This window comes from Phocoena phocoena, chromosome 10 (genome assembly GCF_963924675.1).
Source record: "Phocoena phocoena chromosome 10, mPhoPho1.1, whole genome shotgun sequence".
NCBI classification, from domain to species: Eukaryota; Metazoa; Chordata; class Mammalia; order Artiodactyla; family Phocoenidae; genus Phocoena; species Phocoena phocoena.
The window spans coordinates 43,797,415-43,868,114 of record NC_089228.1 but is presented as its reverse complement, the minus strand read 5'-3'; the positions used below and the strand labels follow the sequence as shown (position 1 = coordinate 43,868,114).

The window sequence follows — 70,700 nt, the reverse complement described above, 5'->3', positions numbered from 1 at the left end:
ACAGGCCTCTCACTATCGTGGCCTCTCCTGTTGCGGAGCACAGGCTCCAGATGTGCAGGCCCAGTAGTTGTGGCTCATGGGCCTAGTTGCTCCGTGGCATGTGGGATCCTCCCAGACCAGGGCTTGAACCCGTTTCCCCTGCATTGGCAGGCAGATTCTCAACCACTGCACCACCAGATAAGCCCCCTGGCAGGAGTTCTTTAGACCCAACCAAGTTGTCAATTGCTTGCCGCACAGTCTTAATTTGGATGTTTGGTGGTTGTCTGGGTGGATCTTTTCAAGTCCAAAGAGATAGAGCAATAGGAGAATGAGAAAGACTGAAGGGGAAAAGCCTTGGCCTCAGTGCGCTTCTTCACGGCCAGAGAACTGGTCTCTGCCCGATTCTGCAGGCGACGTCAGCTGCCACTTAACGGGCTACTTGAATCTACATGGCTCAGGATAAGTCCCAGCCACCCTTCAGAGGGGAGCCATAGCCCAATAGGCGGATCGAGATTATGGCTTTTGAGGCCCCACATTGGGTGCCAGAAAAGATGTTGCAGGAAAGAGAGTGGGGTGCGAGAGGATAATCACATCCCAAGTCATGTCTGAGTCCCTGGGATGGCCGCCAAGTGTGGGTTCTTGGCTTTGTGCAGGCAAGAATTCAAGAGCAAGACATAGTAAAGTGAAAGAAGGTTTATTCAGGGAGATACACACTCCATAGACAGAGCGTGGGCCATCTTGGAAGGCAAGAGCTCCCTTTTTTTCTTGATGAGGCTGGCTAAAGGTTTATCAATTTCGTTTATCTTTTCAAAGAACCAGCTTTTAGTTTCATTTATCTTTGCTATTGTTTTCTTAGTCTCTGTTGCATTTATTTCTGCTCTGAACTTTGATTTCTGTCCTTCTACTAACTTTGGGTTTTGTTAGTTCTTCTTTCTCTAGTTGCTTTAGGTGTAAGGGTAGGTTCTTTAGTGTATGGATAGGTCGTTTGAGATTTTTCTTGTTTCCTGAGGTAAGCTTGTATTACCATAAACTTCCCTCTTAGAACTACTTTTGCTGCATCTGTAGGTTTTGGATCATCATGCTTTCGTTTTCATTTGTTTCTAGGTATTTTTTGATTTCCTCTTTGATTTCTTTAGTGAGCCGTTGGTTGCTTAGTAGCATATTGTTTAGCCTCCACATGTTTATGGTTTTTTGCAGTTTTTTCCCTGTAGTTGATTTCTAACCTCATAGCATTGTGGTTGGAAAAGATACTTGATATGATTTTTTTTTTTTTTTTTTTTTTTCAACCAGGGGAAAGCGCGAACGCAGTCCCCCACTACCACAAATTATGCAGTCGAGTTTCCCACATTTGGGGAAATCGCAGGGGTCAGCACATCCGGAGTGCAATGGATAAGCCTCGCCCTGGGAAAACCACCTTCGTGATCATGGTATCTCCCCTGCCAGGTAAGTATTTGATATGATTTTAATTTTCTTAAATTTACTGAGGCTTGCTCTGTGCCCAGCATGTGACCTATCCTGGAGAATGTTCCCTGTGCACTTGAAAGGAATGTGTATTCTGCTGTTTTCGGATGGAATGCTCTTTAATATCAACTAAGTCCATCTGGTTTAATGTGCTGTTTAAGGCCTGTGTTTCCTTATTGATTTTCTGTCTGGATGGTCTGTCCATTGATATAAGTGGGGTGTTAAAGTCCCCTGTTATTATTGTGTTACCATCAGTTCTCCCTTTTATTATGTCTGCTAACATTTGCCTTATATATTGAGGTGCTCTTGTGTTGGGTGCATATATATTTACAATTGTTATATCTTCTTCTTGGATTGATCCCTTGATCATTATGTAGTGTCCTTCTTTGTCTCTTGTGACAGCCTTTATTTTAAAGTCTGTTTTGTCTGATATGAGTATTGCTACTCCAGCTTTCTTTTGATTTCCATTGCATGGAATACCTTCCTCCATACCCTCACTTTCAGTTTGTATGTGTCTCTATATCTGAAGTGGGTCTTTTGTAGACAATATATATACAGGTCTTGTTTCTGTATCCATTCAGCCAGTCTATGTCTTCTGGTTGGAGTGTTTAATCTGTTTACATTTAAGGTAATTCTTGATATGTGTGTTCATATTGCCATTTTGTTAATTGTTTTGAATTTGTTTTTGTAGGTCTTTTTTCTTCCTTTCCACTTTTGTTCTCTTGTGATTTGATGACTATCTTCAGTGTTGTTTGGATTCCTTTTTCTTTTTTGTGTGTATTACAGATTTTTCATTTGCAGTTACCATGAGGTTTTTAATTTTTTTTATTTTTTTGCCATACGCGGGCCTCTCACTGTTGTGGCCCCTCCCGTTGCGGAGCACAGGCCATGGACGCGCAGGCCCAGCGGCCATGGCTCACAGGCCCAGCCACTCCGCGGCATGTGGGATCCTCCCAGACTGGGGCACGAACCCTGTGTCCCCTGCATCGGCAGGCGGACTCCCAACCACTGCGCCACCAGGGAAGCCCGCACCATGAGGTTTTGATATAGCGGTCTATACATGATTGTTTTAAGTTGCTGATCTCTTAATGTCAAATGCATTTCAGATATCCTGCGTTTGTACTCTCCTCCTCTCACGATTAATGGTTTTGATATCATATTTGTGTGTGGAGATTTCCTACCTTTACTGTATGTTTGCCTTCACCAGTGAGCTTTCCTATTCATAATTTTATAGTTTTTAGTTGTGGTCTTTTTTTTTTTTTTTTTTTTTGCTTAGAGAAATTCCTCTAGCATTTGTCATAAAACTGGTTTAGTGGTGCTGAAATCTTTTAGCTTTTGCTTGTCTGTAAAGCTTTTGATTCCTCCATCACATCTGAACAAGAGCCTTGCTGGGTAGAATATTCTTGGTTGTAGGTTTTTCCCTTTCATCCCTTTACATATATCATGCCACTCCCTTCTGGCCTGCAGATTTCTGCCGAAAAATCAGCTATCTCTAATGGGTATTCCCTTGTACATAATTTGTTGCTTTTCTCTTGTTGCTTTTAATATTTTCTCTTTGTCTTTAATTTTTGTCAGTTGATTACTATGTGTCTTGGCATGTTCCTCCTTAGGTTTATCCTGTATGGGACTCTCTGCGCTTCCTGTACTTGGGTAACTGTTTCCTTTCCCATGTTAGGGAAGTTTTCAGCTATTATCTCTTCAAATATTTTCTCAGGCCCTTTCTCTCCCTCTTTTCCTTCTGGGACCCCTATGATGAGAATGTCGTTGCATTTGCCGTTGTCCAAGAGGTCTCTTAAACTGTCCTCATTTCTTTTCATTCTTTTTTCTTTATTCTGTCCTGTGGCAGTGATTTCTACCACTCTGTCTTCCAGCTCACTGATTTGTTCTTCTGCTTCATTTATTCAGCTATTGATTTCATCTAGTGTTTTTCATTTCACTTGTTGTATTTTTCAAGTCTGGTTGTTCTTTATATTTTCTAACTCTTTGCTAAAACCTTCCTGTAACTTCTCACACTGTGCCTCCATTCTTTCCCCAAGTTCTTGGATCATCTTTACGATCATTACTCTGAACTCTTTTTCCAGTAGATTGGCTATCTCCACTTCACTTAGTTGTCTTCTAGGGTTTTATCTTTCTCCTTTGTCTGGCACATACTCCTTTGCCATCTCATTTTGTTTAAATTTCTATTTGTATTTTTATTTATGTAGTAACTTAGTTACATTTCTTGACTTTGGAGAAGTGACCCTCTGTAGGAGATGTCCTATATGTTCCAGCAGTACACTTCCCTCTCATCACCCAAGGACCGGGGACCAGCTGGTCCCAGGGTAGTTTCTGACCGGTGTTTGCAGACTCAGTTCTGCAAGATCATAGTTTCCTTGCTTCTGGCGTCTGCCCCCGGGTGGGTGAGGCTGGTCTAGAGGTTTGTGCAGGCTTCTCGGTGGGAGTGTGCTGGTGCTTGTCCACTGGTGGGTAGAACAGGGTCCTGGCCCTCTGGTGAGCAAGGCCATGTCAAGGGACATGTCTAGAGGTGGCTGTGGGCAGTCTGTCTGCTGATGGGTGGGGCTGTGTTCCTGCCCTGTCGGTTGTTTGGCCTGAGGCTGGAGCTTACACACTGTTGGGTGGGGCCAGGTCTCAGTACCTAGGATCCAAAGTGTCTGCCTCCAGCCAGAGGTCTTGTAGGTCCCCGCTATGTCCGCCACCAGCTTTTATGGCCCCCAGAGAGAGCTACAGCCACCCCTGCCTCCCCAGGAGACCCTCCAAGACCATCAGGTAGGTCTGGCCCAGACTCCTACGGAGTCACTGCTTTTGCTCTGGAACCCACTGTGCACAAGACCTTGTGTGTACTCTCCAAAAGTGGAGTCTCTGTTTCTCCCAGTTGCGTGGAGCTCCTGCAGTCAAGCCCTGCTGGTCTTCAAAGCCAAATGCTCTTGAGTCTCTTCCTCCCGATGCTGGACACCTAGGCTGGGGAGACCGGCATGGGGCTCAGAGATCTCAAGCTCCTGCAGTGTACTTATTCTGCAGCTTGTGGGATGCCCACCCAAGTGGTATGGGATTTGATAATATACTGAGTGCGCTCCTCCTGCTGTCTCGTGGTTTCTTCTTTATGTCTTTGGATGTGGAATATCTTTTTTGTTTGGTAGATTCCAGTCTTTTTAAAGACTATTTATTTTGCATTGGAGTGTAGTTGATTAACAGTGTTGTGTTAGCTTCAGGTGCACAGCAAAGTGATTCACTTAGACACGTACCTGTTCTTTCTCAAGTTCTTTTCCCATCCAGGTCATTACAGAACATTGAGCAGAGTTCCCTGTGCTGTACAGTAGGTCCTTGTTGGTTATTCATTTTAAACACAGTAGTGTGTACATGTCAATTCCAAACTCCCTAACTGTCCCCACCCCACCCTTCCCCCTGGTAACCATAAGTTTGTTCTCTAAGTCTGTGAGCCTGTTTCTGTTTTGTAAATAAGTTCATTTGTATCATTTTTTTTTTAGATTCTGCATATAAGTGATATCATGTGATATTTGTCTTTCTTTGTCTGACTTACTTCAATCAATATGACAGTCTCTAGGTCCATCCATGTTGCTGCAAATGGCATTATTTCATTCTTTTTTATGATTAATATTCCATTATATATACATATGTTTATGTATATATGTACATATGTATGGGCATCACATCTTTATCCATTCATCTGTTGATGGACATTTAGATTGCTTCCACGTCCTGGCTATTGTAAATAGTGCTGCTGTAAACACAGGGGTGCCTGTATCTTTTTGAATTATGGTTTTCTCCAGATATATGCCCAGGAGTAGGATTGCCGGATCATATGGTACCTCTATTTTTACTTTTTTAAAGAACCTCCATATTGTTCTCCATAGTGGTTGTACCAATTTACATTCCCACCAACAGTGTAGGAGGGTTCCTTTTTATGCACAGCCTCTCCAGCATTTATTATTGGTAGACTTTTTGATGATGGCCATTCTGACCAGTGTGAGGTTCGTTGTAGTTTTGATTTGCATTTCTCTAATAATTAGTGATGTTGAGCATCTTTTTGTGTGCCTCTTGGCCATCTGTACGTCTTCTTTGGAGAAATGTCTGTTTAGATCTGCCAAATGACTTTTTTTTTTTTTTTTTTTAATTAATTATTTATTTATTTATGGCTGTGTTGGGTCTTCGTTTCCCTGCGAGGGCTTTCTCCAGTTGCGGCAAGCGGGGGCCACTCTTCATCTCGGTGCGCAGGCCTCTCACTATCGCGGTCCCTCTTGTTGCGGAGCACAGGCTCCAGACGCGCAGGGTCAGTAATTGTGGCTCACGGGCCCAGTTGCTCCGCAGCACGTGGGATCCTCCCAGACCAGGGCCCGAACCCGTGTCCCCTGCATCGTCAGGCAGACTCTCAACCACTGCGCCACCAGGGAAGCCCTGCCAAATGACTTTTGAAGTGTTCCTTCCTCTGCAATTTTTGGAACAGTTTCAGAAGGATAGGTGTTAGCTCTTCTCTAAGTGTTTGATAGAATTTGCCTGCGAAGCCATCTGGTCCTGATTCCAATCTTTTTTATCAATGGTTTTTCAGCAGTTAATTGTGATTTTGGTGTGCTCGTAAGAAGAGGTGAGCTGAAGGCCCTCCTGCTCCACCATCTTCTAAAATACTAGTTTCTCTTTTTCTTACACCTCTCCCAGGAATCAGGAATCATGTCGGAAAAAGCAAATTTTCCTACTCGCTCCCCCACATAGCTTCTATGCAGAACTTCCAGGTAGTGAAGTGCTGCTGAAAGCTGTGATTCTCCAGTTTGAGATGCTCATTATAGTAAATGATCACGGAGGCTATGAAGTCCCACAGTCTGCCATCTACAAGCTGGAGAAGCAGGAGACACAGTGGTGTAATTCAGTTTGGGTCCAAAGGCCTGAGAATAGGGCCATGCGTGGGGGGCAGTGATATGAATCTCAGTCTGAGTCCGAAGGCCTGAACGTCAGGATCACCTGTGTCCAAGAGCAGAAGAAGATGGATGTGTCAGCTCAAGCAAAGAGCTTCTGGCAATAGTTAAAAAAAATATTTTCCCTAGAGTTTTTAGTGGTTATCCAGGCGAGATTATATTTGATAGGAGCTGTTTGGCCATTACAAAAGCAGGTGCAGTCCTTTGACAAAGTTTCAGGAAATATGGGTAAAGTTTCAGGAAATATGGGTAAAGTTTCATGACTAACCCTTAAACTCCAGACTAAACTTGCACAGGAACGGGGCCCTTTAGGTGGTCAAAATATGTTTAGGACCCATCACTGGAAATCTCCTTTGAAGCCAGCTTAGAAGTCACATAACAACTTGGCCTCATTGCCTGTAGAGTCAGTTTCCATTTTCCATCTCGAATAGGAGGATGCAGTTTGACTGCCCTTTTATTCACATCATTGTTTCCAAACTTCTTTCAGTATGTATCAAAAATTCAGTTCACTCTCATAGTGATGTCCCACCTTAAAAAATATTTCAAAGCCCCTTGAGCTATGGACTTTGGGTGGGTAGGGGGGCACCCAAGAGTGGTAATAAGCCACAATCTCCCAGGTGTGAAGTGGCCAAGCCACCGCCTAAAGAGATTCTTTCAAAGGCAAGAACAAGAACTCAATTAATTTGTCTGGGTTGTTTCACAAAAGCAGACTTTAATCTGGAAGGTGTATAAATACACCAGGTTTCTTGCTCAGAATAAAATTGGGTGTTCTTGCTGAAAGTTTTAAGTCTTACATTTAAGGTTCTGGTTTTCTGAATAACAGTAGATGGCGTTTATACAGTAGCAAGTGTTTAGAGTCCGTGCTATGGTAAATAATGTACTAGCTGGCATCTTCAAAAGTTAAAATAAAATGAGAGAGTCTAAGGCAAAAGACGAGAAAGAACAACAAAAAGCTTTTCCACACTAAAGTGTAGGGTCATTCAGGACCTGTTCAAACAACAGGAATTATGCTGGTGATGACAATACATCCCTTCCAGCCTCAGAAAAGTGCTCTAAGAAAGACATTCGTTCCCCATGGCCTTTCTCATCCCGTGCACCCACCTGATCTGGAGAAAGCCCTCTGCAATATTGAGCCCCTCGGGCTGCCCATCACAGGCACGATGCAGGGGGCTCAAAGGAATTCTTTGTGAATCTCATGTCACAAAAGGGGACACATTCTTCCCTGGCCTTTGACCTATCTCCCGGTGGAAACCTTGTGCAGGGTTAATAGGTGAGAAACCATGTTTTAAGCACCCTGGAGCATGTTCTGGTCCCTGAGCACCCGATCTCAGATGGTGGAGAAGGTACAGATCTTCACCAGGGTTTGGTAAAGTGCTGGCGAGGAAGCTTTTCCTGTGAAGTCTGCCCTCCTGTGGTTAACAGAGTGATCGACAGTGACATGGCAAGGTCTCTGCTTAGGGTTCTAGATTTAGATGTAGTAAAGCCATAAATTCCTCTATTTTCCCATTTTCATTTAGATGGTAGTCTCTGTTATGGGCATAGCTAAGGTAAAATACTTAAATTATTTGAAAAACAAAATGGAACGCTTTTCTCAAGTCTGTATCTTTTTTAACTCATAAACCTACTGTTTTGATAGAAAAACAAAAGTAGCATAGGTATCTCTGCCCTTTGTCACCTTCACATGATAGATGCCTTTTTTTTTTTTTTTTGGACCATGTGGCATGTGGGATCCTAGTTCCCCGACCAGGGATTGAACCCACACCCCCTGCTCTGGAAGCACAGAGTCTTAACCACTGGACCACAAGGGAAGTCCCAATAGACACCTTTCTATTTGTCTTCTCTCCAAATTACAGAGTAAATTCCTGGAGGGTAGGGAATGGTCCTAGTTCTCTGTCGGTTCTTGTCCCTAGGTCTGTGCAGAGCACATAGTTTTTAGCAAATATCATTGAATAGTAAAATTACAAGATATCAGTTTGTTTTCTATCCTCTATTTTTGCAACAAAAATGGAAGGCAGTGGCTTTTTTATTTGGTCATCTTATGCATAGATTATTGCTGGCAGAGGGTACCTTAATGCCATCTAGACTAACTTCCCAGTATGTGGAGAAATGCTTTTGGAACATCAAGCCTTGTAGCTTCTTTCTGGATGTTCAAATCAAAGCAGGCCAAGAACTGCTCTTTACGTAATTGAAATGCAAAGAAACCACACTGAAATGAAAATTTTCATTAATCAGATTAACAGAGATTAATAATTATTGTGGGGAGTTCCCTGGCGGTCCAGTGGTTAGGACTTTGTGCTTTCACTGCCGGGGTCCCGGGTTTGATCCCTTGTAGGGGTAATAAGCTCCCACAAGCCATGCAGCATGACCAGGATAATAATAATTATTATTATTTATTATTGTGGGTGACAATAAAATTGAGCCTGCAGTCCCTTTTGTTGCTACTAAAAATGTAATTCCAGAATACTTAACGATTTTATTTTAAATCCTTAAAATATTCCTGTTAGTTGATCCAGTTAACCACAGGATGTTCATGATAGCTATGTTTATGAAAGTAGAAATTTGGAAAATATTAAAAATAGGAAAAAGCATATACAAAGCATTTGGTAGCCACTTAATATTTTATAGTTAACATATACAATAGCTATATATATATATATATATATATATACACACACACACATACAATATATATACAAAAGCTATATTGTGGAGAAATGCTTATGGTAAATTCTATGAAGAAATCAGGTGACTATAGATCGTGTATATAATTAGTTACTCTTGCTTCATCGCATTCCCCGATAAATTCATTGCTATGATATAAAGTAGTGGTAATAGTGGGCATCTATGTCTTGTTTCTGACTTTAGTGAAAATGTCTCTAGAATTTTCTCATTATATCAGCTACCTGTTACTGAGTAACAAGTTTTCTTAAAGCTAAGTGGCTTAAAACAACAATAATCATTTATTTTGCTCATGAATATGCAGTTGTTGACAGAGCTTGACAGGAGTGACTTTCATCTGCTCTACATCGCATCAACTGAGATGGTTCTAGTTGATACTGGACAGTCCACTTTCAGTACAGATCACTCCCACGGCGGGCGAGTTAATGCTGGCTGTCAGCTGGCAGTTCTGCTGGTCTGGGGCCTGGGAGTGAGGGGCCTTGCTGCTGCTTCTCCAAGTGGACTTCTAATCTGCTAGGGCTTCCTCACTGGATGACGGCTGAGTTCCCTGAACAAATGTCCCAAGAGATGTAGACAGAAGGGAGTGGCACTTTTATGCTCTATCCTTGGAAATCACGTAGCATCACTCACTGTACCTTATTAGTTGAGGGAGTCACGAAGTTCCACTCAGGTTAAAAGGGAGAGGACATAGGTTCCACCCATGGGATTGTGGGAAGGTCACGTCGTACAATGAGCGTGTGGATGACAGACATTCTTATATTCTAACCTCTCTCAGATTACAGAGACACTGAAACACTTGAATTTATGCACTTAATTGCATGTAGCTGTGCTTCGTTCATTTTGACTGTTGCCTGGCACTCTTTGATATAAACATACCGCAATTTAGGAACTGTGTTCTGGACGGACCCTGGGCTATTTCCAGGTTTATTGATTAGCATTCCTGTCCACATATCCTAGTGCAAATGTGCATAGGTGTCTTTGGTGTATACCCCCAAGAGGGATGTTACAGATGCTCGTGTTCCTAAATAATGCCAAACTGCACCAATTTATACTCCCACCAGCCAGTATGAGAGTTCCTGTTCCAAAGGCTGGTTACCATAATGTGATTTTTCCAGATTTTTTTCTTCTTTATCGCAGGTTTCTAATGGAAAGCACCTTTAATCCTACCTAATTTTTCTGTGTGCTAGCTTTCCAAGGAGCAAGAGTGTTACCTTCTTCAGAGTCTGCCCCTTCAGATGCATAGCTCATAACTGCTTGACTTGGTGTACAGAAACGTTTGGCTGAGTATACTGCAGGTCAGAGACACAACGTGCCTGTATTAGCAGAACTGTGTCCTTCCATTTCTGCTTACAGGCTGCCTAGATTTAGCTGGAGTTGTTCCTTCACCGGACTTTGCTCAAAGCAGCCAAAAAATTGGCAACATAATCCATCATTCTAAATCTTCCTGACCATGTCCCTAATGACACAGATTTGGTCAAATTATAGTCTACCCTCCAAAGTAATGCAGGCCTCCAAACCTGACTGAACATCTTATCACTGTGTAATGTGAGGCACCAGCTTCTCAGCCTATACCGTTAACAATCAGCACATCTGTTACTGTGGAAGAAGGGAGGATGGACACTGGTCGACCACCAGCACTCTTGGCCACAGCTTCCTTCTGGCATCACTTTTTCTTAGTAACTTTGTTTTCTGGAAAAGTATAGTGTCCTAACTCTGGGCTAACAGAGGTGGGTTGACCACTTCTTTTTCTCATTTTATTGTCTTCTGTCTCTGTTGATAGGGAACAGTCGGGTGTCCTTTTTCTTTGGTTATTTTCAATAACACTTTTGTGTTTGGCGTTTCCTTGATTCCTCAACAGTGTGAGGATAGGTTTTTAAAAATAAATTGATCTACTTGTTAAACACTGGAATTCCTGAATTGGTGGATTCATGAGTTCAGAAAATTCTGACTTCCCTCATTCTCTCTTCTCCCTCTGGAACTCCAACTAGATGTTTGACTCTCATTTTGTCCTCTATATTAATCTTCTCTTTTCTATGTTATATCCCTCTGTCATTTCTTCATATATTTTTCTAGTTCACCAAACTCCTCTCCAAGTGTCTTATTGTTTCATATGCCCATTGTTATAAACTGTAATTTTTTATTTCTAAATTGCAAAAGCAGTGTTATTAGACATTGTTTTAAGAAGCAATTTACAACAGAATTATCTCTATATGAAATGATAAATACAAAAAAAGAAAAAAACCTCCAAAAAGGATTTTGAAACAAATGTCATGTTATGCCAGCCCAGTCATTCCTTGTCTTGAAATCTTTTAAGGCCCCTATGCAGTCTTGTGTGGCCATGATGGTCTGGAGGGCTACTTTCCCATAATGAAAGCTGTTAACTTTCTCTTGAAAGTTTTAAGTGGAAGACACCCCTTGGGTTGGCACAGGGTATTGGATGGAAGGAAATGCAGAGATCGGTGGCTGAGGATGTGGCAGAGGGCCTTCCAGTGGGGACATGATGGTGGACACTTCTGGCAACGCTGAGAGCTCTTTGCACTGGTGTGGACTGCGTGCATCACACGTGGCGGGGATTGGGGCTGCGGAGTGCTCCTTGGGCCATTGTCTTCCAGTGCGTGTACAGCAGGGAGCATAACTGGAACAGATGTCTGTATGGTTAGAGATTTTTCTTGCCCCCCCCCACCCCCACCCCGGTCCCCAACTCATTTCCATACCTTTCACACAGCATGGGCTCCAAGAGACTCCATGGCCTCTGGTAAAGGGCCCCAAGTCCCAGAGGGAGGGCAGAACCTCTCCCAGCTTGATGAGACCCCTCCTTCCAGGAGTTTCTTTGGGCTCTTTTGGTTCTCCCCCAGTGATCCTCTCCCATTTTTCTCTCCTATAGCCTGATGCCTGTGATTTAGGCAAACCTTCACATTTACATCCTCACTTCTGATCCTATAAACAATGGCATACTTAGCTTTATTACTGCCTCACCCATCAAAATGTAACTGCCATAGGGTCACAAGCTTCATTCACTGCTCTACCCCCAAGTGCTTAGAATCATGTGTGGTCCAGAGTAAGCACTTAATATGTTGATTATTGAATTATTTTACTTGAGATTCTTTGCAAAGGTAGAATTGGAAAATTCTCAGGTTATGTGTAAGTGAAACCCACTGAACTTAGCATGGGTAGGAGTGCAGTAGGTTCTTCTCTACTAAATGAGTTCAATGTTTGGCATGTAGGTTTGGGGCAGGTTTTTCACAGGTGGAGTTCGGTAATCTCATTCTTGCCTTGCACAAAAAGTGTGGATTGCTCAGGCAGGGTCAGAAGAACCGTGGCAGTAGTGACATTTAACATTGCATACCTGTTTTATTTAAACATGGATTCCAACAGGATCCCTAATTGTTGAAGAGTACGATTTAAAACACCTTGAGAATCTAGGAATATATTTACCAAACAAGATGTGCAAAACCTCTTTAGAAGAAATTCTAAAATTTTATTGAGGGACATAAAAATGAGAATCTGGGGCTTCCCTGGTGGCACAGTGGTTGAGTCTGCCTGCCAATGCAGGGGACGCGGGTTCGTACTCTGGTCTGGGAAGATCCCACATGCCGCGGACCGGCTGGGCCCGTGAGCCGTGGCCGCTGAGCCTGCGCTCCGCAACGGGCGAGGCCACAACAGTGAGAGGCCCACGTACAACAAAATAAAGAGAATCTGGCAGGATGTAGATTGTTCATGGACTGAAAAACTCCAAACAGTGAATCAATTATAGTCACTAAATTAGAGTCAGTGCAATCCCAACTGGCTTTATACTGGAGCTGCACTAGGTTAAAAAATTTATATGACAATGCAGAAGGTTCAATAACCATAACATTTGGAAAAAAGGCAGGAGGACCATGCTACCCATTGCTATAGTGGACTATAAAACTCCAGTCAACAGGAAAGACTGTGTGGCATTGGCCTGGGGACAGTCGTAAGAGCAGTGGGGAAAGAGATGGGCCAGGATCACACCCTGTATTTTTAAGGCAGCAGTTCTGAGCAGTGAATAAAGGACAGTGCTTTAGTACTAAGGGTTGTGGCTGTGTTTTCAGAAGATTTTATAGATGACTGTGAAATCATCTGACATTATCTAGTGAAGCTAGAGTTTGAAACCCAGAGTGAGGAAATTTCCATACACCAGGATCTATCAAAAATGTTCAAAATAGCTCTGCTGCTAATGGCCAAAATATGGAAACAACTCAAATGGCCACTGCAGTTAGAAGTCATGGATGATTCTTTGGGAACATGGCAAGAAGGGTGAAAAGCACAAAATAACAAAGGGAAAAGAAGCAAGTCACACGATATGATTCCACCATTTATAGGAAGCTCAAAAACAAACTAAAGAATTCTTGATTTGATCATCTTACCCTTTCCAAAGGATCGAAGGAGAGAAGCTTGCGACTTCAGGAAGGAGCAGGGAGGGGAACACGAAGACTTCCTCAGATCTCGGAACCTTCCTACTTGGTAATCTGTGTAATGGCCTATTCTCCAAGAATACACAGGTATGTCTTTCATGATTATCTGCATGTATATTTTACTCTTTAAAATTACTTTAAAATTATATACTAACAAAGGACAATGTGATACATTGCTCTGCATCACAGCTCCAAGATTATCCCCTGCTAAGGACACTTGGGCCCAGAAACAACATCTCTTGCCCAGAGCCACACACTAGGAACAGGCTGAGCAAGGCTTTCATCCCAGGCCTGTCCCATGAACTGAAATAAATGGACACAATTTTTAGAAACTGTTTATTTCCATCAACCTATTTCCATTTTAAGAGTTTGTGGAAGAACAGTTTAAGACCACTCAGTGGTTGTTCCTACCCACTCGGTGGCCTGAGCAGTGGGAGCTGCAGACCAGTCTTCAGTGGCAGGCTGAGCACTCCAATCTTCTGTTGAGAAAATACCAAAAAAAGACAGAGAAAGCCATCAGCCCCATTCCCGTAGTATTTTTGTCACCCCCACCACCAGCAGCAATCTGCCTTGCATTCCAACAGATAACACATTTCAAAGGACAAAGACAAAGACAGAACATTTCAAAAGCACCTGAATTCAACCTGTTAGTTTATCAGCACAGCTATGGCACACCGAGACAAAAACCCTTTAATGCTAGTATGTGTGTGTATATATATATATAGTGTATGTATATGTGTATATACGTATAATGTACACATACATACACTAAGTGCCCTACATACGAACCTTCAAGTTATGAACTCTCAAAGAGAACGTGTATTCGCATGTCCAATCACATAAGTTAATTCGCACGTCTGCTGTACACTGTCCTCCTCTACAAGTGGTTTTACTTTTGTGTACTGTACAGTACTGTATAGAGCACACACAGTTACAGTATCTTTACTTCAAGCCCAGGATGTCCGGAAGCAAGTGTAAAAGCAGTGGTGATGTAGCTGGTACATACAGTACTACCAAGACATCACTGACTCTTTTTTTTCAAGGAGACAGAACTGAATCCAGCAGGGAACCAGACCTGTGCCATCAAGGTCAGGTGTGAGTGAAATTACCCCTCCACCTCCGATAGCTGACGACCTTTCAGCTCCAGTCAGTAACACTTCTTGCCTATTCACTCGATACCAGCCCCTGTATGCCAGCTGTTGTACTGTACTATAAGATTAAAAATGTTTTATTTTTTGTTTTTTATGTGTTATTTGTGTGAAGTGTTTGTTATAAGCCTATCACAGTATAGTACTATATAGCCCATTGTGTTAGTTGGGTACCTAGGCTAACTGTGTTGGACTTACGAATGTGGTCTCAGAATGGAACTCGTTTGTATGTACAGGATTTACTGTATACGTATATATAAAGTGTGCGTATATATGTGTATATATATAAAGTGTGTATATATATGCGCACACACACACACATGCGCGCATATATATGTTACACTGGAAACACAGAAGTTCTAAACCACCAGCCTGATGCCCTTGAATCTTGATACGTACCAGTGGGGAACTGCTGAATAGGCACAGAGGGCACCTGCACGCCTTCGGACCAGTCCGCCACCTCAGGCTGAGCAGCAGTGAACTCAGGAGCTGGGGCGGTCCATTCACCCTGAAACTCCTCCTTGGTCACAGCCTTCTCAGCTGCCGCCTGCTCTTCCTTTTCAATCTGGTTTAGAAAAAAATTTTTTCGACTTTACTGCCAAGAAGCACAGACTAAAGTGTCCATTGTTCATGTCACCACAAGCCTTTGTGGAGGAAGCTCACCTCTTCAGGATCTCTGTAGAAGTAGAGATCAGGCATGACCTCCCATGGGTGTTCACGGGAGATGGTGCCACGCATGCGCAGAACTTCCCGGGCAAGCATCCACCACATCAGACCCACCGAGTGCGCTCCCTGCAAGAGTGCCAGGTTATTATAAAGTGATACTCGGCGAACCCCAAACAGCAAGCACCTCCCATTCCACCTAACAGCTGGGTCCCTTGGTACCATGTGAACAGACATGTCTTAGTTTAGAAGTGTTTATAGTATAGCAGAAACTAACACAACATTGTAAGGCAATACACTCCAATAAAAATAATAAGACTTTACTTATTTAACAAGATTATTCCATAACTCTGGTTCTCAACCTTGACTGCCACATTCTGGAATGAATCATGGGGATTAATCAAGAATCCACTCTAGACAACAAAATGAATTAACCTGGGGTCAGTGCCTGACTGGTAGTAGGAAAAAAAACAAAACAAAACCTTTGCCTGATTCTTTTGTGTAACATTTGAACCATATGCAACGCACCTTTTTAGGATCTTACATCAGGATACATCAAGTTAGTCTGAAAACAGGCCAAGTAATGCCTGAGAGGTCCAGGAGTAAGAAATAATGGAGAAAAGCAGAAGAAAACACAGGCCATTTAAAAAATTTTTTTCATCTCTCCTTAAAGCTTTCATGTATTAAAATCATACGTTTGTAGCAAGTATTACTATCAAACTCCACTCATTGGGCCAGAGACCCTTGTGATGTTAGCGAAAAACTTGCCCCTCATGTAGCACACTACCTACACTTGTGAGTTCATCGGCCAGTGGCCTCAACTCCAAGCTCTAACAATGTGCAGAGGAATGTCTGTCTCTAGAGCACTTATTCTCCAGCTCTGGTTTAGATCATAAAATTGTTACCTTGTTGTTGCATGGGATGGCAATGTCCACATACCGCAGAGGAGAGTCTGTGTTACACAGAGCAATGGTAGGCAGGTTAACGTAAGAGGCCTCTGTGAGAGGCTGGTGGTCAGCCCTGGGATCAGTAACCACCAGAAGTCTTGGCTCCCGGAAGGCTGCCTGGATCTGGTTAGTGAAGGTTCCAGGAGTGAAGCGGCCAGCAATAGGCGTGGCTCCAGTGGCAGCAGCAAACTTCAACACAGCTCGCTAGAAGAATCAATATTAAAGAGTTAACAGTGCTCCAGAGATAGCGCCATCTTGCAGAATTGCAGGAGTTCTGCAATTATAAATGGGTCAACACCAAGTTCTGTAATCACATGAAGCAGCCTATCTAGTCAGAACCTCCTGAAATCCCTTACTGAAAAATGAAACCATCAAATTAAACATTCAAAACATCCAGTATTCTTCTACATCCTTCACTTATTACATGAAAAATACTTACAAAATTAGAGCCAAAAAACATGCCAAGCACGGCCCCACCCCTAGGCCCTCTGCTGGGGATGCTCTTCCCTCAGGTATCTGAGGCTCACTACTTCCTCACTTCTGCAGGTTCCAGAGCCAACCAGCCTGGTTCAAGTACCAAGTAGGTCACTTACGAGTAACTGGGGCAAGTTACTCACGTGTCTCATAGAATTGTAAAAATTACACCATGCAGAACAGTGCCCAGCATCCAGTAAGCACTTCTGTACCAGTCAGATTTTGTCACAGGCAACCTATACAGAGCAGGAGTACATCCACCTTTCTTATCCTCTAACTCTACAGAAAGCTTATTTCCTTTATCCCTTCAAAAATAGACTGCTTTTCTGCTATATTCCAAGCACTCAGCAAGCACTGCCTGGACCAATCTAGATACTCAGTAAATTTTCGCTGAGGGAAGCACGGAGTGGTCACTACGTTCATTCTACAGCAGAATTAAAACTGTCAGCCATACATCAAACCACAGAGGTCGTCATAAGCCAGCCTCTGGGGAATAACCCCGTTAACATACATCTGCAAGGGGTTCCGATCAGGATAGTGGAGTAGAATGACATGGAACTCACCTCCTCCCACAACTACGTCAAAAATACATCTACAAATGGAACAACTGTCACAGAACACCTACTGAACACTAGCAGAAGACTTCAAACACCTGAAAGGGTAAGAAAGATCTCCACAAAACTGGGTTGGACAAAAGGAAAAAAAAGAGGAAGCAGGATGGGACCTGTGCCCCAGGAGGGAGGTGAAGAAGAGGAAAGGCTCCCAACACCCTGGGAAGCCCCCTCAACGGTGGGGAGATCAACAGGGACAGAAAGGGAGCTCCTAAGGCTCAGAGGAGAGCACAACTGGCTTTGGTAGGCATAACAGAGAGACCTGCACGCCCCAGCCTGAGATGCGTGTCCGTTAGTACAGGTGGGGCTGGGTGCTGGTTTAGAGGACAGACCCAGAGAGATGACTGGTGTTGGCTGTGCAGAGATAGCCTGAAGGGGCTGGAGAGTGGCACAGCCACAACCAGGAGTGTTTGTGGAAAAAGGCCGGGCCCACCACAGAAGGGAAGCGCCACTGTTAAGTGGCATGCGAAAGGAGAAGTGGGGTCACCAGTGCAGCCTCTTGCAACTGGGACGGGTCTTGCCTAAGCAGCTGTGGGCTTTGTGGGCACAGGCACACGGGGGCTGGGCCAGGGTCTGAGCTGCCTCCTACAGGGGATCCGGGTGTGCGACTACTGCTGTCCTGGCACCTGACTTCAATGGATCTGCGTGGGTGGCCTTGTGAAAACAACACCTGAAGGACACCAGGGCTGACTACCAGCATTCCCCGGGTTACGATGGGGCCAAGGGCAGTGCCAACAGCACAGTGGGTGACAGGTGGCACCACAGAGCACACTAGCCAGTGAACAGCTCCAGGAGAGAAAGACGCAGTGGCTCCTCTCCCAGTGGAAACGCTCCAATCCAGCCTACCTTACGCTGCAGCTCAGCTCTGGGGGCTTCTACTCTATAACAACTAGGGAGATACCCTGCCTTTGACAGGGTAGTGACAACCACAGAGTAAACAACATCTAGTGCAGGCTCTACTCACCGCACCAGTCACACCTCCTGTCAAGGGGATGATGGCCACCATACACTGAGGAAAGAGGCAGCAGGCATCCATAGTAAAAACAGCCCACACCAAAAATGTTAAACCCAAAGAGGCCATACAGTGACATTCCCACATAAAAATAGCCCTCCAAGGGACCTCCCTGGTAGCGCGGTGGTTAAGAATCCACCTTCCAATGCAGGGGACGTGGGTTCGACCCCTGCTGAGGAAACTAGGTCGATCCCACATGCATGCCATAACTAAGAGTTCGCATGCCACAACTAAGACCAAGAGCAACCAAAATAAAATAAGTTAAAAAAAAAAAAAGCCCTCCAACACCACAGTAGATAACTTTCTCAACTCATAGAGCAAGAGAAATATAAGTAAAATGAGGAGACAGAGGAACCACTCCCAATTAAAAGATCAAGAGAATTCCCCTGAAAGAACAAACAATGAAAAAGACCCGAGTCTAATAGACATCGAGTTAAAAAAGGAAATAATGAAATACTGAACAAACTGAGAAAGACTATCAACAGAAATGCAGATTACTGTGAAAAGGAACTAGAAATTATTAAGGAAGAACCAAGAAAAATCAGAAAATTCATTTGCAGGGACAAAAGCTGAACTAAAGGCAATGAATAGCAGAATGAATAATGCAGAAGAACGTTATCTGTAAGACAGTGATCTATCTTCAGAAGAAAGTGATTTGGAAGACAGAATGGAAACCACCCAATCAGAACAGCAGACAGAAAGCCAAATGAAAAATGAAAGCAATATAAGGGACCTATGGGATAATATAAAGCATTCCAACCTACACGTAATAGGGATCCCAGAAGGAGAAGAGAAAGGGGATTGAAAATCTATTTGAAGAAATTATGAAGGCACAGGGATATTAGCTCGGTGCTTTGTGACAGCCTGGAAGGGTGGGATGGGGAGAGTGGGAGGGAGGGAGACGCAAAAGGGAAGACATATGGGAACATATGTATATGTATAGCTGATTCACTTTGTTATAAAACAGAAACTAACACACCATTGTAAAACAATTATACCCCAATAAAGATGTTTAAAAAAAAAAAAAAAAAAAGAAATTATGGCTGAACACTTCCCAAACCTAAAGAAGGAAACTGATATCCAGGTACAAGAAGCACAGAGCATCCCAAACAAGATAAACCAAAACAGACCTACACCCAGACATAATTAAAATGCCCCCCCAAAAGGATTCTAAAGACAGCAAGAGAAAAATAGAGTTAATTACAAGGGAACCCCCATAGGGCTTTCAGCTCATTGTAGGCCATAAGGGAGTGGCAACTCTTATGAAAGGGAAAAATCTGCAACTCTACCCAGCAAGATTATCATTTGGAATAGGAGAGTTTCCTCAGACAAGCAAAAACTATAATACTATACAATACTAATACAGTAATAATACAATACTAAACCTACCCTAAAGTAAATACTGAGAGGTCTTCTCTAAATAGAAAAGAAGAATCTATAGGAAAGGGGAAAAAAAAAAAAAAAAAAAAAAATCACAGTTGGAAAGTAAATCACTTAAAAATAAACCAGTAAACAGATTTTAAAAAGAAATCAAAAAATTTCTCTAAAAGCAATGATAACCACTTAAAGCAAAAGGATAAACATGAAGATGTAAAAGAGTACATCAAAATCACAAAATGTGGGGGATGAAAGAAAATGTAGATTTTTCTTCTTCTAGAAAGTGAGCCTATATGACTACCAGTCTAAGTCAAGTTGATATAGGAAGGGGTTAACATATTTGAAAAACAGGGTAACCACAAATCAAAAACACAACAGATTCACAAAAACCAAGAAAACAAAAGCACAATACAAAAGGAAATCATCAAACCACAAAAGGAAAAACAAAAAGAAAGAGACAAATAAATATAAAGTCAACAGGAAAACAATGTTTAAAATACCAATAAAATTACCTTAAATGTCAATGGACTAAATTTTCCATCAAAAGACAGAACAGCGGATTAGATTAAAAAAAAAAAGGCCTACGATATGCTGCCTACAAGAGACACACTTTAGGGCAAATGATACACGTAGACTGCAAGTGAGGAGATGGAAAAAGATATTGCATGCAAACGGAAATCACAATAAAGTGCGGGTCGCAATACTCTGATATCAGACGAAACAGACTGAAAAAAAAGGCTACATAGAAAGATAAAGCACACAACATATGGTAAAAGGATCAATAAAAGGAGAGGACACTATACTCATCAACAGGTACCCAAATACATAAAACAAATACAGACATAAAGGGAGAAACTGACAGGAATACACTAATAATAGGAGACTTTAACACCACACTCATATCAATGGACATATCTGGGAGAGAGAAAATCAGTAAGGCAACAGAGATCCTAAATGATACAACAGACTTAAGACATTTTCAAGACTTTAGAGCCAAAAAAGCAGAATATACATTCTTTTCAAGTGCACACGGGACATCCTCTGAGATTGACCACATACTAGGGCACAAAATAAGCCTCAACAAATTTAAGAGCATAGACATTATTTCAAGCATCTTTTCTGACCACAACTGCATGAAACTAGAATCAACCACCGAAAAAGAAACAAGAAAACAACAACTGCATGGGAGACTAAACAACATGCTACTAAGAAACCAGTGGGTCAACAATGGAATCCAAGAAATTATAAAATATCTTGAGGCAGGGGCTTCCCTGGTGGCGCAGTGGTTGAGAGTCTGCCTGCTGATGCAGGGGACACGGGTTCGTGCCCCGGTCTGGGAAGATCCCACATGCCGCAGAGCGGCTGGGTCCGTGAGCCATGGTCGCTGAGCCTGCGCATCTGGAGCCTGTGCTCCGCAACGGGAGAGGCCACAACAGTGAGGCCCGCAAAAAAAAAAAAAACCTTGAGGCAAATGACAATGAAAACACAAAACCTATGGGATACAGCAAAAGCACTCCTTAGAGATTAAGTTCACAGCGATACAGGCCTTTAAGAAACCAGAAAAATCTCAAGTCAGCAAAAGGAAGTAGATAGATCAGAGAGGAGCGACGTCTCTGGTGGTGCAGTGGTTAAGACACGCACTCCCAGTGCAGGGGGCCAGTTTGATCCCTGGTCAGGGAACTAGATCCTACATGCATGCCACAACTAAGGAGCCCGTGAGTTGCAATTAAGCTCATGTGCCACAAGTAAGGAGCTGGTGAGCCACAACTAAGACCCAGCATGACCAAATAAATAAATATTAAAAAAAAAAAAAAAGATCAGAGAGGAAATAAATAAAATAGAGATTAAAATAAAACCAAGATCTGGTTCTTTAAAAGGGTAAACAAAATCGACAAACCTCTGGCCAGGATCACCAAGAAGAGAGAAGATCCAAATAAAATAAGAAATGAAAGAGGAGAAACCACAACTGATACCATTACAATTATATGCCAACAAAAAAACGTTATGAACAATTATATGCCGACAAACTAGAAGAAACGGACATCTTTCTAGAAACATAAAGCCCACTGAAACTAAATCAATAAACAGACAACTTGAACAGCCTGATTACTAGAAATGAAACAATCTGTAATTAAAAAGCTCCCTTCAAACAAAAGTCCAGGACCAGATGGCTTCATAGGCGAATTCTACCAAATATACAAAGAACTGGGAGAAAATATTTGCGAATGATGTGACCAACAAGGGCTTAATTTCCAAACTATACCAAGAGCTCATACATTTCAATAACAAAAAAACGAACAACTGAACTGGGCAGAAGACCTAAACAGACATTTCTCCAAGGAACTACAGATGGCCAATAGGCACATGAAAAGATGCTCAACATTGCTAATTATTAGAGAAATTCAAATCACTACTACAATGAGGTACCACCTCACGCTGGTCAGAATGGCCATCATGAAAGTCTACAAATAGAAAATGCTGGAGTGGATAAGGAGAAAAGAATACCCTCTAATCCTGTTAGTGGGAACGTAATCTGGTGCAGCCAGTATGGAAAACAGTATGGAGGTTCCTCAAAAAACTAGAGTTGCCATATGACCCAGCAGTTCCACTCCTGTGCATACACCCAGACAAAACAGTAATTCGAAGATTCAGGCACCCGAATGTTCACAGGAGCACTATTTACAATAGCCAAGACATGGAAACAACTGAAATGTCCATAGACAGATGAATGGATAAAGACGATATGGCATGTATAAACAGCGGAATACTACTTAGCCATTAAAAAGAATGAAATAATGCCATTTGTAGCAACATGGATGGACCAAGAGATTATCACACTAAGTAAAATAGAAAGACAAATATCGTATGACTTCACTTATACGTCGAATTTAAAATACAACACAAATGAACATATCCATGAAAGAGAAAAATAGAACAGACTTGTAGTTGCCAAGAGGAATAAGGGATGGGGGAGGGAAGGATTGGGAGTCTGGGATTAGCAGATGCAAACTAGGCTATATAGGATGGATAAACAAGGCCTTACTGTATAGCACAGGGAACTATATTCAATATCCTGTGATAAACCATAATGGAAAAGAATATGAAAAAGAATATATGTATATGTAACTGAGTCACTCTGCTGTACAGCATAAATTAACACAACACTGTAAATCAAATACTATACAATAAAAAGTTTTAAAAAAATGAATTTAAAAAAAGAGCATCTTACTATCAATACATTAATTTAAAAACTGTCAAAATCCAAGTCAAATTTTTAAAAATTAGAAACAGGGTGAATGAAATCCTTTTAAGAGCTTTAATGCTTTTATAAAGCATGTTTTTTAAAAAACCCGTTTTCTCAGCAGAAAAAGGAAATAATTATCAAGATAGAAATGGGACAAAAAAGACTAAAGTTTTACCTTACTTGCCATTAAAAAATACTAAGCTATTTTTTATTCATTAAACTGGCAAAGATTACTCTTGCTTATCAGACAAAGACTGGGGGTACCCTACTCTCAGAAGACCTTCCTGAAATATTCTGAAGTTGACATTTAATTTTTTTAACCCAGTATTTCATCATTTTAAATATAAAAAGCTCACTGCAGAAAAATGTGGTGAGCCACTTTAATAGGGTCATCCCTTAATATTTAGTGGCACAAGAAAACACACAATGACATGAAAACATGAACCGTGACATACTGTCAGATGCAAAGTGATAAATATACTGAAATGGTTGAATTTTGGCAATTCCTCTGACTCAGGGCAATTTCAAATGATTTCTGAACAGTGAAATTACAGGTTATTTTTTTCTTATGCTTTTCTATATATCACAAAACATCTTTAGGTTTTATAACAAAAACCAAGCATATTGTTCCACAAACCTGGCCAGTATTCCTGGAGGATATGACACTGACATCAGCTGGGTTTTCAATGGCAACAATGGCACGAGCTGCCAACAGAAGCTTCTCCCAGGTTCTCTTCAGATTTATGATGTAGATGCCTAGACACAAGGTTTTGTTAACACCTAGCGCCAAGCTTTAAAAGTTAACATTCTTCTAAAAAGCTGAATGCATGTGGCAGCGAGTACTATCAAACTCCAGTCATAGAGGCAAGCTCTACTGGTGTTAGCGAAAATCCTGCCATTAATATAGCACACTTCCGACACTCAGAAGTTCATTGGCCAAGACTGGCCTCCACTCTGAGCTTTAATAGTGTGCAGTCTTGATTCAGTAGGCAAAGTGCACCTTCCCCCTACTCTTCCCCTGTACTAACCCGCCCTCAGGCCCCCCATGCAGACACCAACAAGCTCTTACCTACTTCTGGCCTGTTCCCACTCTTTTCCTCTTATCTTCTGCCTTGATGTCAGACCCATCCCCAACTCCTCTAAACCCTGCCGCTCACACACAGAATTCCTTCAGTGGTTCTAAGCTGAAGAACTTAATGCCTTCCATAGTCTCATCACAACCTACATTCCCTTTCCTGATACATTCAAGCAAGCCAAATTCCCATCTGTGGCTTTTTCTCTCAGAATTCAGCTTTACAAACCTGTATCAGTAGCCACAAAATATAAGGCACCATGGAGATAAGTTATTAGGAAATAAGCTGACGAACTTCCTCTTTATGTTTACATCATGCTTCTTCATGGCCCAACCCAGGTCACATAACCTAGCAATAGCCACTCTTCCACTGGAGTCCAGAAACCTTTCCTTCCAAAAACCAGAGCACTTTTACTCAGTTTTAAAGCTTCTTACCCATCTAAAGATCTAATTTCATGTTACTTGGTGAGAGCCCGCCAAGGCTGATATTTTAGAAATCACTTCACTCAGCACTACCCATCAGAACAGAAGCATCAAAATTTGTCCTTACAGCTGGGATGACCAAGAAAAAGAACCCTAAAGCAATGACTGACCATCACTTTTCCTTTTGTAGATGTACTGCTCCATTTGGAAGTCAAGGTTGGTGCCACCTAAGTGGGTTCCTGCTGCAAGGAATTTGAGGACATCCTCCTCCTTCATTTGCAGGACATCAAGGGCTCCGGACATTGTTAATGTTTCCCTTTAAGTTACGACGGGAATCTGAAAAACAATAGTTAACAAAAGTCCTTTACACTCCAGTGACAAGTGGGATGAGGTAACGGGTGCATTCTAACTCCTCTTGAGAGTCAAATGACTCAATGTTTAAATCTAACCATCTTGACAGATGAGCGGATAAAGATGTGGTACATATATACAATGGAATACTACTCAGCCATAAAAAAGAAAGTGCCATGTGTAGCAACATGGATCCAACTAGAGATTATCATAGTAAGTAAATCAGAAAGACAAATACCATATATCACTTACATGTGGAATCTAAAATGACACAAATGAACCTATCTATGAAACAGAAACAGGACAGAACAGACTTGGTGGTTGTCATGGGGGAGGGGTGGAGTGGGAGGTTGGGATTAGCAGATATAAACTTGTATATACAGAATGAATAAACATGGTCCTCTTCTATAGCACAGATACCTATATTCAATACCCTACGATAAACCATAATGGAAAAGAATGTTAAAGACGAATGTATACATATGTATAACCTAATTACTTTGCTGTATAGCAGAAATTAACACATTGTAAATCAACTATACTTCAATAAAAAATACTGATAAACTTGAAATAAACAATCTAACCATAGACAACACCTCCTAGTGTCAGGCACTGGGCTTAGTCTAGTGGGACGAGACACAAGAACACCTTGTAAAATATGCCACACCTTGTAAAACTGCTGGAAATCCTGCTAAAGAGTATTATGGAGATGGACAAAACACCCAGATAATGAAACTAAACTAAAATAGTGAACTGAGACTTAATACTTCTCAAGGTACGCAGGACTTAGACGTGGAACAGCAGCCATGTTCTAGACTAAAGCTAAGCAAAGGTGAAGTTTATTTTCAAGCGGACTGAAGCTGGGAGCTTTGGCATTACTTCTCCCTGCGATTACAACTAGTTTTCCTCAAAATCAGACAGGAAAGACAGGGCTGAACCCAAGAACAGCCTCCTCAAACAGACATTAGGCAAAAAGCAAAGCCACCTCCTTGTTTTACACTTAATGAGACCATGAAGCATGGAGGAATGGTGTCAACAAGAACGTAAATTAAACTTTTGATTAAACTCTGTGACACCTTAAGAGGGAACCCTGACCATAAAACCCAGAGAGCTTGGCCGAGCACACAGGCTGCAGGTGACTGCTGTACCACCTCACACGCCTGGCGCTCGTATAGCAAGGGAAAATGGCTCTTACAGCGCAGGTGCGGTGGCTTCTGGAGGCGGACGGGAAAGAGCAAAAACTGACGTAACGAGGTGGAATCAAAATCCCACTCCGATTCTCCCAACAATGAGTATTCCGCCCCTAAACAAAGAAATATGCGCCCATTCAAGGAATTAAAGTGAAATAAAAGGCGTGGGGGGTGGGGGGTCAGAAAAACCCCTCGGTGCGCTCCTCACTCGTGAGGACGCCCGCATTCTTCTCCGAATGCGTACTTTCGCTTCTGCCCATTCATAAGTTGCTTCTTTGTTTCTCTCTACAACTCAGTCTCTGTGGTTTTTTTTTTTTAACCATTAAAAATACTTTTTTTCTTTTAACACCGCGAGGCATGCAGGATCTTAAGTTCCCCGACCTGGTATCGAACCCGGGGCCCCTGCAGTGTAACAGCTGAGTCTTAACCACTGGACCGCCGGGGAAGGCCCTGTATGTGCCTTTCTTTGCGTCCCCTGTCCGAAATCTTTTGGACAAGCAGAATAAGAACCTAGACCTTTAATTTAGCCTGTCCGGCACCAAAAAACCTCGCCAAGAACCTTAACTCTTGAACGGAATACCACGAACGGGGAAAAAACAGACCAACCCAACCAGCTGAAGAAAACTGGAGCCTAGGTCTCTGGGTTTACCGCCGAGTGTCGGGACCCGAAGCGACCGTAGCGCACTGCGTAGACCGGTCTCTCTGCACCCCCAGCCACCGGCACCCCAACTCGGGCCCTCAGCGGCTGGACCGCGACCTCCGCGGGCTCCCGGAGCCTTGTGGGAACGCGCGGGCCCGAGCCCGGCCACGTGCAGGACGCCAAATCCGAGGGCGAGCGCGCCGAGCCGAAAACAGACGCGCTCCGCCTGCGGGCTTCCACCCAGGTGCTCGCACCACTCGTCGCGGCAGGAAGCTCGTCTTGGTGGCCCTGCGGTACGCCCGGACGCCACAAACTACTCACCGAGCACAAAGCCGCATGGACCCTTATCTGGCGCGGAAAGAACGCGCGGGCGGAAATGACGTCCTTATATATTCCGCCTCCAGCCAATGACAACGAAAGGCGAGCGGAAGCGCTAACAAGGCAGGAGTTGTGGGGGCGGGTCTTCCTCCGGAAGGCGGGCTGCAGCGCTGGCGCGGACGCTATCGAATGGCGGTAAGGGGCGGGCCGGTTGGAACACGCAGTTTGCGACCAGGGACGCGGGCCGGAAGTCAGCCAGGCAGTCAGCCAGCGCCCCCCGTATGGATTCGACCTCTCGCCCAGCCTTTTGTACCTATCAACTTGAGCGGGTCCTGCACCTAGGCTGCAGTTTCCTTACGTGGGAAGGGGTGTTGAACACAAGCCTGTATTGGATAAATAAAAGCTGGAGAAATTATTTTGCATTTTTGGAGGACAAGTTAGCACTGTGTAATTCAGATTTTTAAAAAGTTATCTTAGGGCTTCCTTGGTGGCGCAGTGGTTGAGAATCCGCCTGCCAATGCAGGGGGCACGGGTTCGAGCCCTGGTCTGGGAAGATCCCACATGCCGCGGAGCAACTAAGCCCATGCACCACAACTACTGAGCCTGTGTTCTAGAGCCCGTGAGTCACACCTACTGAGCCCGCGTGCCTAGAGCCCGTGCTCTGCAACGAGAGAAGGCACTGCAATGAAAAGCCCGCTCACCACAACTAGCTGAAAGCTCACGCGCAGCAACGAAAAACCCAACACAGCCAAAAAAAAAAATCTTACAGGAAGTTTCCCGGAAAAAAAAAATAAAATGAAGACTGCACAGGTGGTTTGCATGAGAATTTCTTTCTCATAGGAGAAAAATTGCAATATCCATTACTAGTTAATATTTATTCCGCCCAATACTATGAAGCCGTTAAAAAATAATTAAAATACAAAAAGGAGTTGCAGGATGAGGGCGATTATTTTTAAAAATTGAAGCCCTAGGCATTAAATGATTGTAAACAAATAATCAAGAGCCAGATTATTAGTTATACAGTAGGTTTCAAGCCTGGCTGCGCTTAGAATCACTTGGAGAGCTTTTAAACATATGCCCAACTCCAAACCACAAGAATCTAGATAATTTTAATGTGCAGCCAGGGTGAGAACTACGGATATACAAGTAGAGAAACTGGGTAGGTTTTTGGCCTCGTTTTTTTTTAGTGTTTCTTGAAATTTTCTATGAGGAACACAGGTTTTTAAACTGAAACAAAACAAACCCCACTGCATTTAAATAAAGAGCTGACAGACAAGGAAAGGAGTAAATTTAGTCATGGCTTTAAGTATCCTTAGAAACTGCTGAAAATATCTGTAGATATTTTGGCTCGCAAAAAAAAAAAAAAAAAAAAAGGAAGACTTAAAAGGAATGGCTGGCTTTTAGGGACAGTGTTCTATCACTGCAGGACTTCTCTGTGGAGGGCATTCTGGGGCACTCCCAAACTATCTCAGCAGCTCCCTCCCCTGTGTACCATAGAATCTCCAGAATACTTCCATTATGACAACTAGGAAATGGTACTGTAATTAAATTTAGGGTTTCTCCACAAAATATTTTTTTCCCACAAAATAACTTTGTCCTTGAGACGTGATCTGCATGATGAAAATATTCGGCAAGGAAGTGAGTTAACTCCAAAGGTGAAAACGTACTGTAGTGATAATAAGCCACGGTGAGGTGCCCTTGGCCTAAGAGGCACTTGTCAAACGGCTGTAGCTCCCCAGCCACGTGTTCTCCTCCCCACCTCAGCCTCCTAGTCTTCTGCACAAGTTTCTCCACTATTTTTTATTCATACACATTTTTAATAAAAATCTCAGAGCCTTCCTTTTGCCAACTTTGGTTCCTGTATTTAAAAAATAAATAAATAAATAAAATTTTTTTTCAAATATAAAATTGTGCCAGAGACTACTTTTTTGGGCTATATTTCACATGGCATTGGATGGCTAGGCCAGTCTCTACTGATTTGAAGCTGAGAGAATATGGGGCAGTTAGCTAGCCCCAGGCATCAAGTTCATCTTGGGCCACCTACCTTTCTAACCAGAATTCTTCCTTGCTCCTCTTCACCTGTTTGTCTGGTATGCAGTTGTCCTACAGTTTTCTCCGTGACCCTTACCTGTAGTGGTCTGAGCAGGGTTCCAAAATCACTTTTCCCTCCTTTGTCCCAAAGCCCTCATTCCATCAGTGAAGTGGTAATGGAATGGTCCCTTCTGTCCATCAAAAGCATTCTGTCTTAAAACTTTTCTCTATCACTTGGCACTTCATGTCTTGAATTAGTTCATGGTTTGGAATCCCAGCTTCACCACATGCTGTGACTCTGACCAAGTCACTCAACCTCTCTCAGGAAATAAAGAGTTGTTGATATTTCAGCTGCTGCTGTCCCCCCGAAATGAGCCTCTGTGCCTAGAAATCCTCCAGAATCCAAGTGAAAGAGAAGGCTCACCTGATGTTCATATTTTATGAACCAGAGACATTTTAATGCTCTATACAAAAACAAAGCTACATATCAAATATCAGAACTCAAAGGCTTAAAAATTAAATCACATGTATTTATACTTAAGAAATCACATTAACTAAAAAGGACACAATAATCCCTGAAGTGGAGACAGGCCTGGAGGTTCTGGATTGCTTCAGTCAATTTGGCTCTCAGTCTTCAGGGCATTCTCACCAAACACCTGCATCCTTGTACAGGCCCATCAGTCATGCTCAGTCCACAGTTTGTTACTCTAAAAACACTAGTCTACATACAGCTTTGCTCTATAGTGAGAGGGGACCCAAGTTGCACCCTAAAGAATACTCAGTATAGAGGAAGCACACAGTGAGAATGAAGGGCATTTCAGACAGAAAGGAGAGATTGAACTCTGATATGATAACATATCCAAGAGTGTTTATCCACAGTCATTGATCCACAAGCCCGATTCTGTGAGACAGGATTATTAAGGGGAGGGCGAATTACGAGGACAAACAGGCAATAAAAGAGTAGTGTAGATTAAGCCTGACGGAGAAAGACTTGCAACACTCTCCTACAGGATTTTGGGGTATATCCAGCAGGCAGTGGGAATTCAAAGGATTATTAACAATGGGATGGGTTTTATAAAGAGATTTAGGGGAAACTCAGGTTAACGTCCAACCCGTTGAGTTAAAGTAGCCATGAGACATCCACGTGTGTGGGGTTAAGTAGCAAGTGGCTAGATATGCACAGAGGTCTGAGGGATGGATAAAATAATTAAAAGACAGGGAGGGATCAGTCACTCACTCAACGCTCATTGCATGGCTTCTCTGTGTCCTAAGGCACAGATGGAAGCTAGGATGCAGCCATGAATGAGACACACAGCCTCTGCCTCTCGGATCTTACGACTGAACTGGAGAGAGAGATTAAACAGCCACTAGACAGTCATTTCAATGTTACAGAAGAGAAGCAGAGGGTATCTGAGCACTTAGAAGAAGCTGACCTAGCATGAGGGGCTGTGGAAAGCTTCCCTGTGCAAGTGATGCTTGAACCAAACTCTGAAGGATGGAGAGGACTTACCTATGTGGGGTGGAACAGAGGGTTCCAGGTGGAGAAAACAGCAGTTCAAAGGTATGAGGCAGCAAGGAGGAAGTGGGGAAATGGATGGAAGGTGGAACACATGAAGGCCTCAAGGGCACAGAGACATCCAGGTAAGACTTGAGAATGGCTTACGGAGTCAAAGAGGAGATCAGACTGACTGCAGAAAACAATCTGGGTAAATAAGGTGAAACACAGGACAAGACCACACACAGGCAATTCTTGACTAAGCCAAGAAATTGAGGCTTAACACTAGCATCAAGCTGAGAGTGGAGAAGGTAGGGTGTAATCACCAAGAGAAACACAGGATAAAAACAGTACACAAATGGAGCTGGATGTCCATGTTTTGGTAACGGTTCAGGAAACGTTTTTTTCAGAAAACACTGATCTTTAAAAAAAAAAAGTCAAATTATTTACAAGTATCAAGTAAGCATAGTTAAATCTTAGAAAAATAATATATATGTATATATATATATATACAAAACAAATTGGACAAATACAACCATTGACAAAAATAATGCAAAATGGTAACCATTAGTACAATGCTACAAATGCTCACAGCTCTTTTCAAACTCTACTGTAAAGCAGTCCTTGTTTTTTTAATCTTCCTGGTGTCAAAAGTATACAAATTTAGTTAAAGTTGACTCCATTACAAGTGATACTTTTATTGGTTCATTACGAAGATTAAATTCACGGTGCACCACTCTGTTATTCACCTGTAAGATAAAAGCACAAACCGTCCAAGAGAATGTAAAGCCCTCAGCAAAAGCCTCTTAGTAAAGCCCACAGAAGGAGACGGCAGAATTCTCTGACTGCACCAGGAAAACAATGCAGACACCACCCACCAAGTGCTTGAAGGCATCGAATGGCTGCGTGCACAGACCCGGGTTCAAGTCAACTTGCCCCTAGGTAACATCAGGCAAGACAGTAACCTCCTCCGACCCTTGGTAACTCATGGCATATGAAAGCATTGGATTATGTTTTGTCCAAAGTATCCTATAGCTCTATTAATTCCGGTGCTGCTTGTAACCCTACCATCTGCTGCCTCACTAAGCTCTAAGTGCCTTTAATGCAAAGGTCACATCATGCTCACTTTTGGACTTTCTTGCCAGTGTCTACTTAGCAAGTGCTTTAAAAACGAACAGTGTTGGGACTTCCCTGGCGGTCCAGTGGTTAAGACTCCACGCTTCCACTGCAGGGGTGCGGGTTCCATCCCTGGTCGGGGAATTAAGATCCCACATTTCAAAAAAAAAAAAAAAGAATGCTGTTCATACCATATGACCCAGCAATTCCACTCCTGAGTACATACCCGAAAAACACAAAAACACTAATTTGAAAAGATACATGCACCCCAATGTTTGTAGCAGCATTATTTACAATTGCCAAGGTATGGAAACAACCTAAGTGTCCATCAACAGATGAATGGTAAAGAAGATGTGATACACACACAAACACACTCTGGAATACTACTCAGCCATAAAAAAGAATGAAGTTCTGTCATTTGCAGCAACATGGATAGACTTGGAGGGTATTATGCTAAGTGAAATAAGTCAGAGAAAGACAAATACTATATGATATCACTTATATTTGGAATTCAAAAAAAACACAACAAACAAGTGAATTAAAAAATAAGGAAGCAGACTCACAGATATAGAGAACAAACTAGTGGTTACTGTAGGGAGAGGGAAGGGTGCAGGGGTAATGTAGGTGTGGGGGGAGAAGGGTTATTATGGGATTATATGAAAACATGTGTGAAACTTTTGAAAATTGTAAAGCACTATAGAATTTAAAGAATCTTTCATTCAGTTAAAAAATACTGGCTTTCAATTTTAAAAAGAGAATGCTGTTCAATAAAGACTTAATGAACACCAGTCAGCAAAACAACTTTCACTTAGCATTAACTAAAATGGATTTCTACTTACGGTAGGTTAAATCTGTCTTTATTATTACATTTTATTGAGACACTGACGAGAAACTATTTTCTTAAAGAGAGAAATTGAGCAATATAAGAGATTTGGAAATATGGTTAGAATGACTGTCAAAATTGCCTATACTCCTTCCATTTAACATTTTTTCCCCCAAGAGCTTACCTTAAAATGAGATGAATACCTCAACATAATAAAGGCCGTATATGACAAACCCACAGCCAACATCATTCTCAATGGTGAAAAACTGAAACCATTTCTTCTAAGATCAGGAAAAAGACAAGGTTGCCCACTCTCACTGCTGTTATTCAACATAGTTTTGAAAGTTTGAGCCACAGCAATCAGAGAAGAAAAAGAAATAAAAGGAATCCAAACTGGAAAAGAAGTAAAACTGTCACTGCTTGTAGATGACATCATACTATACATAGAGAATCCTAAACATGCTACCAGAAAACTACTAGAGCTAATCAGTGAATCTGGTAAAGGAGCAGGATACAAAATTAATGCACAGAAATCTCTTGCATTCCTATACACTAAGGATGAAAAATCTGAAAGAGAAATTAAGGAAACATTCCCATTTACCACTGCAACAAAAAGAATAAAATACCTAGGAATAAACCTACCTAAGGAGACAAAACACCTGTATGCAGAAAACTATAAGACACTGATGAAAGAAATTAAAGACAATACAAACAGATGGAGAGATATACCATGTTCGTAGATTGGAAGAATCAACATTGTGAAAATGACTATACTACCCAAAGCAATCTACAGATTCAATGCAATCTCTATCAAACTACCAATGGCATTTTTCACAGAACTAGAACAAAAAATTTCACAATTTGTATGGAAACACAAAAGACTCCAAATAGCCAAAGCAATCTTGAGAAAGAAAAATGGAGTTGGAGGAATCAGGCTCCCTGACTTCAGACTATACTACAAAGCTACAGTAATCAAGACAGTATGGTACTGGCACAAAAATAGAAATATAGATCAATGGAACAGGATAGAAGGCCCAGAGGTAAATTCACACACATATGGTCACCTTATCTTTGATAAAGGAGGCAAGAATATACAATGGAGAAAAGACAGCCTCTTCAATAAGTGGTGCTGGGAAAACTGGACAGCTACATTTAAAAGAATGAAATTAGAACACTTTCTAACACCATATACAAAAATAAACTCAAAATGGATTAAAGACCTAAAGGTAAGACCAGACACTATAAAACTCTTAGATGAAAACATAGGCAGAACACTCTATGACATAAGTCACAGCAAGGTCATTTCTGACCCACCTCCTAGAGAAATGGAAATAAAAACAAAAATAGGGCTTCCCTGGTGGCACGGTGGTTGAGAGTCCACCTGCCAATGCAGGGGACATGGGTTCGTGCCTGGGTCCGGGAAGATCCCACATGCCGCGGAGCGGCTGGGCCCGTGAGCCATGGCCGCTGAGCCTGCGCGTCTGCAGCCTGTGCTCCACAGCGGGAGGGGCCACAACAGTGAGAGGCCCGCGTACTGCAACAACAACAACAACAAAAAAAATAATAAAAAAAATAAACAAATGAGACCTAATGAGACTTAAAATCTTTGGCACACCAAAGGAAACCATAAACAAGATGAAAAGACAACCCTCAGATGGGAGAAAATATTTGTAAACGAAGCAACTGACAAAGAATTAATCTCCAAAATATACAAGCAGCTCATGCAGCTCTATATCAAAAAAATAAACAACCCAATCAAAAAATGGGCAGAACACCTAAATAGACATTTCTCTAAAGAAGACATACAGATTGCCAACAAACACATGAAAGGATGCTCAACATCACTGATCATTAGAGAAATGCAAATCGAAACTACAATGAGGTATCACCTCACAGCGGTCAGAATGGCCATCATCAAAAAGTCTACAAACAATACATGCTGGAGAGGGCATGGAGAAAAGGGAACCCTCTTGCACCGTTGGTGGGAATGTAAATTGATACAGCCACTACGGAGAACAGCATGGAGGTTCCTTAAAAAACTAAAAATAGGGGCTTCCCTGGTGGCGCAGTGGTTGGGAATCTGCCTGCCAGTGCGGGGGACACGGGTTCGAGCCCTGGTCTGGGAAGATCCCACGTGCCACGGAGCAACTAGGCCCGTGTGCCACAGCTACTGAGCCTGAGCTCTAGAGCCCACGTGCCACAGCTACTGAAGCCTGTGTGCCTAGAGCCCGTGCTCCGCAACAAGAGAAGCCACTGCAATGAGAAGCCCGTGCAGAGAAAGCCTGCGTGCAGCAACAAAGACCCAAAGCAGCCAAAAATAAAATAAATAAATTTATAAAAAAAAAAAAAAAAAAAAAAACTAAAAATAGAACTACCATATGACCCAGCAATCTCACTACAGGGCATATACCCTGAGAAAACCATAATTCAAAAAGGGACATGTACCACAATGTTCACTGAAGCACTATTTACATTAGCCAGGACACGGAAGCAACATTAAGTGTCCATCGACAGATGAATGGATAAAGAAGATGTGGCACATATATACAATGGAGTATTACTCAGCCATAAGAAGAAACGAAATTGAGTTATTTGTAGTGAGGTGGATGGACCTAGAGTCTGTCATACAGAGTGAAGTAAGTCAGAAAGAGAAAAACAAATACTGTATGCTAACACATGTATATGGAATCGAAAAAAAAAAGTTCTCATGAACCTAGGGGCAGGACAGGAATAAAGACGCAGATGAAGAGAATGGACTTGAGGACACGGGAGGGGGAAGGGTAAGCTGGGACGAAGTGAGAGAGTGGCATGGACCTACATACACTACTAAATGTAAACTAGATAGCTAGTGGGAAGCAGCTGCATAGCACAGGGAGATCAGCTCCGTGCTTTGTGACCACCTCGAGGGGTGGGATGGGGAGGGTGGGGGGAAGATGCAAGAGGGAGGGGATATGGGGATATATGTATACGTATAGCTGGTTCACTTTGTTATACAGCAGAAACTAACACAACAGTGTAAAGCAATTATACCCCAATAAAGATGTTAAAAAATAAAAATGAGGTGAAAAGGAGTTTTGAAAGCTGTTAAGCATCATATGTAAAGCATTAAACAATTTTTTAAAAGAAATAAAAATAGCTACCATGACTTGGGGAGATAAGGAGTAAGTAATCCTATATAACTGTGGTTAAGCCATGAGCTCTAGAAGTGCTCTGCCTGGGTTGGTAAGCCAAGGCTGCTTTCTATCTGTAATAGGAGATGGGAATCCCAGTACCTGCCTGAGAGCTGTTGAAAGACTCAATGTATTAATATCTGTGAAGTGCAGGGAACAGCAACTGGAGAGCAAGCAGAACTTCAAAGCTCACCTAAAATCCAACTCACTCACGTACCAATGAATAAAGTGTCACTATCAGTTTCCCTTCGCACCTGGCTCGGCCATGACTTCTGCGACAGTCCTCTTAACGCACCATCAGCCTGCTGTTTCCAAACAACTTCTCACCATCTCTCACGCTTTCTCGGGCTTAAGTCAATCTTCTCGTGAAAATGTTCCCATCGAGTGCATTAGCTTTAGACAGAATGGAGCACATGTTCACTTGGAATTTACTTACTTTGGTGAAGAAGTCAGCAATGTGCCACTTATTTCCATACTGTTTAAAGACGTCGGTCATTGCTTTGATCATCACAGAGCCGGTGCGGGGGTCCCGTAAAGCCACATGATCTACAAAGGAAAAAAGTCATTTCATCCATTTTCCTCCTCTAACTTACAGCAAACTTGTTCTTTGACCCATAGTTAAAACCTGGAAAATGGCTTTGAATCGAGAATATAGAAACACTTGCATTAAGATACAATCACAGAGAACTCACGTGACCAATAGCACATAACCTCTCAAGAGGACATTCTTTTTATATGCATTTTTAAAATACAACTTTTCAAATACACAAAAAAGTAGAAAGCAAAGTTTAACAACCCCCCATATAATCATCCCTCAGATCCAAGAGTTATCATTTTGTCGTATTTCCTTTATTTATTCCTTTTCTATTTTTTTTATTGCTGACTTTTGCTCTAGCATTTTAAGCTAAATTGCCCTAAATACAACCATATGGAATTTATTTGGTGGTATTCAAGAGTTTACTGAAATTATCTTTATTATTAGGCTGAAAAACATGAAATATGTCTATATAGTATGGAAATTCAATGGGAATATTAAGATTGCACGCTCTCATAGTAAACCTGGGTTGGGACAGAAAAAACATGGAACATCTTTCAACCTCAGGGTAGACAAAGTTTCTTACAACACAAAAATCATAAGCCATAGAAGAAAAAAAGATGATGAATTGAACTTAAAATCTAAAACTTTTGTTTTTTGGCAGGTGAGAATTCTACCACTGAACCATCAATGCTTATAAAAGTTTTGCTTTTTGAAAGACATCATTAAGAAAATGAAAAGCCAGTCACAGATTGGGAGAAAGTATTTGTAACTCGTACCAGAGAAAGGACTTGTATTCAGAATATATACAGCTTAATAAGAAAACAAACAACCCAATACAACATTGGGCAAAAGAAGATACATGATGGCCAATAGGCACATGAATAGATGGTCAAAAAAATTGGAAGGTGATGGTCATACAAATTGATAAAAAAATTTTTTTTTCATTCTTTTTTTTTTTTGGCTGCGCTGTGCGAGCGGCTCATGGGATCTTAGTTCCCCGACCAGGGATTGAACCCAGGCCCTCGGCAGTGAGAGCACAGAGTCCTAACCACTGGACTGCCAGGGAATTCCCTCATTCTTAAATAACCACAATTACTAATGGGATGTGTGCCCCTTTTGGACACTGCATGACTTCTCAACCTAGGATACCACCATGGTACTTGCTTTTTAGCTCAGCGAACCTCCAAAACCCAGATACCACCAAAATATGATATCAAAAAGAACACAGCACAATCTAATTTTTGGAACCATACCTCACCTGAGCTGGTGGTTCACAGAATTAAGTATAGCTGTGTGACTTCACTGTGGCCCCCTGATCTGGAGACCGCAGCACTAGGGTGTATACCCAGAAGTGAAATTGCTGGGTCGTGGAATAAACAAACTTTCTAGGTATCACACATTGCTCTCCAAAGAGGCATTATAACTTGCTCTCATCAATGGTATATGGAAGTACCCGTTGCCCCCCATCCCCACACATATTTGGTACTGTCTCATCCAATCAGGTAAATATGGGTGACCCAAGGGAATTCCCTGGTGGTTCAGTGGTTAGGACTCCGAGCTTCCACTTCAGGGGCCACAAGTTTGATCCCTGGTCAGGGAACTAAGATCCCACATGCCGCGTGGCACGGCCAAAATAAAAAATAAATCAATTGAAAATTAAAAAAAATATTTGCAGCCAATTAAGCCGACTGTGCTCTTTTCCCCATGGGGGCCCGGTGTGCAATGGCTGCAAATAGCAGCCTCCTCAGTAGTGTATGCGGCCTGTTGCCTGTATGGGTTGCCCTAAGGCACCTTGGAGACAGCCCTTTCCAGTGGACATTAATGACTGGCATGCTGTCCCCAGTCCAGGCTCCTGACGGGTATGCGCAGTGCCTTTAGAAAGCCCCAGGGTGCAGAGGCCAGGGTCCACATTGGCCAAGTCACAATGTCCATCTGCACCAAGCTGCAGAACAAGGAGCATGTGATTGAGGCCCTCCGAAGGGCCAAGGTCAAGTTCCCTGGCTGCCAGAAGATCCACATCTCCAAGAAGTGGGGATTCACTAAGTTTAATGCAGACGAATTTGAAAACATGATGGCAGAAAAGTGGCTCATCCTGGATGGCTGTGGGGTCATATACATCCCTAACTGCGGCCCTCTGGACAAATGGCGGGCCCTGCACTCACGAGAGCCTTGGTGCTGTCCCCTCCTTACTCGTGCCCACCAATAAATCCTACTTTCCTGTCAAAAAAAAAAAAAATGAAAAATGAAAAGAACTGGGATCATGCAAAAAAAAATCGGTGATCCAAAAGATTAATTTTATCACATATTCCAAGTGTTCCACTTTGGGCACTCTGGGTACTTTAAATATCCCTCCAGGTATAAATCTTAATTCTTGATTAAAGCAAAAGTTTAATACTATTCTCGGCTGATAGGAATGAATGGAAATCCCCAAGGCATGCCATTCCTCCAAACGAGGAAGCTGAAACTTGAGCTAGAAGCAGAAAGCAAACGGGAAAACCAGAGTTGCGCTTGTGTCTAAGGGGAAATGTCAAGTTTGGAAGGTGTACCTGGGAGATAGGAAGATGAATTTAAGATCCTGCATTAACCATGTGACCCTGAGCAGAGCTACAGAGGTCCACGTGCGGATGGTAATCCTCTCTAAAGGAAAGCATAACTGAATTATGCCCCCAGAAGTATCACAGATTAAGATTCAATAAATGAGCTAAGAGTTCAGACACACAAAGAAACAAACCCCCATGAGTGACAGGCAACAGAACGACCACAAGAGTGATCCCCAAAGACTTTAGATATTGAAAGTATAAGGTAAAAAATATAAAATAACTGTGCATGAAATGTTTAAAGAAATAAATGATGGAATCACAAGGAAGAACAGGCAAAGACACTGTTACATCATCGGCCAGATTTGGGTGTAAAGTGAACTTACCACCTATAAATCTTCCTTAAATGAATTTCTAAAGGATATACTTCATGAAGAAAGAAAATGGTCTGAGATTCAGGACAGATAGAGAAGAAAATGGTAAACACATGCATAAATATAAACAAACATACACTGTATAAAATATTACAAAAGTGTTCTAAATTGTGGGGTTTTAAAAAAGGAATAGGCATTACCTAGCATAGTGCTTGTCAGCCTAGAACATGCCAACCTATCTGATGAAAATGTGTTGGGTTAATATCCTAATTTAGAAGAAAATTAGGGTGGAAGGAGAAGGAGTGTAAGAATACATAAATAATTTCATATAAATAAAGATACAAAAAATAAAAGTTAGAAGTAAATGTTGAACAATAGCGCTTAAGTGTGGAAGGTGATGAGAATTAGTGTTCTAAGGTTCTGTGTATCATCAGGGAGTAAAAATAAGCTTACTTACTTATAACATTTCACAGGGAACCAGGAGAAGAAGAGATGCGAAACACATATCTTCCAAGTCAGTAGAGGGATAAAATGTAAGAATGACAAACTAAACTCACAATCAATCAAAAACAAGAGCAATAAAACTACCATAATATTGTACACACCAACTATACTTCAATTTTTTTTAAAAAAGAGCAATAAAGGAGGGGAGAAAAGCAAATAAAAGTAAATAGCACAAAGTAAAATGGTAAAAATGTAAATATATCAATAGTCACAATAAAGATAAATTGTCCTAACTCACCAGTAAGAAGATTGATATTAGACTGGATTAAAAAACAAAATCCAGTTATATTCTGTTTAAAGGACCACCTAAAACATAAGGCCCAGAAAGGTTAATAGAAAAAGGTCTGAAGGAGATATACCAGGCAAATATGGGCCAAAAGAATACTGGGGTATCTATATTAATATCAGAAAAAAACTAATACCAAAAAAAGCAATATTTGGGATAGTAGGTTCACTAAATAATGATTAAAATATTTATTTCACCACAAAGTGTAACAATTCTAAAATCATATGCCTCTACTAAAGTTGCCTCAAAATATATAAAGAAAAGAAAAATAGATAATAGAACTACAGAAGAAACTGACATATCCACCAGGATAACATGACATAGTAACACATTATCTCAGTTATTGGCAGGTCAAGCAGACAAATTACTAAATATGTCTGCTTGACCTTTAGTAGAGACTTGGAACAACACAACTGAGCTCAATTAATAGAAATATATAGAACCTTGTATTCAAGAGGTGAACACATATTCTTAAGCACATATAGAATATTCATGATAGATCAATAGCCATTAAAAAATGTACTACAGGGCTTCCCTGGTGGCGCAGTGGTTGAGAGTCCGCCTGCCGATGCAGGGGACACGGGTTCGTGCCCCGGTCCGGGAAGATCCCACATGCCGCGGAACGGCTGGGCCCGTGAGCCATGGCCACTGAGCCTGTGCGTCCGGAACCTGTGCTCCTAAACGGGAGAGGCCACAACAGCGAGAGGCCCGAGTATCGTGAAAAAAAAATTTACTACAGATGAAGACATAAATCAAGTCTCAACCGATTTCAGATTGGTATAGTTGATATTCTTTCTCAAGAATAAACTAGACATCAACAATAAAAGGATAAATAATAATAAAAGGATAAAATTTTAAATTTCAATACCAGAAAAATTTAGAGGCATATTTCTAAATAACTAATGGGTAAAAGAATAATGGAAATTTAAGAATTCTTGGAACGGAAGGATAAAAATGTTACATATTAAAATATAAAAGATACAGTGAAAGCAGTAATTAGACGGGGATTATAGGTTTAAAAATGCTTTTTTTTTTAAAATGGTAGAAAATAATGACCCAAGTACCTAACTGAAAAAGCTGGGAAATTAAGAGTAGAATAAACCCTTAAAAAATGGAGAAAAATGGAAATATGAGGCAAATTAATGAAATCAGAAACAAACATAATAATAGAGAGGATTAACAAAACTAAAAATGGGTTCTTAACTAAATAAATAAACCACTGGCAAGACTGATCAAGAAAAAAAAGAAAGCCAGAAATATTAGAGGTAAAGAAGGGAACATAACTACAGATAGAGAGTCCACGTGATTAAAGATACAAGGAACCCTACAACAAGAAATAAGAAAATAAACTTGGGCTTCCCTGGTGGCGCAGTGGTTGAGAATCTGCTTGCCAATGCAGAAGGGACGGGTTTGAGCCCTGGTCTGGGAAGGTCCCACATGCCACGGAGCAACTAGGCCTGTGAGCCACACTACTGAGCCTGAGCGTCTGGAGCTTGTGCTCCGCAACAAGAGAGGCCGCGACAGTGAGAGGCCCACGCACCACGGTGAGATGAAGAATGGCCCCTGCTCGCCGCAACTAGAGAAAGCCTTCGCACAGTAATGAAGGCCCAACACAGCCAAAAATAAATAAATAAAATTTTTTTAAAAAAAGAAAAGAAACTTGCTTTTCTTCCATTGAGAAGCCAGTTTTCCCATCACTTATTAAACGGTCCATCCTTTCACCATTGATTAGCAATGGCTTCTTTGTCATGTGTCTCGTTTCCCTATATATTTGGGTCTACCTCTACATTCTTTATTCTATCCCAATGATCTGTTTGTCTATGTACCGGCTGATAGAGTTTTTGTTATTGCTTTCTAAGTATTCATATCTTAGAAGACACATTTTCTCAAATATCTGCATAGCTCACACTCTCATGGCCTTCAGTTCTACACAATAATCACCTTCTCAGTGGAAACATCTCTACACATCTCTTTTTAAAACCATAGTCTCGGGACTTCCCTGGTGGCGCAGTGGTTAAGAATCCACCTGCCAATGCAGGAGACATGGGTTAGATCCCTGGTCCGGGAAGATCCCACCTGCCGCGGAGCAACTAAGCCTGTGCACGTGCACCACAACTACTGAGCCTGAGCTCCAGAGCCCGTGAGCCACAACTACTGGAGCCTGCACACCCTAGAGCCAGTGCTCCACAAGTGAAGCCACAGCAATAAGAAGCCCACGCACCGCAAGAGAGTAGCCCCTGCTTGCCACAACTAGAGAAAGCCTGTGCTTAGCAACGAAGATCCAATGCAGCCAAAAAAACAAAAAACAAAAAAATTATAATCTCCACTTCTACCCCTCAATACTCCCTCTCCCCGGTTCCTGCATTACTTTTCTCCATAGCACTTATCACCATCTAACATTTTATTTGGTAAACTTTTCACTGAAGGGTAACCATCATACAGAAAAGTATGCAAAGCATATGGATATATAATAGCTCAATAAATTTTCATAAAATGAACACACCCCCATAACTGGCACCCTCATCAAGAAACACGATGATACCAGTACTCCAGAAGTCCCCTCTTGCTGCTCTGGTCATAACCACTCCAAACACTGTGCACCCTGAGGACAAGCAGCACCCGGACTTCTACCATCCACCATAGATTAGTTTTGCCTGGTTTTGAACTTCATAGACATGGAATCATAAAGCAACCCAGGATCTGTTTTCCGTATGTGCTTACTGTCGTCTCCTCCCCTAGAATATAAGCTCCATGGAGGCAGAGATTTTTAGTTCTTGTGTTCAATACTGAATCTCTAGTCGTCAACAGAAATAGCCAGCATATAGTCATGAAATTCATTCATTCAGCAAAATCGGAGCTCAAGATTCCTCGTCTTGACCCTTAACTGTTCCATAACAATTTTGTGATTAGTTTGTCAAATTCCACGAAAAAACACGTAGAATTCAATTTACAAACTCATTTGGGGAAAAAAAGGTCATCTCCATGGTATTGAAAAATCTCAACCATGAGCATGGTATTTCCCACCATTGATTCAGGTCTTTCTTTATGCCTTTCCGGAATGTTCTCTCATTTTCTCTAATAAAGTTCTTGCTCATCTTTTGTTAGTCATTCCTAGACATCATTCACTAAAGCAAGAAAAAATAACGTGGTATCTTTTTTCTTTTCTATTATATGTTCTAAGTGATTACTGCTAGATATTCAAAACTATTGATTTCTACAATATTGATCCTTACATCTTTTCTTATCTTAATGAATTAGCTAGGACTACCCATGCCATGTCAAACAGTAGGAGTGAGAGTGGGCACGCCTGTCTTACATCTAATTTTTAAAAAAATTTACAGCTTTATTAAAGTATGATTGATCATTGACAAGCATCTGCATATATATATATTTTTGGTGGCACCACGCAGCATGTGGGATCTCAGTTCCCTGACCAGGGATTGAACCCATGACCCCTGCATTGGAAGCATGGATTCTTAACCACTGGACCACCGAGGAAGTCCTGCACATATTTTAAGCAAACAATTTAATAAGTTTTGACATACGTATACTTCCGTGAAACCATCACAACCCAGATAATGAATCCAATCAGCCCCCTCCAATGTCCTCATGCCCCTCTGCAATCCTTCCTTCCCTCTCCACTCCCATCTCCAAACACAACTGATTTGCTGTCTTATAGACTGGTTTGCATTTTCTAGAATTTTATATGCATGGAACCACACAGTATCTGCTTTATTCTGTCTGACTCCTTTCAGTCAGCAGGACTATTCTGAGCTTCATCTATGCTGTAGCATGCATCAGAAGCTCATTTCTTTTATTGCTGAGTAGTTCTTTCACCTGTTGATCATTTGGGTTGTTTCTAGTCTTTGACTATTTCAAATAAACGTGCTTGCACTTGCTATGTTACAAGTGTCTATCAGGACATATGCTTTCTTTCTTTCTTTTTTTTTTAATACTTATTTATTTATTATATATTTATTTATTTTTGGCTGTGCCAGGTCTCAGTTTTGGCACTCAGGATCTTTGTTGCAGCATGCAGGCTTCTTAGTCGCGGCATGCATGCAGGATCTTGTTCCCCGACTAGGGATCGAACCCGGGCCCCCTGCATTGGGAGCACGGAGACTTAACTGCTGGACCACCAGGGAAGTCTCAGGACATATGCTTTCATCTCTCTTGGATGAATAAAGTTACATCTAACTTTAATGGGGATATTTTCGTTTTATATTATTGTCCTTATTTTCCTTTGCTTCCATTTCTTCACTAACATTTTATCTTGAATTGCATATATATATATATATATATGTGTGTGTATATGTATATATACACACACATAAGCTATTTTAATCCTTTTTGAAGAAAGTCAAGATAAAAACAGCTAAATAAATGCCCTTGACCATTTATTTCTATCTTCTCTACATTTTCCTGTTTCCCTTTCACAACTGAATCAAGTTCACCCCTTCAGCACACAAGATTCTTTTGGATTTTAACTTATTAGTATTAATAGTATAGTAATAATAAGGATAATAATGGAATCAGCATAATATATTAGTAATAATATTAATTTCTTTTTTACCTTATTATGCCAGTTATTATGATAAGCACAATACCTGCACTACATAATTTAATTTATATAACATCCCAATGACACAAGTATATTTTATCATTCTTCTTTTGCATAAAGAAACTGACATATCTAGAGGCTAAGAAATATTGAAGGTCTCAAAGACAGCAAGTGGCAGAGCTGGCTTTGGACCAAGATCTTTTTCACATGAGAGCTGATGATCTCATTTACTATGTGATACTTTGCTAAAAGGATGGCATCTTCCTGGAAGACATGAACAGTCAGATGCAAACCTGCCATCTCTGAAAGTGGAACAGTTGAAGATGGATAGGTTAGTGAAAATTTCTCCTTATGTACATCAATCTGTAAAGCACAGATAATATTTTTTAAAAAGATTTTCAGTAATTCCCTGGCAGTACAGTGGTTAGGACTCAGCACTCTCACTGCCGAGGACCCAGGTTCAATCCCTAGTCGGGGAACTAAGATCCCATGAGCCACGTGGCACAGCTAAAAAAAAAATAAAAAGATTTTCAAAATCATTAGGAATAAGCTAAACTCTCTGGACGAATGTGCATCTCACTGTCATCAAGCCTCACTCTCTTACCTGCCTGGGTGGGATAGATGATGAAATAATCACTGAATGTAGGCAGCCTCCTCTTCTCTGATCCATCATCCGAGTCCATGGGTTCATCATCCGTTTCAACACCACTGTCTCTTCTCTCTATTTTTTGAGGAATGAAAATGCAAACTACGATAATACACCACTGACACCAGTAATCTTTAATAAAAGTCACAACAAGCTTGTATCTCCATAAGAGAGAGGAATATCCACCAAAGTTAACATAAATCAGGTATTAGTCCCACAAGCCACCTGGAATCACATGAACGGTGGGACATCCCCTGGAAATTGCCCACCTCTCTCCCAGAATTTGAGGTTCCCCAACCCACCTCATGAATTTAAAGACTTAGACCCTTCCTGAGCCTAAATTAACTATCCTATCCCAGGAAAGCTTTCCCTTCATTCTTTCCTCCCAGCTCAAAGTCCCTACTATACTACATAACTAAAGTTACATCAGCTAAGCGTCCGCTAATGTGAAATAATTTTTTAAAACTCAGTTTTCTTTCCTCAATCATCAATATGAGAATTTCCTAGAAACAGAACTATTACAAAGAGGTCTCCACTTACCTCCTCTGCAGGCCTGGATTATAAAGATTTTGGGTTTCTCTTGAAGTGCTGGACAATTTTTATTGTTAAACATTTCAAAAATGCCTTCCAGGCTGACTTTTTCACCATCTTTCATTTTGATAAAGCCTTCTTCTCCGTGGGACATAAGAGCAACAAGGCAACAGCCAATGTCATCTTTAATTTCATTTAGTCCATCTCGAAATGATGTTATTTTTCCAAGTAACTCCTGTAAAATAGGAAAACATATTAAAAAGAACTGCAAGTAGGAAAACCCAGAAATCCCAGAGATGGCTCCTTTACAAGGTGATCCAATGAGACGACAAATATGAAAATACCTGCATCTCTAACAGAGTCAGTATAACTTGTCACTTCCCTTTTGGTTGCTTTCGGAATTCATATGATTTCTTCTTGTACCACTGGTGGTTCTTGTTTGACAAAATTAGGGTATTTCTGATTCTCTACCACAAAATACAACAGAATTATAGCTCCCCAAAGGGTTAATGTATTTCAATGCTATATTATTAACTTACTTTAATATATAAAATTATCTTATAAAATTAATACCCTCAATAAGCTAGAAATGGAAGGGAATGGAGGAGTCTACCCAATCATATCTACTTGCCAGAATCTATCAGGAGACGTCATCAGAATCAATCCCACTAAAAAGAGAAGACAGGAATGGCTGTTCTCACTAGCCTCATACATGTTGTAACAAAGATCCTAGCCATTTCAATAAAGTAAAGTAAAAAATTAGATGAAGTTTAAACATTGGAAACAAACTCATTACTTACAGATAATATGACTATCTAGAAATACAATCAACTAAAAACTACTAGAACTAGAGATCAGCAAGTTGACCAGATACAAAGTTAATTTACCAAGATCTATAGCTCCCCAATTACCCAGGAATAATAATGTAAACCACATAATGGAAAAGGGATCCATTCATGGTCATAAAAAAAGTAAAACAATACGTAGGAATAAACCTAACAAGAAATGGACATTACCTAAGTGAAGAAAATTATTAAAAAAAAAACTTTAGTGAAGAGGCAACATAAACTATGACATACCGATGTTTCTGAGATGACTCAATACTATTAATTTGCCAGTTAACTCTAAATTAATCTCAATTCAATGTCATGTCAATTAAAATCTCAAAGGATTTCTGTGAAACTTAACCAGATGGTTCTCAAGGTCACAGAGAACAGATGCTCAGGAACAGCAAAGTGCTCAAGAATAGCAAAGAACATTCAGAGGTTTAAAAAAAAAAAAAAAAGCAAAAAAAACATAAAAAACAATGAATCCCCATAGGATAGGTCCTATCAGACATCCAAAGGTACTATAAAATCATGGTGAACAAAACACTGATATACCAGCTTAAGAATAAACAAATGTATGAATAGAATATTTTAGAATACAGAAATTGATCCAAATATATATATAAGGATTTAGTTTATGATAAGAATGGAATTCAAATATGTGGGGAAAGGATGTATCATCAACAAAATGAGATGACTGGCTTGGAAATAAAGTTAGACCTCCCACCTCACTGTTCCAAAAAATATAATTCCAGTGAGTAGAAGGCTAACCTTAAACTATAAAAATGTTACAGAAAAATAATTTAAAAAAATTTTAAGTTGGGAAATCATGGGGTTTAATCAAGACATAAAAGCCAAGAAGGCAACAAACAGAAAGACTGACAAGTTTACTCACAAAAACTAAGACTTCCAGGGGAGTTCCCTCGTGGTCTAGTGGTTAGGATTTGGCACTTTCATTGCTGTGGCCTGGGTTTCATCCCTGGTCAGGGAACTGAGATTCCACAAGCCGCATGGTGAGGCCAAAATAAATAATTTAATAAATAAATAAAAAAGACTTGCAATGCCACGGAGCAACTAAGCCCATGTGCCACAACTACTGAGCCCACGCACCACAACTACTGAAGCCTACGTGCTCCAGGGCCTGTGCTTTGCAACAAGAGAAGCCACCGTGATGAGAAGCACGTGCACTGCAACGAAGAGTAGCCCCCGCTCGCCACAACTAGAGAAAGCCCATGCGCAGCAACGAAGACCCAACACAGCTAAAAATAAAATAAATAAATTTAAAAAAAAATAAAAAAGACTTCCATTTGACTTAAGATAACAAAAAGTCAAAAGGCAAGTAACAAGGCAGGAGAAAAATATTTGCACTCTATTTTGTCTAAAATTCAGGAAAAAGAACTACAGAATAAGAAAAATAAAATCCAGGGTGGTCCAGTGGTTAGGACTCCGTGCTCTCAATGCAGGGCCCGGGTTCGATTGCTGATCGGGGAACTAAGATCCTGCAAGCCACATGGCACAGCCAAAACAAAAAGGAAAAAGAAAATCCAGTAAGAAAAAAGGGCAAACAGGTAATTCAAATAATTCACAGAAGAAAAAAAATGGCCAGAAGATGTTCAACCAAACTAATAATCAGGAAAATGAAACAGTGAAATAATTTTACCAGTAAAGTTGCTAAATATTTACAAATAAATGTTGACAAGATGTAGAGAAAGAGGCCACTTCTGGACTTTTGGGAGAATAAACCAGAAGAACCCTGGCAATTATCTGTAATCTGAATGGAAAGGACTGGATTAAAAAAATCACATAATATTGGAAGAGATTCTGGTACAATCGTTGGGAAACATGAAGGAGTCTGTTTTTAGCTTTGAAATAATAAAATCAAAATTTATTGAGCGCTTACTATAAGCCAGCTACTATTCTGAGAACTTTTACATAACGCAGCTCATTTCATCCTCACCATAGCCCTACAAGATAAATTACTATCAGCCCCCCCTCCATTTTAGAGATAAGAAAGTAGTCAATTAATTTAAGACAGAATTTCTAGAACTCTTGCACTATTATTTTGTGTCAGGTAATCTTTGCCTTGGGGGCCGTCCTGTACACTGTAGGGTGTTCAGTAGCACCCTGGCTCTACCTCGGCAACTACACAAGATGCCAATAGCACCCTCCAGTTGTGACAACCAAAAATGTCTCCAGACATTGTCAAATGTCCTCAGGGGGGACAAAAATCACCCTCAGTTGAGAACCAGATTTAAGGTAACAACTAGTAAGAGACAAGACTCCACCGGTCAGTGTGTGCTGCTTTCCTAGCCCTTCTGCTATGCTGTTCCTTGATATTCACGAGCAGTGCCTCCTGGGGTCTATGAAGGACTTTCCTGTTATTATCCCAAAACATGCGCAGAGCTAGGCCAGGACTCAGCTGGGGTCAGAGAAGTCAAAATGCAGTTCCCACCCACCACCACCACTCTTCCACCTCATTTTCTTGTGTCCTCGAGTTAAATCACAATGCAATTCTGCCCAGGGCTCTCAGCAACTCCTCTCCCCACCCCTCCCATGGTTCTAAGCAAGTCCCACCAGGATCTTCCAAAGCCCCTGGGCTCCAATGCTGCTGGGATTCCTCTGGCCTGGCTGCTTGATGACCTCTCAAAGCTGTCCCCTTGGTCTTCCTGTTTCCAAATGCTCTGGACCTTGCCTACTCTGGACTCACAGCTAGTCCTTGGGCCTCCTTGCCCAACTCACTTTTACACCTTCATGGATTCCCTTCCCTCTTCAAATGCAGGGACCCAAGAGGTCCCTGCTTGACTAGAAGGGAAGCTGGAGTATCATCACACACTTTACATGACAAAAGCATCTGTATCCAACAGGTAAGCTGGGTAAGAATTTCATCAGGACATACACATCCATTGCTCAGCAGGCCCTGGTCCTAACCAGGTAATAAAACCCAATTTTTTTAAAAAGGAAGGAAAATTATAATATCCAAGCTACAATTTTTCTTCTTCTTTTAGTTTTTTTTGGCTGTGCCGCAAAGGCATGTGGGATCTTTGTTTCCCAACCAGAGATCAAACCTGCGCCCCTTCAGTGGAGGCACGGAGTCTTAATCACTGGACCGCCAGGGAAGTCCCGAGCCACAAATTTTCATTTTTGTTTTTAACTTGGTACCATTTTGTCGGGATCGATGCACAACGTATTTTCGAACTGGCACTGGCCAAGCCAGTCCTCCATCAGTAGGACATCCTGGTGAGCGCCCAGCCTGTTTCTCTTCACACACATGAGGAAGGCCTTCCGCCTGCCACTCAGGTCATAACGGTCCTGTTTTCAAGGAAAGCCAAGAAACAATATTTAAACCAAACCAAATCCAAATACACCTTATATGTGAAATGAGTTTCTTCTGGAGTTAATGATGACGTTTCCCAGCTCAGAGCAGGGGCACAACACTGATTTCCTCTCTCATCATGACTTCATTTATAATTTTCTCAAATACCTTTCTCAAACTAGGACGAATAGGCCAATTTCATTTTTAAATTCCTATACATAGCCAGAACTGCCCGTTTAAGGAAAATGGTAAATGACAACACAGGGCTGCAGTTATCAAAATCCAGAATGTGGGACATTCTACAGGACAAATAACCTGGTTTCGTCAACAAACAAGAGAAGAGGTCAAAGGGAGAGGTATCATAAATTAAGCCTCTTAAGAGACAAACCATCAAGTGTAACTGTGTAGACCTTGCGTGAGTCGGACCCTGACTCAATCCAACTGTAAAAGGCGTAAGAGCCAGCCAAGGACATCTGAAGGCTGACTGCCAATAAGGAATTTGTTTCTAGGTAGAATAATGGTATCATGGCTATGTTTGGAAAAAGTCTTTCTCAGAAATACATACTCAAGTATCGTATGTATGAAAGTGATATGGTAGCTGGGGAATCTGCTTCAATATGATGGGGTGGGTAGGGGGAGGAGCAGATGAAACAAGATTGGCCATGTTGCTAATTGTTGAATCAGGGCAAAGAGTAGGCTGGGCTGGAGTTTGGAGATTCATTTTTCTCTTCTCTCTACTTTAGCTTATGTTTTAAATGTCCATAATAAAACAAGCAAAAAAAGGCCGGAAGCCAGCAATTTATGTAGTTTCGAGAGGCCACACAGCCTGCAATGCCTTCGTCTGTAAAATGCAGATACTAACAGTGCTTACCTCATTTGGTTAATGCGTGCAAAGTGGTTTTATCTGGCTAATGTTTTGCTTTTCCTATTTATAACGGAAAGCAGGAAGATCTGACCGCTTGAGACAATGACACAGATACCCACCTCCAATCCAACAGAAGCAGCACAAAAAAATGTTCAAATGGTGACTAAATACTATCTTAAAGAGTCCAGATATTTACCAATTCACCTTCCACACAGTCATAGCTTCTCTTTGGAATCTTTCGTGGAATCACTGAATGAATTTTCATGAAAAGACAAAACAGAAAAGAACATATTTTTTCTTTTTCCTCTTCTTAAGCATGATCTGCTGTCATTCCTGTTAACAGGAAGCACTTCCCAAGGAAATCAGTTGCCTCTTATGTTTTAAAACAGGTTTCTAGGATTCTGAAAACCCTCTCCCAAACTCATAAGGACGAAAACTTAACAAAACTCCCTTAGGCCCCAGTCAGATTCAGGGGCAGGGAGAGCCAGGCCAGAGATGAAAAGGAGAAGCACCAATGAACATTAGTGAACACGCACCTCCAGAAAAGGAGACCAAGACATCAATAAAGAGAAAAATGAAGTTAAAGGAACTAGACCCTATTTAATTTTTTAATTAAACAAACTCTTAGCATTCAATTCAAATATTTTTGGAGTGCCTACAGTGTGTAGTCATGATACCGGGTAGTTTGGTTGATTCTGAAAAACAAAAAAGCCCAGTTTACCAACTGCAAGAGACTCACAGTTTAAAGGGGTGATAACAAAAGTGTGATACATTAACCACTAAGCCTGGAGAGACATTATGATAAGTGCTGTGCAGATGCAGTCAAGGGAGAATCAAAGGCTTCGTGGGGCCAGTATGCTGCCTACAGGCCATGTTTTGAGGTCGTTTACAGTTGTCACCCATTAGGAATCTAAAAGTCAGCAAAGCAACATACCTCAAAACTCAACCAGATCTTTATTGGCATACAATTGCTTTATAATGTTGTGTTCCTTTCTGCTGTATAACAAAGTGAATCGGCTCTATGTATACATATATCCCCTCCCTCTTGCGTCTCCCTCCCACCCTCCCTATCCCACCCCTCTAGGTGGTCACAAATCCCCAAGCTGATCTCCCTGTGCGATGCAGCTGCTTCCCACTAGCTATCTATTTTACGTTTGGTAGTGTATATGTGTCAATGCTACTCTCTCACTTCGTCCCAGCTTACTCTTCCCCTCCGCGTGATTTTTCTCAAATTTTTGGAGAGCTATTAGCCAGGAATTTGGTGTAATGACTCATTACGTTATTCCTTAAAAAATGTTAAATGTGTGTGTAGAGTTATGTAGCGGTCGTACTTTTGATTTAATAATTAGAAAGGAAAAAAAACCCCAAAACTCAACCAGATCATAAGCATGCGATGGCAGAGACCAGCAACAGTATATTTTAGTGTCTACCTCAGTGTGCCCAGTAGAAGTGCTTTCTCTTTCTTTCTCATTCTCTCTTTCTCTATGTACACAAACTCGCTCACATATTATACACACATACATTTATTAAACTTACGAGGGGAAACCCTAACCGCCCCCAACTTGTTACATTTCTTGATCTTAAGCCACATCTTCCCAGATTTATGGCAAATGTTCTAATGGTGGATTCCAACACGGGGTTTCTCACTGCATCATCTAAAAACCTCCTCCATCATAATCACTTGGAGGTAATTGTTAAAAATGCATCTCAGGCCTGCTGAGTCAATCTGATTTCTCAACCCACCCCAGAATGAACTGGTAGACCCTGATGGCTACTCTTGGACTGGTCACTTCGATTCCGTGCCTGGGAACTGTCTCTCTCCTGCCCGCTTATCCCCCGGTTCCCACTTCCCGCCGCGCGTTCACTGGTCCCTCGACCCCCGCATCCTCTTTGCTCCACTTCCCCCACCCCACCGAAGCTCGGTCCACCGCCGCTCACCTGTGCCCCAAGCCTAACCCGGCGCTCACCTAGGACATCTCCCTCCCCGCCAGTCCCCCTTCCCTCCAGTTAGTACCCCCTCCCCCTGCCCAGGAATCCCGGTCAGTCCTCCCTCCGCCAATCCGGGAATCCCCGGGCGGTAGGGCCAAACCCAGCGGTCACCAAGCACCCCCTCCGGTCCCCCCAACCCCGGGAATTTCCGCGCGCTCACCCGGGCCGTCGGCGGCGGCGCTCTGCCAGCGCGGCAGCAGGTCAGCGCGGGGCAGCTGCTCCAGCACCTGGACGAGGACGCGCTTGGCGGCGGCCGGTGGGTAGTACTGCTTGGCGAGGAGCCTGGCCAGCCCCGACGGGCTGCGGCCCTCCAGCTCCAGCTTCACCTGGCTCACGCGCGGCTCCACCTTCTTGAGGTGGTCGCGGAAGCTGCGCAGCTCCTGCGAGGACAGAAGGTCCAGGGTCTCCTGCAAGCGGCTCTGCAGCTCCTCCATGGCCGGCGGGATCTTCGGAGGCGCCCGCGAACCGTCAGACCCCGAGCGCCCGCCGATTCCCGGGCTCCCCTCCATTGTCACCCAATGATGCTGAAGCGACCGGGCGGGAGGGACCAATCTGAGCCCTGCGCGCCTCACACGCCTCCCGCTTCTCCTCTTTGTTTTGAAAACTGGAGGCGTTTCCGCTCGTCCTCTGAAGCCCGGAGATCTGGACGCCGTCTGCCTGCAAGGTCCTGCCTTCCGTCCTCTCGGGCCCGAGGTCCGCCCCCGCCTCGGAGCCACGCCCCGCACCCTGGAGGCCCCGCTCCGCCCACAAGAGCTCCTTCTTTAACCCTTGGAGCCTGGGTTAGCAGAGCCGAGTGGTGCCCGCCCTGCAGGGCTACTCCGAGGTGCTCGGCCTTGGCACGCGTTACGATCACCAGGAGGACTTTTGAAACTACTCATGCCCTAGGCCACAACCTGAACTGATTACATTAGAACGTCTGGGTGGCCGACCAAGGAATCAGTGGTTTTTAAAGCTCCCTGATGATTCCAGTGTGCAGCCAAGTTTGAGAACCACTGACCTTAGAGCGTTTACCAGCTACCTAAGCCAGTAGTTCCCAAGGAGCAGGGAAGAACTTGGAAGGTGAAAGAACACCTACAGATTATGGCATTGAGCCAGTTTTTTTTAGAGAGGACATGGTGACAAAAGCTGATATTTGAGAATTTGAAGGCAGCAAGGAGGTGGAAGGACACACTGCTCAGCCTGGAGGCGTGGAAGGAGCACTGCCTTGGAGAGCAGGTCTCAGCTTTGCAACCCCCCAGAGTCCTATTGCTAGGCTCCCTGACTTGATAGGGCCCTCAGGAAGTGATGACTCACTTTAACTGTGGTTTGCCTCAAAATTACTTACCCTTTCCAACAGCTGGTGAAAGAATCTTAGGACTTGTTTGAATCCTGATGCAAATAAACCAACTGTAAACAATAATTTTTGAGACAATCAGGGAAACATGAATATGGACTGGGTATTATTGGCTGATAAGCAAAAAAAAAATGTTAACTTTTTTTCAAGTAGGATAATAACTTTGTAGTTACCTAAGAAAAATGTCCGTAATTTTTAGATATGCATATAGAAATGTGGAAGGGTGAAATGGTATGATGTGTGGGATCTGCTTTTAAAAGCTTCAGTTAAGGAAAGAAAAAAGGAGGTGGGGGAGAGGGGAAAGACAAGCAAAAGTGGCTAAATCCTGATAATTGTTCCATTTGAGTGATGTGAGTGAAGGGGCAATGTACCATCTATTCTACTCTTGTGATTGAGATATTTCGTAACATATTCTTGGAAATTGAGTATAGCAGCTTGAAAGCTTTGCTTCTGTCCTTTTTGCCTCCTGCCTTACTAGGCCTTATCTCTAGTGCCAGATGACTGTTTACTCCCACAAAGCTCCGCCCCTATATAATTTGCTTTAAGTCTAAGGCAGCCAAGAACGAATCAATTTAAAAAAAAAAAAATAGTGGGGGGAGGGCACTGGGCAGTGTTTCCAAAGCCCTCTGAAGCTCACTAGCCACTTCCTTTCTGAACTTTTAATACTCGTGGGAGACTACGGGAGAGGAAAAAAATTCTGGGGGCCTGGGATATGTAGACTCCAGGGCCACTTGCCTCTGGAATCAGAGTTCATAATGGCAAATTTCAGTTTTACTCCATATTTAGAGAAAATGAGACGATTTCTCCAAATTTTAAGATGATTTGCCCCCAACAGAACAAATGAAGAGCAGGGAGGGGCCTCTGGTGGCTGAAATTCACCAGCTGTGTATAAGGCGAGCAGATCTGCACTGGGATGAAGCCTGCACCTCTCGGGCTTATCTCTGCCCCTCCACTCCCAGCAGCCCGTGGCCGGGCCCCACTGGCATTAGGCTCCCAGAGCCCAAGATGAGGGTCAGGGAGACTGAAGAGGCCAAGAAACCTGAACATCCTGCCTCAGAGGCTAAGTCCTTAGGCGGCAGGCACTCCATCAATCACCTGTGTTAAGCTGCCTGCCCTGCACTGCTGCCCCAAGCACACCATTTCCAGCCATAGGTGCTCCCCTGCTTTCCCCAGCACACAGCCTCACACACATAGGTCACCAAGCACTGGTGGCTTGGGTACCACTAGGAGATTAGGATCCTGGTTTGACTTCTCCCATACTCCTCTCCATATTATAATTTGGAATACGGCATTCTAACCTAAACTTATAAATCATTAAACTTAATATGTATGAATTGACTTGTGTCCCCCAAAAAGATACGTTGGAGTCCTAACCCCCAGTTCCTATGAACATGACCATATTTGGAAATACGGTCTTTGCAATGTAATCAAGATGTCATTCTGGAGTAGGGTGGGCCCTGATCCAATGACTGGTGCCCTTAAAAATAGATGCAAATTTGGACAGAGAGACACACGGGGGAGAAAGCATTGTGAAGACAGAGAGAGAGGTTGAATTGATGAACACCAAGAACTGCCAGCCACCATGGGATTAACTGGAAGAGACAAGGAACCATCTTCCCCTAGGGCCTTCAGAGAGTATGGCCCTGCAGACATCTTGATTTCAGACTTGTAGGCTCCAAACTGAGAGAATAAATTTGTTAGAAGCCACCTGACTTGTGGTGGTTTGCTGTGGCAGCCCTAGGAAACTAATGTAATGCACCAGAAACATATGCTCAATTAACCCTTGCCACCACCCTGGGAGGTAGGAAATATTACTATCCCCATCCCCTGGGGACAACTTCAAATGTGTCTAAGTAGGTGGAGAGCCAGCCTTTTAACCTGGGCCGCCTGAATCACAGCCCATGTTCTTAACCAGGAGATCAAACTTCCCCCTTCTGCTGTTTGGATAAAACAACAGCCCCTTCCTAAGCTTGAAAGTTGATAGAACCCACTAGAATGGCTACAATAAATAAAACAGACAATAACAAGTGTTGAGGAGGGTGTGCGGAAATCAGAACCCTCATAAACTTCTGGTGGTGATGTTAAATGGTGCTGCCACTTTGGAAACAGTCTGGTAGTTTCTCAAATGGTTAAACATAGTTACCACATGATCCAGTAATTCCACTCCTAGGCATGTACACAAGGGAAATGAAAATGTATGTCCACACAAATGATTCATACGTGAATGTTCATAGTGACAATATTCGCAAGTGCCAAAAAGTGCTAGCAATTCACACATTCATCAACTGATGAATGGATAAATAGGCATACAATAGAATATTATTTGGCCATAAAAAAAGGATAAACTGTTGAACATGCCACATCATGGATGAACCTCCAAAACGTTATGCTAAGTGAAAGAAGCCAGGTACAACAGACTACATAGTGTATGACTATGTAGGAAGTGCACAGAAAAGGCAAATTTATAGACAGAAAGCCGTTCAGTGGCTGCCTGGGCTGTGCTGGGGCTGGGAACGAGGGTTAATTGTAAATAAGAGATCTTATTGGGGGCGGGGGGGTGACTGTGTTCTGAAACTGATTTATGGTGATGGCTGCACCAGTCAGTAAAGTTACTAAAAAAATCACAGAATTGTCTACTTGGAATGGATGAATTGTATGATATATAAAATAAAGCTATTTTAAAAAATTTTAGGTTTGAGGACCTATACAGATCAAGAGTCAGCCACCTTAGACTATTTTGTTATTTTAGAGCAGAGTCGTGGCACTTGAGGTTTTTCAATGATAAAGTGCTTCACTTTATTTATCCAACTTTAGCTGCAGAAAAAAGCCAGAGTAACTTGGAGTTGAAACAGTGCAGGAGCCAAGATCAAACAATATTATTTGGACACTTAGGGGCTAGGAAGCCACTGCCCCCCTTCTCCGGAGCCTCTGAGAAGTCGATGAGGAACCAATGAAGTCGTGACATCTGTGCTTCCGCATCCTAACATCACCTCAGAGGCAGTCTTCAGCCTGGTGACAGTGACTCCTCTCTCGGCAGATCCAGCCTGGCTGCTGGAACTCCTCCGCCACTGCAGGCGGCCCACAGCACCCCTGGCGCTGCACTGCCCAAGAGCAGATCCAAAGAGGCACTGTGGTGTAGTGGGTGGCTGAGCAGAGACACCGGACAGAGCACTCTCTGGAAATGCCTTTTCAAGTAGCCTTGCAGGGTATGCAAACCCTTCTCCTAACTCCCCAAAATGATGTCCATGTCAGTGACTCCTCTTCTGGGAGGTCTGGAAGGCTTGAGTCCGACCCACCTATTCTCTTCTTGAGCTGGGTAACCGAAGGTGACGTGTTTGCCTGCCTCTCCAGATAGGACTTCGTCCTACTCCAGGGTAGTGAGTTGAAGAGGTCCTTGGCAGAAAACAGGCAGGGCGACAGATCCCATCTCTGCCTGGTCCTAGCTCGGTCAGGACTTCAGGCCCATCTTGGCCATCATCTCTTCGTAGACTGTCCACGCCATGGCTGCCATCAGAGTTCTGCGGAGGGCCCGGGGGACACCGCCTTGGAAGAAGCCACGCAGCCCATAATCCTAGGAGGAAAATGGAGGCCAAAACTCTGGGACTAAAGCAGCAATACACTCATATACCTGGCATGAGAGTGAGGATCTCTCTCTGCATTACCCCATTGTTAAGTCTTACTTTTTAGACTTTTATAAATAATGTTAAAACTACGAATACTGGGTCCAAGGAGGCAATAAACTAAAAAAAAATTTTTTTGGAATAGTTGCTAAGCTTTATCTTTTTTTAGGCTTGCTCCATCCAGGGGAATTTATTTCTTAGCTGAAAATCTTACCATTTTCACATATACTGAAGACTCTCTTTTCAAACTTCATGATTTTAGGTATAGAGAATAAGGAAGCAGGCAACCTAAGCCGTGTGATGAATATGATCTGACTCACAAATACGTGCTTATATCTAGGATAAGGCAGATACTTGCTGCAGATGCCTACTTGTTTCCTGTGCTACATACAAAAATTGAGTAGTACAGAAACATCTAAAGATCTAGGTGACGAATTTACTTTCAAAAAGAATATCTGATAACAGTACGTTCCCAAAGGGCTTACTCAGTGGCTTTTAAATAGCATTTTAGTGTACTTTACAATTACTGTACTGTTTATCTTCAATACCATCTGTCCATTTGCATTAGTGCGAACTCCTGGAAACAAAACAATGTGCTTGTGATTTTTTTCTGACTACATTTTCTCCTAGATCCTTGATTAGGTTAAGGAGTCCTCCCGGATCTCCTGACTAGGTAGGTCTGGGGTAGAGCCCAACAATATGCATGTTTAACAAATATCACATGTTGTCCTAATGTCAGGCTCCCTCCCTAAACAAACAAAACCAAAACAACAACAACAACAGAAAATCCCACAACCATAGATTTTTAGCAGTGATTCTCAACCTTGGCAACACACTGGAATCACCAGGGAACTTAAAATACTGATGCCAGGGTTTCATCTCCTCCAGAGATTCTAATATGATAAGCCCAGGTTATGAGCTGGGAATCGGGATTGTTTTAAAAGCTTCCCAGGTGTTTCTACCATGTAAAGGATAAGAGCTACTGCCTGAGAGAGAAAGCCTTAACCACAATATGAACCAATATTTATTCTAAAGCCTTACTTTGAAAATGAGTGTCACTGCCTGGCCAATCCACCGAAATTTCATTGGGGAGAGCTGCATGCGAGTTTTGATAACATCTGCAGGTTGAGTTACCAGTGAGGCCAGAATCCCAGCAAATATCCCACAACTGAAATTTACAACAGGAACAAGGACTGCATCCAACTGGTCTGAAACAGGACAAAGGCAACATTCAGTTATAAATAAATCCCACATTCATCAGATATCCATGTCAAGTTGCCCACTAATTCTTCCTGAAAGCCAGAAGGGTCTGGATGCAAACAAGGCTAAGAAATCAAAATCTAAACTAATCAGTGTAAGTAGGATAATGGAAAAGTTCACCTTTTTACAACCATCAGCATAATTGACTCAGGCAAGAGTCATTCACTGATGCTAAAATATATGGATGAAAGGACAGGAAGTGTTATATAGATTTATATATTCAAAGTATCTCCCCACAGAGATACTTAGAAATTACAAAAGAACAAACAATTGAGTTTTCAGTGGAGACACTATTTTTATAGTGATAAAAAGTTAACATCACCCACAGTGCGTCAAACGGATGTCATGAGCTTCCTGATATAAGGCACTGAAGACACAACCTCAGTTATGTGCTCCTCTTGCTAGAAAGGTATAAATGAATCTAGTTGAAAGGAAACATCAGGGAAACCCACACTGAGGTTATATAACTGGCTTATACTCTTGAAAATAAAAAATAAAAATTGCTACAAAATACATTATTGGGAAAATTGGAGAAATCAAGACTGTAGATGAAAGAAGTATCGATGGTTATACAAGGATGCATTTGTTCTTAGGAAGTACACACTGATGTATTTAAGGGTAAAGAGGCATCATGTCTGCAACTTATTCTTAAATGGTTTGAGGAAAACAATTATACACATAGAAAGAGAATAATGAGCTATGGAGTTATAGGTACTATTCTTGTGGCTTTTTTGGTAAGCATAAAATGATTTCTAAATACCAAATTAAAAAAAATTTTTAGGATGGATGAAGAAGTTAAAAATGTATATCCAAGCCCCCTTATTGCCTTAACTTTCTCCTGTAAGGTAAGGCTGTGACCTGTAGTGTCACACCTCCTGGTGCCTGGGGAGAAGCAGCAAATCTCCCAAAGCACTCCAACTGACACCACTGTCTTGGGGGTGGCATTCTGGCTTTCCCAATTAAACGACTTTGGTTGCAATTCCTTGCTCACATTATCCATAGACACCTTACTGAATGCAGGTTCACTTTATAGGATGTGTTTCTATCAATGCCTGGCTCTGCTTGGGTGGATGTTTACTGCCTGTCGATTTTGCCCATGTCTTGACAACACGAGCTTTCTGGAAGCGTGGGCCTGCCAGAATGCTAGGGGTTTGGCACCTTTCTCTCCAACCAAAAGGAGGGCTCAAAACAATGTTAGCCAAGAGCACAGCAAGGGACATGAAAATATTTTTCTTCTAGCTCCTAAGCCATTGGATTTCCCAAGCTTGTCTGATAAGAATCACAACAAGTGCTTCTTGAAAAATACAGTCTCTGAGGTCTTACCCCAAAGCTTCTGATTTAGGATGCCTTGGGTAGGACCCAGATCAGGCAAATGTGGGAAGTATTGCTGCAAAACCTATGCAAAATGAGCTTTATCCTACCCTCTCCCCGACTCAAGAATTACATACTATCAGTAGTCTGCCTTAGGAAGCTATAAACTCAAAAGGGCAGGGACCATGTCTTCATGGCCGCCCTCGCATCCCAGCACCGGGTCCCATGCCTGACACAATGCAGATATGGCTCGGTTTCTAAAACTAGGATAAGAATCTGGAGCTGCTAAGAACAACGAATAGTCTCCTGTCTCAGAGAAAGTGGTGAGGATGTGATCTCTCAAGGGATATCTCTTCCCACCACACCTTCCTTTACCCGTACCATGAAGCACAATGTTTTTGGTCTGGTTGTAAAACATCAAGTAGATTCCGGAAAAGGGGGCATCACGAAGGAGTGTTGCTGTCAGGCCACTGAAGAGACCCCGGTACCCCTCGCTGTGACAGATGCTCCTCAGGGCCGTGTAGATGCTCTCATAGCTGTACCGCCCGCTCTGCAAAGGAAGCACAGAACCAATGGCTGGCACAGTGGCCCTGGGTTTGCGCACTGAACGAAGCCATCCTCAGGGTGCATTACCGGAGCCCTGGCGGCTCTGGTTTGCATGTGCTTGGCCTGACTACACAGATGAGTTCTCCGACCACATCAACCCTGTGTTAGGTTATAAATCGGGAGGTGGCATCAGTGACCACTTGACTCAAGAGCCTGGTGTCTCTGGTTGCCCACTCACCTCGTACCGTGTCTTGATCACAGTGATGGGTGACATGCAGACCCCCGCGACAGAGCGGGAGCCCACCCCCAGTATGACTGACTCCAGGGCAGTGGGGGGATGGCCTCGCAGGAAGTACTGCTTCAAAGAGTAGAGAGTGCCAAAGTAGATTCCAATGCCAGGGACGCACCTCACGATGGACTGCAGAACAAGTCGGAGGGAGGAACGGAATCAAACACCAACATGTAAGATCCTGTCTGAGCTGGATTTCCCCAAAGAAGACCCAGGATTCGCATGCAAGGAGTCGATTTAAGGTGTGGAGGGAACACCAATGGGAGAGTAGGGAAATGAGATGGGAGAGAAGGCAGCCAACAAAGAGTGTGTCATCTCATCAGTTATTGCCATGGGCAACGGAATCCCTCTGGGGAACTCTGGGAATCAGTATCCTAGGTTACCCTGCCACCTGAGGAGGGAAGGGAAGTTTTAAACATCAGCTCTCGTCTTTCATCGGTTAAGGGCTGCTGCGGGGTTGGGGTGAGCGTGAATTCCCTGCCATTTCCAGCAAAGTGAGTTCCTAAGGCCAGAAAAAGCTGTCTAGGCAAAGAAGTGCAGGTGTGGAGGCACTGGAGGGGTAAGGGCAAGGTCTGTTGACAGGTGGGGCGCCAGCTGCCTCTGCTCTAGGACCTCATGCTGCACTAAGAAGCCGTGCCCAGGATGCACAGGTGTGCTATTCCCAGGGCCCTCAAATGGAAGCCAGCGACAGTGAGAGGGACGGACAGGAAGACCAGAAAGGCCCTCCCACCACCTCCAACCTCACGTACCCTTAAAAGAGAGGAGGTGTGAGGTGGATGAGAGACGGCTAGTTATTAAAGGAGGGGGTGCAAGACAAGACCCAAAAGGCAGCTTACGGGGGACATCCCTTTCCAGAGGCCAAAAAGACTCTCCGTGCGAACCACATTCAAGAGCAGAGCCAACATCCCAACACGTCTGGATCTGAAGGCAGACAAAACGGAGGCAAGGAAGGAAAAATCACTTAGACCACATCCCTGTGAAAGAACTCCCCACTCACAGATTTCTCTGTATGGACTCCTTTCTAGAACACTTAAGAATCTCTAAAAGGCACCCTGGAGTTACTGAGTTCCTATGCGTTCATGATGTGGCAGGTGCATGATTCTTTGTCCATTCACACTGCAAGCAACGGGATAACTTCTCATTTTACATACACTCTGTGCACTTCCCACAGGGCTGAGCCCAATAGGGGGCACACAAGATATACTCAATACCTATCTTATTTCCAGAAAACCACCCACTGCTTGTGCCAGGCAGCACAGTTATGACATTACAGGCTGGCACAGTAAAATGCAGACGTCACCAAGGCAGATCCCAGGAAGCTACTCAGGGAAGGACCCCACTTAATTAAGAGTATATATAAAACACATGGAAGCTCGGCCTGGCCTGTGTTTCTCTTCGCTCATCTAACAGAATGCAAGTTGACTGAACACAGTAAAGATGTGCCAGTGTCTGAGAGAAGCTGTTGAAACCAGGTCCTCAGTGAAAAGGGGGGGAGGGGGCGGGGGAATGGGGCAGCAGGCCTTACCCATGGGCTGAGGGCTGAAGGGTCTGCAGGCGCGTTTTGAGGAGATCCAGGGGTTGGAAAAGGAGGGTAGAGCAGGTCCCACTGATGGAGCCACACAGGAAAGCTTTGATCACGGGCTGCAACTGCAGGGCAAGAGAACAGTGTGTCAGCAGCTTTGTCCCAGCCTTCGTCACACCGGGACCAGTCAGTTCTCTGTAAGGATCTCTTAGAAACTCACCTGGTGGCACCCTGTATTAGCGTCAGACTTCACAGAAGGGAAAAGCATAGCCAGGAACGAACAGTGTTGGAATGTTATTGAGAGCACAGTATACTCCAAGAGGTAGCTCTCTGGTCTTACTGATAACAACTTTAGTAATTACTGATAATTAAAAACTTATGGATAACTTTGGTCCTATTGAGCAACACAGTAATTTCCATCTGTGAATTACGCCACTGGCCACACCTCCCTACTTGTCTTGACGGTAAGTTACAGGCCAACTCCTTCTCGTCACAAAAGCAAAAATCAGTTGAACAGTGTTTTAACTCTGAACTGCTGGTTTCAGGTTCCCTTGGTTGTAGGGCCTGCAGGCTATTTACAGGAGTAAGACAAAGGAAGTGAAACCATAAGTGAGCAGGTACAATGTGAAACATCTGTGCCATTTCCTGTAAAACCCATGCATTTCCTTAATGTAAAACTTTCCCCGTCATATACCCATTCGTCTCACCAGGACCTAAATAGATCGCAGGGACACCACTAGGCCAGCAGCCACTCCTGGGTTTGCTGGCTGTCCTCTAAGCCGGGAGAGTCACACACACTGTCTAATAGAGAGGCGGCATCCAGGAGGGCAGGACTGCCTCGCAGACTGACTGTGTTTCCCCCAAGCGCACTCCAGAGGCCCCACAGCACGCGCCGGAATCCAGACGCAATCAAATGGTTGTGAAAACACACTTAAAAATCCAAGCAGGATGGGCTTCCCTGGTGGCGCAGTGGTTGAGAGTCCGCCTGCCGATGCAGGGGACACGGGTTCGTGCCCCAGTCCGGGAAGATCCCACATGCCGCGGAGCGGAGCGGCTGGGCCTGTGAGCCATGGCCGCTGAGCCTGCGCGTCCGGAGCCTGTGCTCCGCAGCGGGAGAGGCCACAACAGTGAGAGGCCCACGTACCGCAAAAAAAAAAAAAAAAAAAAAAAAAAAAAAAAAAAAAAAAATCCAAGCAGGAAACAAATGTCCTCTTTTCCAAAGGAGACACTTGGCAAACTCCATCCAAAGATCGTCTCTCTTCTCATTAAATGGCATTTGCACTATTACTTTTTAATAAATGGCATACTATAGTCCTAAAATGCTATTAAGATGAAGTTGCCTGTTATACACGTCAAAAAAACTACCTACCCGGAACCAAAATGTTTGTAATCTGTGGTATTTGTTTCACAGAGAAGAGAGATTATTCCATGTTTCACCAAAAAAGCAAGTCTCAATTTATAACTGGAATTCCTTAAAAGGACTTAATAAGTTCATATAATAAATACTGGAGCTTATAAGCACGTTCAAATAGCCTTCCAAGCATCAAAGGTAAGACCACTAGTACAACCAAGCCAGATGGGAACAGCTTCATCACATGTGTGTCCTGCTCCTTTTGCTAACCCATATTCCCACGAATTTTGTTTCTCAGCCTCATCCGAACCTTTGTGGCATCAGTGAGCCTCTCTTCCCTGCATACTCAGCCTCTTACTTCCACTGACATCTTCTCCTTTGTCTGGAACAAGCTTGAAAGCCCCCCATATTTCCAGCCTGATGCCACATCATCTCCACTCCCTCTTCACTAGTCACCCTTCAGGTTCCCCAGTCTGCCATCCAGGTAAAGCCCCTCCACTAAAGCTGCCTCACCAAGGACCTGCCATATCCCAGGACCCCTTTCCCATCTGTGGCCTTCTCTTACTTGGCCTCGCTGGTGCATTTGAAACAGCTGATCGCCGCTCCTCTCTCTGTGGTTTCTGGCTGCCCTTCTAAGCCTCCTTTCCCCAGCCACAGATGTTGCTGTTTCCTCTTATCTCCCCGTAGCTGCGGCCTCTCAGGGCACCCGCATCTCCACACCACACCATGCTCACATGCCGGCAACGCCCACACCTCCAGCCCACTTCAGCCTCTCTCCCGAGTCCACTGTCCCCATGCTTCCCCCACCTCCCCTCGAATGGCCTGTAGGCATCTCAAACTCAACATCCCCTAATGGAAACTCTGTCCACGGTTCTCCACACGCTTGCCTCTCCTTCATGTCCCAGCAGGACATTTGGGAGACAAATAAGACTCCTTGATCTACCTACTGTTTCATGACCAACTCCTACTGATGACCCCTCATTCTTCCCAGAGCCTGCCCCACACTGATCCATCCTAGTGATCTCCTTGGGGGTCTCCAGCCTCAGCAGTGCCAACCCCCGCTACCAGAGCAGGCTGGGGTGAGGCATCCATATACATACAGCACCTCGAAATCTCACAACGCTCGTAAGAGCTAGATGTTCAAACCCATTTTCCAGATGAAACTGGAGCTCACAGGGATGAAAATGTATCCTAAGTCACAGGGTTTAAAGCTATTGGCTGAGACTCAAAGTTCATGCTTTTTTCCACCATTCCTCCCAGTCTAAGTGACAGTCCAGGGCACTTCCCAGGCAGCTCAGCAGCGTTCTGCTGTTGGCTGTTGACCACCACCAGCTCCTTCTGGAAATGTGCTCTGCCTCTGGCTTCTGGGATTAACACTGTCCTGATCTTCCTCCCACTTCCCCGGCCTCTCCGCCTTCACATGCAGAGCCTCTTCTTTTCCACCCTTCTGTCCACACTTGCAAGCTGTCTTCTGCAGACTCCCATATCCACTTAATCCGACGTCCCACAGGCACCGCGGGTTGACATTTCCAAACCTGAACCCATCTTTCTTCCTCACCCCCCATGTGCCTCTCCTCCAGGGCACTCCATCCCAGTGAACGCCCTGCCATTGATCTACCCTAACCCCACACTCGCGTTCAGTGCTCCTCTTCAGTGCTTCCACGGCACCGGAGCCCACCTGCCTTATGACTGAGGGTCAAGGACAGAGGAGGCCTGGACTGTCCTGTTCATGGTGGTTCCTCCTGCACTGACCACGGAGCCTGGTCCACAGCAGGTGCTCAACAATCAAGAATGAATGAATCAGGGACTTCCCTGGTGGCGCAGTGGTTAAGAATCCGCCTGCCAATGCAGGGGACACGGGTTCGAGCCCTGGTCCAGGAAGATCCCACATGCCGCGGAGCAGCTAAGCCCACGCGCCACAACTACTGAAGCCCGTGCGTGTAGAGGTCCTGCTCTGCAACAAGAGAAGCCACCGCAGTGAGAAGCCCGCTCATTACAACGAAGAGTACCCCCGCTTGCCGCAACTAGAGAAAGCCCTCGCACAGCAACGAAGACCCAACGCAGCCAAAAATAAATTAAAAAAAAAAAAAAAGAATGAACGAATCACTTCATCTAACAGGAAATCTGCACATGGCTCTCCCTTGAGCACAATTCCACAGGATAAAGCTTAGAGGGCCCTGCAGGCCACATCCCTGGACAGGGGACTCTCCCCTGGCTTCCCCCAGCCCTTTACTCCAGTAAGGCTGTAGGAATGGCCTGCAGTTACAGCTTCTAAGCAGTTCTCTTTGGAGCTGCCTCTCTAACGCTCTCACAGGTTGTGTATGGAACTACTGTATACTGCTCCCCAACGCCCAACACACTGTCCTCCATTGCAGGAACTATTAATGTTTTTATTTTTACAGCACATTGCTTGAACATTTTATTGGCTAAATAAATATTTGTGGATACATGCATAGAGCCCATAACTTTTTTAACTTTGTAATTTTCCAGGTCCATTAGCATAGAACAGATGCAAAATATAAACCAGCAGTATAGATTAACCTCTGATAGTTAAAAACAAAACAAAACAGGTAACATAATTGTTTTAAAAAAATAGAATTTACACTTTTCATTTTTAAGATATTGTCAATGGTGGATGGCATACCCTTTAAGGCATGCTTGATTTCTTTTTTCCTAAACAGCCCAAATTTATTCAAGGTAAATAAAACGAATAATACAGCTGGCTTTTTTGTTTATTTGTTTGTTTTTTGAGGGGGGTTAGGGCAAAAACAACCAAACAATGATACATAGATACATAAAGGCAATAAGCAGCACTTGAATAGTTAGCAAACAGGTTCCACAAGCCACTCCTGCTCCCCTTTAAAAAAACTATATCCCAAATCCAATTCAGATCTCCAGGCCAGAGCTGGAGGACCCAAAAGGAAATACGTAAGCACATGTTATAAGATGTAAACGTAGAGTGGTCCCCGCCTCCACCTTTGTTAAAGATAAAAAACAAAACAAAACAAAAAACCCCACACCCCTGTCCTGCCCCCGGCGCAGGTGGGCCATGACCTTGACCTCAGGGAGAAAAGTAGCCACGGCCAACTGCCCCTCCCGGCCTAAAGCGAAGCCGCAACCCCGCCTCCACCCACCGCTAGCAGCAACTCAGCCAGACCGTCCTCGCCGGCCCAGCCCAGCCTCCGCCTCCGCCTCCGCCTCCACCAATGGCAGCCCCGCGGCGCGAACATAGCAGCCAATCCAGGCGCGGGAGGGGCGTGGCCTCGTGGCGAGGGCAAACCGCACTGGTTCCCGGGAGAGTCCACCTGGTCCAGCCCGCGAGCGCTGTGCAGCCCTAACCCACCTCGCTCGAGCAACAATCTCTCCTCAGGCTTAGCGTTATTGCCGGGCTTTGCAATGGTCCAAATATCTACCCAGGTGTCCTCCCACTTGTCATTCTAGGCATCCAACTCAAAGCAACGTCCCGTAGCGCTCGCACCTCTCTCTGGACCACGCGGGCACATTCCCCCCCGACACCGGCCAAGGCCCCGGCAATTCCGCCTACCTCTACCCAGATTACCAATACAGGAGCGAGACCTTTGCTTGCTTATCCCAAGGACTGGACTGCAACTTCTCTCCTTCCTCCCTCCCTCCCCTCTTTTAATCCCTTAGTCAAACTCCATCTCTGCCGCCACGTCCCCAACGGGTTATGCGCGCATCCCGGAGGCAGAAAAGGTTCCCCGAGGGCCGCTGACCCTCGGCAACCTTCCGAATTTCCCTCCCCGCGCCGGCAATGCCGGAACCCCTACCTTCCCTTCCCCGCAGGTTACCATAAGCGTTTCCACCCTGTCTCCGACATCTTGAGGCTGCAGCAGCGCCGGGCGTGACTTCTGAATCATTTGAGGGGAGGCCTGCGACTGCACTGGGCCCGGGGTGCCGTCGGTGGGAGCTCAGGCCCGGCCCTGACGATTCTAGAGAAGACGACGCGATGGCGGTAGCCGGGAGACGCGTTCTACCGCGCGACTTCTCTGCAGTCTGCGCTGGTCGGCGATCGGGACCTGCACGCCCACCGCACGTGAGTGGCTCCAGGCGCCGCTCTTCACTAGCTCAGCAGACTGCGAGGCTCTGCTGCCCTGCCCATCCTGTCCCGTCGCCGTCTTCAGGACTTGAGAGTATTAGACAGGGTTCATCCGGGAGTGGAGAAAGCCGGAGGAACTAGGTATAACGGCGGAATTTAACTTCCGGGGTTGGACGCGGGTCGCGCGCTGGCGAGGGTGTGCTCCTTAGTGCTACCTCGTGGAGACCTCCGGAACTGCAGGATCGGGGCTTCCCTGCGCCCGGAGCTGCATCGGGCGTCTGCAGGGAGGTACGCTTCTGGGCGCCACGTCTGAAGGTAGTTACAGTCCAGACTCGCTCTGCCCAATGCGGTAGCCAGTAGCCAACTGTGGCTATCAAGCACGTGAAGTGTGGCTAGTGTGACTGAAGACCAGACTTTTAAACTTGATTTAATTGTAATTAATTTGTATTAAAACCCGAAGCGGTGTGGAATATTTTTCCATTAAACACAACTTTATTGTCTTGGCAGATCCACATTTCCCTTTAAACGCTGAAAATTTCGTGCCAGAAATGTGCTGTAAGTTATCCACACGCTGGATTTCTAAGACGTGACAATAAGATAAAATAATCTCATGAATAATTTTTACGTTATTACGTGTTGAAATGATATTTTGGGTGTATTGAATTAGGTGAAATAATTATTAAAATTAATTTTATCTCTTTGCTTTTTTCATATGACTACTAGAACACAAGATTACATTTGTTATCCTGTGATAAAACATAATGGAAAAGAATATGAAAAAGAACATATGTATGTAAAACTGAGTCACTTTGCTGTACAGCAGAAATTAACACAACATTGTAAATCAACTATACTTCAATAAAATTTTTAAAAATTGCACCTGTGGCTCGAACTACTTTTCTACTGGACAACACTGGCCTCCCAGAGAGGTGAATGGGTGTGTTATGATGGCCTCTATCCTACAACTTATAGAGGCTCCTCTCCATGAGAGCATCCCCTCCAACCCCAAACACGCAGCCTTAAGAGTCTCCCAGGGTAGGCAGTGCCCTCAGCAGTGTGGAAAGTCACCCTCTGTGCCCGGTCACAAGGATGGGCACAAACAGGAGGAAAAAAGAATTCTAATGGCCTTACCAGAAGCTTTGGCGAAGAGGACGGTCCTGTCACTGCTTTGGGTTTCACAAGAGAGAAACACCTTTCTTCCTTCCATGCCAGTGACCTTTGCCTCCAGCCTCACCACTGAGCTAAGGGTGAGTGGTCTAGGAGAGAGCAATGGGGGAGAGTGGCTGGTGGGCTGGTCTCCTGAGAAAGGGAGGGATGACCCCGTGGGAGGATGAGGCTGCCGGAGTGGAGGTCCTGGGGTTCTACTCCAAGATATCAGGGGCCCTTGCATTTGTCACCTGCTAGCTGTGTATTCACCTCAGCTTCTTCATCTGTCAAGTTGGAGATAATGTACTGACCTCCCAGGATTATAGTAAAGATTGAACAAAATAATGTGTGCATGTTTCGCAAGAGACTAGTCAAATATCAGGAATTATCATTTCAGTAGGGGCCCAATAATTATTTGTGGACTGAAGTAAATATTTACAGGCACATGGGCTGGCTTTCTCTAAATCAGAGGCAGCCAAAAGTAGTTCATCATCATCCCATGTAGAATATCTTTATGTTGGAACACATAACCCATCTTCAAGCTTATCACCTTGTCCTTGGATGAAAAAGGAACATCTAACAAGTTTAGATTGGTCCATGAGAAAAGCAAAAGTAGAAACTCCTCTTTGCACTCAGGATTGCTACATGAGCCCTCATCTTCCATCGCAACACATGGAATAATCCCATGCCAGCTTACTCCTAACTTGAACCCAGGCAAGGAAACAGACCTCTCGAAGGTGATGGTCATGGTTCCTGTAACGACTGCCTTGGCACTGTTGAACACCATCATGAAAAACGTGTCTGTCATGGTCCCCAGTGCGCCACCATGGATAACCCTGCAGGGGCAGACGAGGGGAGAAAGGGAAAGAAAGAGTCACCCAGGACTCCACTCTGCACGGCGAGGTTCCAGTGTGGTGACATGCTGAAGGGTTCCCTGCAATCCAGAACAAGATTCTTGCATCGCTCAGGGTAGAGAGCGGACATGTGAGAGCAAAGAAATGCAGGGGAAGCAAACAAGGCTGTCTGAAGCAAGTTACACCTGCTTAGAAGAGAATAAATTAAAGCAGAAGAAACTCCCCACCCCACAACCAGCTCCAACCACAAAGTCTGATGAATCTTGTGTTCCCTCTTGGGTTGGTCTCAGGGGGAACTAGAAAGGTGCAGTGAAAACAGCATGGGCTTTGCAGGCAGAGAGACCTAACTCTAAATCTCACATTTCTAGTCATGTGACCTCAGTCAGAGAACCACTTGGGCCATCTGTTTCTTCATCCATAAGATAGGAATATCTCCTAAGAATTTTTGTGGGCATTAAATTAAGACAGCCAAATCTCCATGTGCAGGGTCTGGCATATACTGGCCACTGAACAAGAATAGTTTTTCCCCCTTCTTATTTCCAATGTCCACTGCTTACTCCACTGCCATTTAGGAGGTTCAGGAAGTCCCTAACAGGGAGAGGCTACACCTCGGGTGGGTGACCGAGGGGCTAGCAGAGCCTCCCTACCCAGGGAGTCAGTAGAATAAAGCTGCAGTAACCAAGAACCTGCTGAAGGCAGCCATGGACCCACCAACTGTCCTCTCACCCCCACCCCTCGCTGCTCTTTGACCAAGAAAAAGCCCATTTGAGCTACTGGCTGGGATGGCTCTCTGTGCCTCACCCAGGCAGCCCCTGCAGGAGGGGCTCAGGCTGGAGCAAGCAGATGCACTTCTTT

At 43.3% G+C, this 70,700-nt stretch overlaps 3 protein-coding genes and 4 non-coding genes across 9 annotated transcripts; 1 reads left to right on the top strand and 6 right to left on the bottom strand.

Annotated features, from left to right (window-relative positions):
- Positions 1-1,266: 1,266 nt before the first annotated feature.
- LOC136130094 (U1 spliceosomal RNA) lies at positions 1,267-1,430 on the bottom strand. Its single transcript, XR_010656295.1, has one exon. It is a non-coding gene; the product is annotated as a U1 spliceosomal RNA (small nuclear RNA).
- Positions 1,431-13,797: 12,367 nt separating this feature from the next.
- Positions 13,798-26,993, bottom strand: RPSA (ribosomal protein SA). Of its 2 annotated transcripts, XM_065885711.1 has the most exons (7): positions 26,954-26,993; positions 24,622-24,787; positions 23,594-23,712; positions 16,197-16,442; positions 15,292-15,420; positions 15,028-15,193; positions 13,798-13,959 (listed from the first exon to the last, which is right to left on the bottom strand). In XM_065885711.1, the coding sequence occupies exons 2-7, from the start codon at positions 24,752-24,754 to the stop codon at positions 13,865-13,867; spliced, it is 888 nt and encodes a 295-aa protein (XP_065741783.1). In that variant the 5' UTR covers positions 24,755-24,787; positions 26,954-26,993; the 3' UTR covers positions 13,798-13,864. The 2 variants fall into 2 exon arrangements, with proteins under 2 accessions (XP_065741783.1, XP_065741782.1); XM_065885710.1 differs by lacking the exon at positions 26,954-26,993 and having other exon boundaries at positions 23,573-23,712; positions 24,622-24,754.
- Positions 15,987-16,136, bottom strand: LOC136130085 (small nucleolar RNA SNORA62/SNORA6 family). Its single transcript, XR_010656288.1, has one exon. It is a non-coding gene; the product is annotated as a small nucleolar RNA SNORA62/SNORA6 family (small nucleolar RNA).
- LOC136130086 (small nucleolar RNA SNORA62/SNORA6 family) lies at positions 23,782-23,932 on the bottom strand. The gene has a single exon (XR_010656289.1). It is a non-coding gene; the product is annotated as a small nucleolar RNA SNORA62/SNORA6 family (small nucleolar RNA).
- Positions 26,994-31,031: 4,038 nt separating the features above from the next.
- Positions 31,032-53,086, bottom strand: CASP14 (caspase 14). Its single transcript, XM_065885609.1, has 7 exons — positions 52,717-53,086; positions 50,764-50,816; positions 49,549-49,698; positions 45,572-45,797; positions 44,990-45,106; positions 36,022-36,131; positions 31,032-31,225 (listed from the first exon to the last, which is right to left on the bottom strand). The coding sequence occupies exons 1-7, from the start codon at positions 53,063-53,065 to the stop codon at positions 31,124-31,126; spliced, it is 1,107 nt and encodes a 368-aa protein (XP_065741681.1). The 5' UTR covers positions 53,066-53,086; the 3' UTR covers positions 31,032-31,123.
- LOC136130089 (small nucleolar RNA SNORA70) lies at positions 37,793-37,927 on the top strand. Its single transcript, XR_010656292.1, has one exon. It is a non-coding gene; the product is annotated as a small nucleolar RNA SNORA70 (small nucleolar RNA).
- Positions 53,087-56,660: 3,574 nt separating the features above from the next.
- Positions 56,661-67,996, bottom strand: SLC25A38 (solute carrier family 25 member 38). Of its 2 annotated transcripts, none has more exons than XM_065885308.1 (7): positions 67,598-67,996; positions 62,441-62,562; positions 61,752-61,836; positions 60,865-61,044; positions 60,462-60,630; positions 58,551-58,717; positions 56,661-57,460 (listed from the first exon to the last, which is right to left on the bottom strand). In XM_065885308.1, the coding sequence occupies exons 1-7, from the start codon at positions 67,664-67,666 to the stop codon at positions 57,338-57,340; spliced, it is 915 nt and encodes a 304-aa protein (XP_065741380.1). In that variant the 5' UTR covers positions 67,667-67,996; the 3' UTR covers positions 56,661-57,337. The 2 variants fall into 2 exon arrangements, with proteins under 2 accessions (XP_065741380.1, XP_065741379.1); XM_065885307.1 differs by having other exon boundaries at positions 57,338-57,460; positions 60,456-60,630; positions 67,598-67,666.
- Positions 67,997-70,700: the final 2,704 nt, after the last annotated feature.

Excerpts from the sequence above, each read along its gene's own strand:
- RPSA (XM_065885710.1), bottom strand. The coding sequence starts at position 24,754 with ATGTCCGGAGCCCTTGATGTCCTGCAAATGAAGGAGGAGGATGTCCTC. Across the intron at positions 15,194-15,291 it reads TCTACAGAGATCCTGAAGAG|ATTGAAAAGGAAGAGCAGGC; the intron begins GTGAGCTTCCTC and ends TTTCTAAACCAG. Across the intron at positions 13,960-15,027 it reads TATTCAGCAGTTCCCCACTG|AAGATTGGAGTGCTCAGCCT; the intron begins GTACGTATCAAG and ends TTTTCTCAACAG.
- CASP14 (XM_065885609.1), bottom strand. The coding sequence starts at position 53,065 with ATGGAGGGGAGCCCGGGAATCGGCGGGCGCTCGGGGTCTGACGGTTCG. Across the intron at positions 50,817-52,716 it reads CGCCGCCGCCGACGGCCCGG|TGATTCCACGAAAGATTCCA; the intron begins GTGAGCGCGCGG and ends AAATTCATTCAG. Across the intron at positions 45,798-49,548 it reads GCATCGATCCCGACAAAATG|GAGTTACTTGGAAAAATAAC; the intron begins GTACCAAGTTAA and ends CCTATTTTACAG.
- SLC25A38 (XM_065885307.1), bottom strand. The coding sequence starts at position 67,666 with ATGATTCAGAAGTCACGCCCGGCGCTGCTGCAGCCTCAAGATGTCGGA. Across the intron at positions 58,718-60,455 it reads CATTGTGCTTCATGGTACGG|ACCAGTTGGATGCAGTCCTT; the intron begins GTAAAGGAAGGT and ends GTCCTGTTTCAG. Across the intron at positions 57,461-58,550 it reads CAGTGACACTCATTTTCAAA|GATTATGGGCTGCGTGGCTT; the intron begins GTAAGGCTTTAG and ends TTTTCCTCCTAG.